This window comes from Mustelus asterias, chromosome 15 (assembly GCF_964213995.1).
Source record: "Mustelus asterias chromosome 15, sMusAst1.hap1.1, whole genome shotgun sequence".
In the NCBI taxonomy this organism is placed as follows: Eukaryota; Metazoa; Chordata; class Chondrichthyes; order Carcharhiniformes; family Triakidae; genus Mustelus; species Mustelus asterias.
Window position 1 is genome coordinate 84,887,271 of NC_135815.1, and position 72,089 is coordinate 84,959,359.

The 72,089-nt window shown below is 47.8% G+C and overlaps 1 protein-coding gene and 1 pseudogene across 2 annotated transcripts in view; both read left to right on the forward strand.

Moving 5' to 3' along the window:
• The first annotated feature begins 16,664 nt into the window (after window positions 1-16,664).
• Window positions 16,665-47,656, forward strand: LOC144504618 (ras-related protein Rab-32-like; annotated as a pseudogene). The gene is made up of 3 exons (XR_013499677.1): window positions 16,665-16,924; window positions 26,181-26,465; window positions 47,095-47,656. The product of XR_013499677.1 is annotated as a ras-related protein Rab-32-like (transcript).
• A 21,790-nt stretch (window positions 47,657-69,446) lies between these two features.
• adgb (androglobin) overlaps window positions 69,447-72,089 on the forward strand; it is a 287,462-nt gene continuing 284,819 nt past the window's right edge. Inside the window, exon 1 of the mRNA XM_078230490.1 lies at window positions 69,447-69,527. Within this exon, the coding sequence (XP_078086616.1) occupies window positions 69,448-69,527 (80 nt within the window). The 5' untranslated portion in view covers window position 69,447. The remainder of the gene's footprint in view (window positions 69,528-72,089) is intronic.

Genomic DNA, 72,089 nt, shown 5'->3' on the forward strand with positions numbered 1-72,089 from the left:
GAACAGCACCAATGAGTCGAACATTATCCAAGGAAATGTAATCAGCAAGAAGGAGGTTTCACACCTGCAGCCACAGGAGAAGATTCTGGAGTGAGGATAGGGTGGATGAAGCAGGCCAGACCAGCACTGACCGCAGTGACCAGCCAGAGGAGGAGATTCCACAGCTCGGGCTACTTTTGGAAGAGCGACTGGATGAGGACGATAACCAAGAAACCTCTGATGAATGTGGCCAGGATGCCAATCCGCCTGACCCTTCTAGGAAGGACGCTGGTGTCCAAAGATGTGCGGGTTAGGTAGATTGGCCGTGCTAAGTTGCCCCTTAGTGTCAGGGGACTAGCTAGGCTAAATGCATGGGATTATGGGGATAGGGCCTGGGTGGGATTGTGGTCGGTGCAGATGGGCCGAATGGCCTCCTTCTGTAGGGATTCTATGATGCTATGATAACATTCAACGACCTGAGGCGCGCAATGACTTTCACAAAGTAAAACCAGGAACAGAAACTCCAACAATGGCTGCAAGACAATTGCAAAACACAAGGCTGATCCCCCCAAACTCTGAAGTCAAGAGGAAATGACTAATACTGCTTCTATATTAAAATATTTACACATTCTACTTCCGCCCCCTCGCTGTCACTTGTGTCTGTGGTGTCATTCTAAAGGTGGGTTCTTGGCTCTCTTAGAGGACATGTAGGAAGTATCTTACTGATCTCAAACACTCGAAGGAGGGAATTATACCACCTCGCCGTGCCCAGCGATCAGTGTGGTGAGCTGGGAAAATAGTGCGTGAAGCTAAAAATCTGATTTGCGCCTGGCACCAGTTTGCTATTTCCCGCCCCTTTTTCATGGAACAAACCACATCGCACCCAGCAAGGACGCAAAGCTTATTAGCTTGAGATTGAGTGGATTTCAATATCATTCGCGAGCTTGGCACACAATCGTTCCCCACTCCCGAATGCCTCCCACCTCTCCGGGGTGATGTCACAGCGCTGCCAATCAGTACTGCTCTTTAAAAGTGTGGCTCAGACACAGCAGTAGTGAAGGAGAGCGAGGAGGTGAGAACCACTGGGCACCAACCCCCGGGCTGCAGGGGGGGTCTCAGCAGCTGCCATGGTGCAGGGGTGGGGTGGGGGGTTTGCCTGGGTGTGGGAGCTTGGGAGGGGGCTCGGGCCTGTCCTGGGGTCCAAAGATTGGGATCACCATTGGATTGGGGCTCGTGTTGCGCACATACCCCCTGGCCTCTGAGTGACTCCAGAGGGGTTGCATATGTGGCCAACTCCCAACCCCATGAATGTCGCACTGGTCACCGTGCCATCTGCCTGCTGCACAGGCTCTGTGACTGACTGCTGACAATCCAGCCCAGGGCCCACTAACAGTAACAAGAACCAGGCCTGGCAGCTGCTGCTCCAATCGATGGAGCTGGACAGGGGTTAACACGGCTCCTCACACTGTATGGACTCTCCAGTGCTCCCTACACTGGCCACCCATCTCGCGATCGTCACGAGGGTGCACAAGGGTCTGAACTGAAAGCCATTCCTGGAAGCCAGTGCACCAGATGTCCATGTGGGTGCACGCAGGTCTATGCTTCAAGGGTTCCCAATGGGGACATCCTTACAGCCACCCTGTCTGAGCCCTGTCTGCCACATGCTGCCAGCAATGGTCTGTGGTATCGGGGCTTGTACCTGGGGGGGCTGGCCAAGCGGAAGGGCAGCTTCGTGCCACACACCAGCAACCACGCAACTGCGCTTGGGGTGCAGAATGCATCATGCCGGACCATGTGAAGAAGGGTACAGCCGTGTGGGAGGCCATTGACAATCATGAGGGGATATGGCCAGTGCCTGTGGCCACCATGGCGATGATGTGGCAAAGGTCGGCAACCCATTGAAGTGGAATGTGGCACCGGGGATGGTATTGGGCCGGCAGCGTCCAGAGTCATGGGGACTAAGGGGTGCTGGGAGGGACTGAGGGTCCCGAGATGGATAACCTCACAAACTGTCTCTCCACTTAGACCGTGCTCTGGTCTCCATTGCTGGTCAGGCAATGGCTACATTCCCAGTAGTGGCCACTGCTCCTAGTGGCACTGCTGGGCCTAAAGAAATGCCTGGCATCTGATTTGACATCAGTTTTTGGAGGCGGGTCATCATCCTTAATGGGGGAAGAAACCGCTGAATGTGCTTTCTGGCTAACGATTTGAATGACAACTGTGAAACCTGGTATTGGCCATCACCTCCACCTTATAGTAGCCATGGGATTACATCGTCAAGGCCTCGGGAGGCAGAAGCGGAGGCAGGAGTGGCACTGAAAATAATGGTGCCAGGCAGCTTGTCAATTTCATGGCACAGATCCTGGCACTGGTGTTAATCACCAAGCTGACTGAACGAAAGGACGGAAATTCTGCTCTCCCCCAACCCTCTACCCCACCCCACCCCCAGTCGAGGGCAATTAAATCAGTTAGAAAGTTTATTTAAAGCCTTGTCAGGGACGATCAAATTTTTAGAGGGGCAGGTTACCAATGACTTCAGAAACTGGCCAGCTGAAGGTGAATGGGTAAACAACGGAGAGCTAGTCATGATTTCCCCAGAGCCTCACACTGGGCCCCATTAGAGGGTCCTGCAGACAAAATGGGACTGGGCACTGGAGCATCGAGTAAGGGGTGCCCTTAAGTGTTGTACAGGTGGCAGAGAGAGGAGACCAGAATCCAGGCTCTGAATGTGTTGGGAGGCCACCCTGACTTCACAGAGGCAGAAGAGCAGTGGAAAGGCTGTCAAGGATAACGGGAAGTCACCTGCCCAGAGGAAGATTTCTACTGGCAGTGGGCACACAACTATCATATTCCACCATGGAAAAATTTGAATTCAGTACAAATCTGGAATTAAAAGTCTAATGATGACTATGAAACCACTGACATTCATCATAAAACCCATTGGTTCATTAACACCCTTTGAGGAAGGAAATCTGCCATCTTACCTTGATTTGATTTATTATTATTGTCACATATACTAGTATACAGTGAAAAGTATTGTTTAACTTGCGTGCTATACGGACAAAGCATACCATTCATGTAGAAGGAAAGGAGAGGATGCAGAATGTAGTGTTACAGTCATAGCTAGGGTGTAGAGAAAAGATCAACTTAATATGAGGTAAGACCATTCAAAAGTCTGATGGCAGCAAGGAAGAAGCTATTCTTGCGCTGGTTGGTACGTGTCCTCAGACTTCTGTATCTTTTTCCAAATGGAAGAAGGTAGAAGAGAGCATGTCTGGGGTGTGTGAAGCCCTTAATTATGCTAGCTGCCATTCTGAGGCAGCAGGAAGTGTAGACAGTGTCAGTGGGTGGGAGATTGGTTTGAGTGATGGACTGGGCTTCGTTCAGGACCCTTTGTAGTTTATTGCAGTCTTGGGCCGAGCAGGAGCCATACCAAGCTGCAATAAAACCAGAAAGAATGCTTTCTAGAGTGCATCTGTAAAAGTTGGTGAGAGTCGTAGCGGACAAGCCAAATTTCCTTAATCTTCTGAGAAAGTCGAGGCTTTGGTGGGTTTTCTTAACTGTAGTGTCAGCATGGAGAGACCAGGACAGGCAGTTGGTGATCTGGACACCTAAAAACTTGAAGTTCTTGACCCTTCCTACTTCGTCCCTATTGGTGTAGACAGGGGCATGATCTCCTCTACGCTGCCTGAAGTTGATGATAATTTCCTTCATTTTGTTAACATTGAGGGAGAGATTAGTTTCATCACACCAGTCCACCAGATTCTCTGTCTCTTTCCTGTACTCTGTCTCATCATTGTTTGAGTTCCAACCCACTACTGTCGTCAGCAAACTTGAAAATCGAGTTGGAGCGGAATTAGGCCACGCAGTCATAAGTGTATAAGGAGTAGGGAAAAGGGGCTGAGGACGCAGCCAAGTGGAGCACCGGTGTTGAGCATGATCATGGAGGAGGTGTTGTTGCCTATCCTTACTGATTGTGGTCTGTGGGTTAGGAAGCTCAGGATCCAGTCACAGAGGGAGGAGCCGAGGCACAGAGCACAGAGTTTGGAGGTGAGTTGCGTAGGAATAATGGTGTTGAAGGCTGGGCTGTAGTCAATAAATAGGAGTCTAACATAGGTGACCTTGTCATCTTGGTGTTCCAGAGTTGAGTGCAGGGCCAGGGAGATGGCGTCAGCTGTGGATCTGTTGTGGAGGTAGGCGAATTGTAGTGGTTCCAGGCAAATCAGGAGGCTAGAATGGATTTGTGCCATGACTAACCTTTTGAAGCACTTCATAATGATGGATGTCAGAGCCACCGGACGGTAGTCATAAAAGCACACTGCCTGGCTTTTCTTTAGTATTGGGATGATGGTCATCTTCTTGAAGCAGATAGGGACCTCAGATTGTTGTAAAGAGAGGTTGAAGATGTCTGTGAATACCCCAGCCAGCTGATTCACGCAGGATCTGAGTGCTCGTCCGTGTACCCCATCGGGGCCAGTCACTTTCTGTGGGTTGACCTGCGAGAAAGCTGCTCTGACATTGGCAATGGTGATCTTGGATAGAGGTCTTTCCCAGACTTCCAGGATGGAGGGCATGCTCTCTCTTACCTCTTGCTCAAAATGGGCTTAGAATGCATTGAGCTCATCAGGGAGGGGTGCGTTGGAGCCGGCGATTTTACATGCCTTCATCTTGTAGCCCGTTATGTCTTGTAGACCTTGCCATAGTCGACGGGGATCTATGTGGCTAGCCTGGGACTCTAACTTGGTCTGGTACTGTCTTTTGGCATCTTTAATGGATCTCCTTAGATCGTATCTGGATTTCTTGTATAGGTCAGGGTCGCCACTTGAACACCTCAGACCTGGACTTCAGCAGGCAGTGGATATCCCTGTTCATCCATGGTTTCCATTTGGGAAACACATAGATTTGTTTCTTCAGCATACAGTCTTCTACACACTTACTAATGAAGTTAGTTACTGTAGTGGCGCACTGAGTCAGTTTTTAGTGATCTGGCCTACATGTGACTCCAGACACACAGCAATGTGGTTGACTCCTAACTGCTCTCTGAAATGGCCTAGCAAGCCACTTAGTTCAAGGATGATTCAGGATCAGCAATAAATGTTTGTAATGTCCTATCTATGTTCAGGGTTGTGGGTTTTAAACATAAAGAAAAAGATGTGCTTTGCATACGTAAATTCAAACTAACACCGACAGATTTGTTGTGGCAGTTATTGCCTGTGCAGAATGGAAATTGAAACTAAAACAGGAGCCTATGAAACACCCCAATGATAGCACCATCAAATCACATGACTGGCTCTTAAAGCAATCATGCAACCACTTAAATGTATAACAATGTTGGCCCAGCATGTGCTGCCCATATCCAGTGAATGAATAAAAAATCAAAGTATAGTGAGAGGTAAGTGAATACTCTATGGATGGAATAGAAAAGGATTTAAGACTGCAATGGAATTGTTTATAGGGCCTCTGATCGCAGCTGTCAAGATGTAGAATGCACAAATGCAGAGATTACAAAAGCATGTAGCAAAGGCTGGGTGGTTTTCAATGCAGGATTTTAACTATAATTTTGATTGGGTTAAGCAGTCTGACAAATATCAGACAGATAGTGAATGTCTTGCCTGTGTCTTGAATAGTTTTCTGCAGCAGTCTGTCCTAGAACCAACAAGCAGCTATGTAGGATTTAGTAATGAATAATCAGCCAGTTTTACTTAACAGCCTAACAGTCCGTGAACATTGATGCAATAGCGATCATAACATGATTGAGTCGGGTTTGAAAGGGAGAAAGATGAGAAACAGTTACAGTACAAAGATTCTAGGTTGAAGGAAGCTGGGTTTGAATGGGTTGGAACAGTGACTGCCCACCACAAACTGGGAAAATCTGTGAATGGGGATAAAATGACAGAGAATCAGTGGCAGGTGTTGAAAAAGAATTTAATATGAAACAAAACCAGTTGATACTCGCAAGGGTTAAGAGTTCTACTTATCACATACAACTAAGGAGACAATATAACGTTTAGAGGAAAAATATAGATCTTGATGAATGGGTGGTAGCCATGATGTGGAGATGCTGGTGTTGGACTGGGGTAAGCACAGAAAGAAGTCTCACAACACCAGGTTAAAGTCCAACAGGTCTATTTGGAATCATGAGCTTTCGGAGCGCTGCTCCTTCCTTACTCAACTGATGAAGGAGCTGAACCTGGTGTTGTGAACATTCTATTTGATGATTGGGGTCAATAAAGGAACAGCAAAGGACAGTGGGCAAGATTTTACAGCCTCGCTCATCCTGAAACCACAAAATCCCACCTGAGGTCAATGGACATTTTCATTATCCGCCCCTCGCTCCGATTCCGTGGTGGACGGGGCAGTAAAGTTCCAGCCAGCAGGAGCTACTGAGCTGGAATATGAAAATCAACAAAATGGTTTTTTTTGCAATTATATTAGGAAGAAGCGCTGAAGCCCTCTTCAAACATGATAATGGTCAATGAAAGCAAGGAAACGGTGAAGATGCTGAATAATTACTCCTGGTGGGGTTTTCAGGTCCCCTGCAGAGTATTTCTTGGTGGCGGGAAGCAGCCTGCCATTGGTCAGTGGGGGAATCTTCTGATCCTAGGATTTCCCATGACATCCACCCCCTCGCAGCCAGGGAAACCGAAGCTGGGGAGGGGTCATGTCAGTGGGACAGGAAGATCCGCCGCCAGCCAATGATCTGAAAATCCCACCCATTTTGTCAGTATTTATCATACAGGAAGAAGTCAACATGCTAATATCCCATGGAAGTTAATATTGAATCAAGGATAGGGACTTACTGAAATTATCATAAGCAAGTTACTGGCCTGGCCACATTTCCACTGAAGATCTTCCTTCCTATCATTCCTATAATGTCCTAACTATGTTCGGGGTTGTGGGGTTTGTTTTGCACAAAAAAATGTAGTTTGCACATGTGGATTCAAAGTAACAACAGCGGATTTATTGAAGAGCTGTTCTCTGCTCTGCACAGAGTACAAAACTGAAAGTAACACAGCTGCCTCTGTAAACGTCCTAATGACATCACCATCAAATCACGTGATCAACTCTTAAAGCAACCAGCAACCCTTTTAAATACATAACTGTTCCACAACCCCAAACAGGCCCCTCCCACCAATTCTGATGAAAGGTCACCAGGATGAAATGTTAATGCTGTTTCTGTCTCCACAGATGCTGCCAAGCCTGCTGAATATTTCCAGTCTGTTGTTTTTATTTCAGGTGGGTATATGGAGTTAGATAGTAGATCAGCCGTGATCTCATCGAGCGCCGATAGAACAGGCTTGAGGGACTAACCAGCTTATTCCTGTTTCGATATTCCTCGTGTAGCCCGGCTCACATGAGAATGATTTTCTCACATGCCTGGTGTGGTTCTCTGTCAATATTGAAGCTCCATAGTTACTGTTCTGCATTTCCGTGCAGTCTCTCAGTGACTCAGCTAGCTAAGATGGGGAGGAACCAAAGTACAGAGAGCAGCAGTGATCCTACAATCTAACTCTGGCCTTTGCTGAGTCTGGGAGTTTGGGATAGGCATCGCAGTTGGCATCAATGTATCTGGTTTGGGAAGAGGCAAACAGTCATGTCTCCACCACCTCGTTTACTGCCACATGCCAAAACATATTGTGCATTCAAGCAGGCTTTGGATTTTAAAATGTTTTACAAATTTCAGACTTCTTCCATCATGTTGCAAATGATCGTATCAAGCAGGCAGCTGATTCAAAGGCTTTGTCTTGTCTTGAGTGCGTGCTGGAGCCATGTCAGTTTACAAAGGCCAAAATTCAAAACATTATTAAAGAGGTAAAGATTATAATAGTGGTCTTTAAAATGTGAATATAAGACCAAAACTATGGACGTCAATTTTTGTTGTAGAAAAAACAGCCATTTTTTTCCTGCAAAATGGCTAGAACATGTGAGGGCTGTGTGCAGAAAGGAATCAATGCCTCCAAATGAGATAAATGAGGGGGAGTCATAGAGGTTTACAGCATGGAATCAGGCTCTTCCGCCCATGCTGCCCTTTTTTTTAAACCACTGAGCTAGTCCCAATTGCCTGTGTTTGGCCCATATCCCTCTATACCCATCTCACCCATGTAACTGTCTAAATGCTTTTTAAAAGACAAAGTTGTACCCACCTCTACTACTACCTCTGGCAGCACATTCCAGACACTCACCACCCTCTGTGTGGAAAAGAATTGCCCCTCTGGACCCTTTTGTATCGCTCCCCTCCCACTTTAAACCTGTGTCCTCCAGTTGAAGACTTCCCCACCTTTGGGAAAAGATGTTGACTATCTACCTTATCTATGCCCCTCATTATTTTATAAGATCTATCAGATCACCCCTAAGCCTCCTATGCTCCAGGGAATAAAGTCCCAGTCTATCCAGCCTCCCCTTATAACTCGAACCATCAAGTCCCAATAGCATCCTAGTAAATCAGACAACTGGCTGCAAATAATGGAGGGTTTGGATGGCTGCAGGGTGCTGCGGGGCATAGTTTCCCTATTTATTCATCGGCCATGGAGAACCTGAGCAACGAAGAGGTCGAGGCCAAAATACCCCGAATGGTATTTCAAAAGAAGCACGAAAGCGCCTTCAGTTGATGGTGGAATGGGTGAGCTAGGCCATTGCCTCAGGCTTCTTCTATGAGCTCACTTGTAAATACAACTTCAAAGAAGGAAAGAAAGGAGGATATATTGATTAAGGAGAACATTGCAGTGCTGCAGAGAGATGGCCGGGGAAGGGGTTTGTGGGGGGGGGGGGGTCAAGGACAGAATCTATTTGGCTAGAGCTAAGAAACAATAAAACCTATAAAACATAGCCCAGTCCATCACGCACACCAGCCTCCCATCCATTGGCTCCGTCTGCACTTCACACTGCCTCGGAAAAGCAGCCAGCATATTCAAGGACCCTACACACCCCGGACATACTCTCGCCCACCCTCCACCGTCGGGATAAAGATACAAAAGTCTGGGATCATGTCCCAACCGACTCTTCTTCCCTGCTGCCATCAGACTCTTAAATGGGCCTATCTTGCATTAAGTTGATCTTTCTTTACAGCCTAGCTATGACTGTAACACTACATTCTCCCTCCCCTTTCCTTCTCCCCTATGTGCTCTATGAACGGTATGCTTTGCCTGTATAGCGAGCAAGAAACAATATTTTTCACTTATGCTAATACGTGTGACAATAATAAATCAAATCAAAATAGTGGTGCCATTACATTTTACTGGTATTTCTATAAGCAACTGTGATGATTCCAGCTGATGTAACTACTGGACAAGTCTGATTCCAGAGTGGAACCTGGCTAGGTGGATCATCATTTTTTATTTAAACTGTGGAGAGAAATTGCTGAACAGATTTTATCGGAGTTTGCTGATGAACGTTGAATAAAATAATAAAACATTTATTATAAAGAGAATAAACTATATTACACGAGACAAAAAGATTGGAAAGATTTCAAACAGATACAATAAATAGTCAAATCACACTATTCCTTCACCCTGAGCTTTACCTTTACAGATACATTCAAATTCATAAAGATAACACCGTTTACAAAATCAATTTTATACACTAATATTCAGGATAAATATGAGGTACATGTGAACTAATAGACGAACTGTGGTCAGATAGACACGCCACATTCCAAAACCAAGTGACAGGTGCCACCAAAGCAGATTCTATGGATTTCTCATCACCACCAGCCAGACACTTCTTACACTGTAAGCCAATCAGTCTCACTGAAACTTTGTCTTTCACACAAGGACTTCCAATTTCAGTGCTCTAAGAACCCAACTCTCAAACTATTCTTTCACTCAGACATCTTCAACAAGGATCCATCTCAAGGGTTTCAATCTCTCCTTGCAATGTTCCATTCCCATGTATCTCTACATGCATTCAAGCTTCACGTTCCATGCACACTCTCAGATATCCAGAACACCACTGCTCCAAAGGCCTGCAGTAAGGAGTCACCAGCCTTCATCTGCCTCCTTGATCTTCAGTATTCTCTCAAGCACACTTTGCTTCAATTCTGTTCTCTGGAACTTGCTCTCTCTAATTGAGAGCCTTTATCTCTGCTTCTTACTTTAACTTTATTTAACAGGACGTGTTTCAGAATCTTGTCCTTATCCTCTAACTTGGACTGTCTAGGGGGGGTCTCTTTAGAATAGAATAGAATAGATCATAGAATAGAAACCCTACAGTGCAGAAGGAGGCCATTCGGCCCATCGAGTCTGCACCGACCACAATCCCACCCAGGCCCTACCCCCACATATTTACCCACTAATCCCTCTAACCTACGCATCTCAGGACTCTAAGGGGCAATTTTTAACCTGGCCAATCAACCTAACCCGCACATCTTTGGACTGTGGGAGGAAACCGGAGCACCCGGAGGAAACCCACGCAGACACGAGGAGAATCGAACCCGGGACCCTGGAGCTGTGAAGCAGCAGTGCTAACCACTGTGCTACCGTGCTGCCCCCTGTCTCTCTCTCTGGTTTGGGACCTTCTTCTTGGTTTGGGACCCTTTCACTAACCCTCTCCTGTGTCCTCCTCCTTCTCTAGAATGGCACGCCCTCTTCCAGGTCACCTGACCTCCCTTTCACATTGTCTCAATTTTGTTCTTCTTCAGAACGGGTGCAGGGCTTACTTCCGATCTGTAGCAATCAACAGAAATATGAATTGCACACGAAAGGAGGTATGGTTCCCGGTCTAAAGGCAGGAAATGGAATAACCGCATGTACGTGCGGCCATTCTCTGGCCATTGCATGCGTGAAATAGACAAACTGTGCATGTGCAGCCATACTTGGCCAACATATCTGTAAGAGTTGAGAAAATGGAGTGGACATGGGGAAGATGTTTCCATTAGTAAGAGAGAATAGGATCCGAGGGCACAGCCTCAGAGTAAAGACAATGCTTTAGAATTGAGATGAAGAAGAATTTCTTCAGCTAGAGGGTGGTGAATCTATGGAATTCATTGCCACAGAAGCCTGTGGAGTCCTGCTCATTGGGTGTATTTAAGACAGCAGTAGATAGGTTCTTGATTGGTAAGGGGATCAAAGGTTACGGGGAAAAGATGGGAGAACAGGGTTGAGAAACACATCAGCCATGATCCAACCGTGAAGTAGACTCGATGGGCCGAATGGCCTACTTATGCTCCTCTATCTTATGGTCTTATGTAGAGGGGAAAAGGCTGCAAGGAAATTACAGAACAGTGCAAGAATTATAGAACAGTTACAATGGGGGACTTTAATTAGCCCAATATGGATTCAGATAGTAATACTGTCAAGAGTATAGAGGGGCAAGAATTCCTGAATGTGTTGAGGAGAATTTTCTACAGCAGCATGCCTCCAGTCCAACAAGAAAGGAGACATTGCTGAACCTGGTTCTTGGGACTAAATGGATCAAGCGCCAGTGAAGGAACATCCAACCATTAATGATCATTGTTATCATAAGGTTTAGCTTTGCTACAGAACTGGACGAGGAGCAATCCAGAGTAAGAACAATTAATTAATGGAGGGGGAACTTCAATGGAGTGAGAATGGGTCAGATGAATTGGAATCAAGAATTGGCAGACAAAATTGGGACAGACTGCCTTGAAAGAGTAAATAGGTCAGATACAGTCAAGGCACATTCCCATGAGGGTCATGGAGGTTTACAGCATGGAAACAGGTCCAGACACTCACCACCTTGTGTGTGAAAAAATTGGCCCTCTGGATCATTTTGTACCTCTCCCCTCAAAGGGGAAAGTTTAAATTTATTAGTGTTGCAAGTAAGCTTACATTAACATTGCAATGAAGTTACTGTGAAAATCCCCTAGTCGCCACACTCCGGAACCTGGTTGGGTACACTGAGTGGGAATTTAACATGGCCAATGCATCTAACCAGCACGTCTTTCAGGTTGTAGGAGGAAACTGGAGCACCCGGAGGAAACCCACGCAGACACGGGAAGAATATGCAGACTCTGCACAGACAGTGACCCAAACCGGGAATCGAACCCGGGTCCTAGGCGCTGTGAAGCAGCAGTGCTAACCATTGTGCCACCATGCTATCCTGTAGGGTGAACAAATCCAGAGCTCCCGAGATGATGAAAGAAATAGAGAGTAAGGAGAAGTGGAAAACGTGTGCTTATGACAGATATGAGGTGGATAATACAAGTGAGAATCAGATTCATTACAGAAGGCTCAGAGGGGAATTGAAAACAAAACAAATAAGAGAAGGAAAGAGAGAGCACGAGAAAAGACTGGCAGCTAACACAAAAGTGAATCCAAAAGTCTTCTATAGGCTTATGAGGAGCAAAAAGATGGTAAGAGGAGGAATGGGGCTGAATAGGTACTGAAAATAGGATTAATGCAGTGATGCAAAGGCATGGCTGAGGTATTAAATTAATACTTTACAATGTCTCCATGAAAGAAACCACTGCCCAAATCATGGTGAAAGAGCCATGATGTGGAGATACCGGCGTTGAACTGTGGTGGACACAGTAAGAAGTCTCACAACACCAGGTTAAAGTCCAACAGGTTTATTTGGAATCACGAGCTTTTGGAGCGCTGCTCCTTCATCAGATGAGTGGAGGATGAAGGAGCAGTACTCCAAAAGCCCATGATTCCAAATAAACCTGTTGGACTTTAACCTGGTGTTGTGAGACTTCTTACTATGGTGAAAGAGGAGATAGTTGAGATACTTGATGGGTTAAAAATTGATAGAGAGGTTTTAGATAGGCTGTCTGTGCTTACAGTGAAAAATCACCAGGATGAGATGCATTCAAGGAAACTGAGGAAATTAAGGTGGAGAGTGCTGAAGAGTTGGCCATAATTTCCCAATTCTCCTTAGACTCAGGGGATGGTGCCAGATGACTGGAGAATTGCAAATGTTATATTCTTTGTCCAAAAAAAGGTGCAAGGATAAGCCCAACAATTACAGGCCAGTCAGTTTATCTTTGGTGGTGGTGAAGATTTTTGACAAAATTAATATTCACTTAAGCAAATGTGGGTTAATTAAAGAAAGTCGGCATGAATTTGTTAAGGGAAAATCATGTTTCACTAAACTGCTTGATTTTTACGATGGGGCAACAGAGACGATAGGTGAGTATAATGTGGTTGAATTGCACATGGACTTCCAAAAGGCACTTGATAAAGTGCCACACAACAGTCTTAAGAACAACGTTAAACCTCATGGAATAAAAAGGGACAATTGTAATATGGATATGGAATTGGCCGTGTGACAGGAAACAGAGTATAGAATCCCTATCCCTACAGTACAGAAGGAAACCATTCGGCCCTTCAAGTCTGCACAGTCTCTCTGATAGAACTTCATACCCAGGCCCACCCCCCACACCCTATCCCCGTAATTCTGGTCTGGGAGTTGTGATCTGAAGCTTCCTGTGTTGGTCAGATCAGAGAAGTTGTTTACATTAACTGAGACACCATGGCTCGGAGTTATGGCTGCTATGTATGGGACATGTAAAACTAAGTGAGCATCATGGCTTCGTTCGAAAGTAATTTCACTGGATGTTCGAGCCATGTGATCAGTTTCAGGTGACACAATTGGCTGGATGACAGAGAATCTTCTGGAAGCAAGTGGAGAATCGTGGATAAAGACAGAGTTCTTTGTTTCGCAGCGATAAGTCGGAAGAGACCAACCATCGCAACAAAGCTTATACCCTGAAGAATGCTTCAGAGAGAAGGAGGTAGATTCTACAGCGAGGATATTTCTTGGCCAAGGTTTTCCTAAACTCAGTAGTATCTATTTTCAGTTAAATAGTTAACGTTGATGTTCAGTTAAAGTGCAGTTTAAGAGTTACAGTTCAGTTAAAGTTAATGTTCAGTTCGAGTTAAAGTTCAGTAAAGAGTTAATGAGTTGCAACTGTTTACGCTTGAGTTGGGACTAGGAGTGTTAAATAAAGGAATTGTTGAATTACTGTCCTTGTTTGTCTCATTAAACTGGAATGCTTGGAAGGTGTTTAAATTAAAGCTATATAACAGGGAGTTCCTGGGAGTTGGTGTTCTTCCTGATTTATGTTAAAGAGCTAGACTTTGGAGTACAGGGCAAAGTGTTAGATGACACGAATCTTGTAAGCATAATGAACTGTGAGGAGGGTGGTGTTAAATGTCAAAAGGACACAAACAGGTTGATAGAAAAGGCGGATAAGAGGCAGATGAAATTTAATGTAGAAAAGTGTGAAGTGATTCATTTGTAGAAAGATTTAAAGACACTATAATACAAAGGGTGTCATTCCAAAAGGGTTGGAGGAGCAGAGAGACCTGGAGATGTAGGAAGACAAATCACTGATGCTTCTAAGGCAGGTTGAGAGAGGGGTTAATAAAGCATACAGGATGCTGGACTTTATAAATAGGGGCAGAGAGTAAGAAAGTTCTGAGAAGTCGGTATAAAATATAGATTGCTCTCAGCTGGAGCACTCTGTCCAGTTCCGTCAACCACATTTCTGGACGGATTTGAAGGCATTAGAAAGGGTGCAGAAAAAATTTAGGAGAATGGTTCCTAGGGTGAGGAACCTCAGATATGTAGATAGATTGGAGATGCTGGAGCTGTTCTCATTCAAGAAGGAAAGGTTGAGAGGAGATTTGATAGGGGTAGCATACTGGTAATGTCACTGGACTAGCATCATAGAATCCCTACAGTGCAGAAGGAGGCTATTCAGCCCATCAAGTCTGCACCGACCACAATCCCCTCCCATTCCCGTAACCCCACATATTTACCCTGCTGATCCCTGTAACACTACAGTCAATTTAGCATGGCCAATCTACCTAACCTATCTTTGGACTGTGGAAGGAAACAGGAGCACCCGGAGGAAACCCACGCAGACACGGAGAACACGCCAACTCCACACAGTGACCCAAGGCTGGAATTGAACCTGGATCCCTGGTGCTGTGAGGCAGCAGTGCTAAGCACTATGCCACTGTGCCGCCCGAGATACTAATCCACAGGCCTGGGAATAATGATTTGGAGACATTGATTCAAATCCCACCATGGCAGCTAGTGGAACTACCATCAATTGTTGTATAAACAAATCTGGTTCACTAATGCTTTTTAGAGCAGAAAATTATGCCATTTTGACTCTTTACGTGACTCTAAAAATGGTGACTGTGAAATGGCCTAGTGAGCCATTCACTCAAAGCCCAGTTAAGGATGGGCAACAAATGCTGACATTGCCAATGACACTCACATCCTGTGAAAGAATGTTTTAAAAAGATATACAAAACCATGAAGGATCTGGACAAGGTAGACAGGGGGAAACTGTCCCCATTGCTGGTTGGATCAAGAACTAGAGGACACCAATTTAAGGTGATTGGCAATATAAGCAAAGCTGATAGAAGCTACATGGTGGCACAGTGGTTAGCACTGCTGCCTCACAGCGCCAGGGGCCCAGGTTCGATTCCCAGTTTGGGTCACTATCTGTGTGGAGTCTGCACATTCTCCCCGTGTCTGCGTGGGTTTCCTCCGGGTGCTCCGGTTTCCTCCCACAGTCCAAAGATGTACGAGTTAGGTTGATTGGGCAATTTAACATAGCCATAGTGTCAGGGGGACTAGCAGGGTAAATAAATAGAGTTATGGGGATAGGGCCTGGGTGGGATTGTGATCAGTGCAGACTCAATGCTGCTAAATGGCCTGCATTGTAGGGATTCTATGAAATGAGGAAAGACTTTGGACAGAATTTTCTCATCCTGCCCACCACGGGAATCGTAGAAGGCAGAACAGGACCATGCCAAGGTCCGTTGACCTCGGGTGGGATTTCCCAGTTTTGGGACAAGTGAGGCCAGACAATCCCACCCACTGTTACCCAGCAAAGGGTTAGGATCTGGAATGCACTGCCTGAGAGTGTCGTGGAGGCAGATACAATTGGTGGCTTTCAAAAGAGAATTGGATCATTATCTGAAGGGGAACGTTTTCAGGGGGTTATGGGGGAAAGGTAAGAGAGTGGATAATTGACCAGCATATTGGCCTCATTTGGTGTTCGAATTGTTCTATGATACTCTCCTTCGTCAAGAAGGTGATAGAAACTTTTACACATCTGGCACTTGCAGGTGGGGGTGGGTCCGGGGCGGGTGTAGGGAATTGCGGGCGGGTCTGGAGGGTCCAGCGAGGCAGGTCTGGGGAATTCTGGGCAGGTCAAGGGGGAGCGGGCCAGGCGGGTCCCAGGCAGGTCTGGAGGGGCGGGACCTGGGGCAGGGGCGAGTCTGGAGGGATGGGCCAGGCGGGTTCCAGGGCAGGGGCGGGTCTGGAGGGGCGGGACAGGTGGGTCCCGGGGTGGGGGCGGGTCTGAGGAATTGCAGGCGGCTCTGGAGAGGCTGGCAGGCGGCTCCTGGGGTGGGTCTGGAGGGTCAGGCCGGTGGATCCCATGGCAGGGCGGGTCTGGGGAATTGCAGGCAGGTCTGGAGGGGCAGGCGGGCGGGTCTGTGGTGGGGTGGGTCTGGGAATTGTGGGTGGGTCCTGGGGAGGGTGGGTCTGGGATGGCGGGTGGGTCCTGGGGTGGGGGGTGGGGATTGCGGGAGGGTCCCAGGGTGGGGGTGGGTCTTGGGGAGGGTCCCAGGGCGGGTCTGGGGAATTGCAGGCGGGTCTGGCGTGGCGGGGGATTGTGGGTGGGTCCTGGGGTGGGGGCGGGTCTGGGTGATTGCGGGCGGGTCTGAGGGTGGAGGCGGGTCTGGCTGTGTGGGAATGCGGAAGCGCTGAGAGTCCGGGACGGGGCGCTCTGTTGCCGGGAGGATGGCGGAGGCGTTGCGGAGCGGCCCCGGGACTGAGCATCTGTTTAAGGTGCTGGTGATCGGGGAGCTGGGCGTGGGGAAGACCAGCATCATCAAGCGCTATGTCCACCGCCTCTTCTCCCACAATTACCGCGCCACCATCGGCGTGGACTTCGCCCTGAAGGTGCTGCCCTGGGATTCCAGCACCCTGATCCGTCTCCAGCTGTGGGACATCGCAGGTAAAGGGGCAGAGCGGCCGGTCGGGGGTGGGGGAGAGCAGTGAGCCGCTGTGATCACTCTGCAATGCCGGAGTTTAAATAGAAAGTTCCCCTGAAAGCAGCAGTGAAATGGTTAACTGGAGCCCGGGCTTTGTAAAGAGCCACTGGAGGAATGAGTGAGATTACCGCCCTCCCCATACCCACCGAGACTGGAACAGCTTGACGCAAACATAGTGTGAGCCTGATACACAATACACACAGACACACACAGTGTGAGCTTGACACACAGAGAGAGAGACACACACAGTGTGAGCTTGATAGAGAGAGAGAGACACAGTGTGAGCTTGATAGAGAGAGAGAGACACAGTGTGAGCTTGATACACAACACAGAGAGAGACACAGTGTGAGCTTGATACACAACACAGAGAGAGACACAGTGTGAGCTTGATACACAACACAGAGAGAGACACAGTGTGAGCTTGATACACAACACAGAGAGACACAGTGTGAGCTTGATACACAATACACACAGACACAGTGTGAGCTTGATACACAACACAGAGAGAGAGATACACGCGCAGTGTGAGCCTGATACACACCACACACACTGAGAGCCTGATATACACAGAGAGAGACACACACTGATACAAATTATACAGAGAGAGACACACACAGACTGATACACACAGAGCGAGCCTGATATGCAACACACACATAATGTGAGACTGATACACAATACACAGACGCACACACAGTGTGAGACTGATGCACAATACACACACACGCAGATACAGAGAGAGAGATAGATGTACACACACTGATACAGAGACACAAGCACACTGATGCAGAAAGAGAGACATAGGCATACTGATACACAGAGACAGACATTGATATACAGAGAGACACACACTGATAGAGGGAGATACATACACACACACACAGAGTTTGATAGAGTAAGAGACACACGCTGAGCCTGACATGCACGCACATAGAGTGAACCTTATATATAGACACACATGCACAGGATGACGTGTCACTGCTAATTCACTTCCAATTAATTCATTGTACTCAACTGTGGGACAAGTGGCTGAGTTCCCCCACTTGCATATCACTCTGCTCTAAACCTCTTCACCCCTTGCCCAAACTTTCTGCCCCCTCAGGAATTCCCTCACCACTTTTGGCACCTTTTTCATGTCCTGGCATTAATCTGTAAAGCATTTGATTGCTTTTACAATATTGCTTTTTGGAGCATCTGCAACTCATCCCAAAGTGCTGCAGCTAGCCAATAACCACTTACTAAAGAGTTAGTCACACATGTTGTGTGGGTGGAGCATGGGAGAGGATATGGGCAAAGCAAGATTCTGTCTGTAAGCATGTGGAGAAGAAACAGCTCCTCTGCTGATTTGATTTAGTGAGGTGACTCAGAGAAAAAAATACAGTCCATCCCGGACTGCTGCTTACACAAGGGAGTGACTTACTAGACTACTTTGGAGTGCGTTTAAAAGTCAACAATCTTGGTGCAAGATTGAAGTTAGTATTAGCCAGTCTGTACAGGACAAAGTAGGCTTTCTCCCTAATAGGGTATTAGTGAGACAATTAGGTTTTTATGACCATCCAGCAGTTTCCTGTTCGCTTTTACTGATGCCAGCTTTTTATTTCCAGATGTTTTTTTTAACCTGTCCTTTGGGTAACTCATAACAACATGCTGTAGCGCCCTAGAAAGTCATTCAGCTGTCAGTCACCACATGACACCGAGGTGTAGTACTAGAGGGTGCAGATCTGTCATTGTAGATTTGTCAGTGTATAAGACAAGTACAGGACTGGTGGGCACAGGGCTGTCATTAAATAACACTGGTATGTCACAGATGCTTTCTGCAACAAGAGGATGGTGGCCTAGTGGTAATGTTAAGGGAGGCAATGGTGTAGTGGTGTTGTCACTGCACTACCAATCCAGAGACTGAGTGTAATGCTCCGGGGACATGGATTAAAATCCCGCCACAGCAGATGTTAAAATTTGAATTCAGTGAATATCTGGAATTAAAAGTCCAATGATGACTGTGAAACCATTTTCTACTGATGCCCTTTAGGGAAAGAAATCTGACATCCATACCTGCTCTGGCCTACAGTGGGCACGGTGGCACAGTGGTTAGCACTGCTGTCTCACAGCGCCAGGGATCCGGGTTCGATTCCTGGCTTGGGTCACTGTCTGTGTGGAGTCTGCACATTCTCACCATGTCTGCATGGGTTTCCTCCGGGTGCTCCGGTTTCCTTCCGCAGTCTGAAAGACGTGCTGGTTAGATGCATTGGCTATGTTAAATTCTCCCTCAGTGTACCCGAACAGACGCCGGAGTGTGGCGACTAGGGGATTTTCACAGTAACTTCATTGCAGTGTTAAGATAAGCCTATTTGTGACACTAATAAACAAATGCAATAAACAAACAAATAAACATGTGACTCCAAGTCCACAGCAATATCCTTTGAAGTGGCCTTGCAAGCCCCTCAGGGCATTTAGGGATCGGCAATAAATGCTGTCCAGCCAGCGATACCCACATCCCATGAACAGATAATAAAAATCAGATCAAAACTCTGCAGTCCTGCCACATCCAGTCGCGAATGGTGGCGAACAATTAACTAAGGGAGGAAAAGGGGATACAAAAGGCAGTTTGCAACCATCATCAAGCAGAAGTGCCAAGTGGACCATCCACCTTGTCTTCTTCCTCAGGTCCCCTGCATCACAGATGTCAGTCTTGAGCCAATTCGATTCACTCCACGTGATTACAGGAGATGGCTGAAGGCACTGGATCGCAAGTTCCTGGCAGTGCCAACCTGTGCCAGGGGACATGGCCAGGATGCTGCCTGACCATATCCCTCTCCCCTGGGGACTCTCCTCACCTTTGTGTCTTTTGGAGGGATCCTCGCGACAGAACCACATCTGGGTGAACCTGTTGTAAACCACGCCGGCGTGGCATCACGTCAGAAAGGTAGAAAACTTTTGTGACGGGGGGAGATCTGATGATGGTGGTTAATTGTAATTAATTAGAATTCCTACAATGCAGAAGGAAGCCATTTTGCCCGTCGCGTCTGCACCGACTCTCTGAAAGAGCATCTTACACAGGCCCACCCCACCTTGTCCCCATAACCTGCACATTTACCACGGCTAATCCATCTACCTTGCACATCTTTGGATTGTGGGAGGAAACCGGAGTACCCAGAGGAAACCCATGCAAACATGGGGAGAACATGCCGACTCCGTGACTGCACAGACTGTCACCCGAGGCCGGAGTTGAACCTGGGTCCCTGGCACAATGAGGCAGCAGTGCTAACCACTGTGCCAGCATAATTAAAATGAACGTAAAACAGGTTCTCATCCATTACGGTGTGAACCTGGTTACATTGATGGCGAGAGACAACGAAAATCAGAAATTGCAATCTCCCGGTGAGATTTGCGATTTCATAGAAATCATAGAAACCCTACAGTGCAGAAGGAGGCCATTCGGCTCATCGAGTCTGCACCGACCACAATCCCACCCAGGCCCTACCCCCACATATTTACCCGCTAATCCCTCTAACCTACACATCCCAGGACTCTCAGGGGCAATTTTTAACCTGGCCAATCAACCTAACCCGCACATCTTTGGACTGTGGGAGGAAACCGGAGCACCCGGAGGAAACCCACGCAGACACGAGGAGAATGTGCAAACTCCACACAGACAGTGACCCGAGCCGGGAATCGAACCCGGGACCCTGGAGCTGTGAAGCAGCAGTGCTAACCACTGTGCTACCGTGCCGCCCACGGTAGCACAGTGGTTAGCACTGCTGCTTCACAGCAGTGCTAACCACTTTGTCGGATCTTGAGCTCCCACCGCTGATCCCACAGATGGAGAGCACAGGCGTTGTACTGGTGGCCACAGGTCTATCATTACAACAGTGGGGTACCGCACTGGTAGGTACAGCTGACATTAAATCCAATTCCTAGCCCTATGTATAAACACAAATAGGGCATTTTGCAGCCCTATCTTTGAGCGTAAAGAAATCAAATTCCAATCTATTTGTAATTAATTAGTAAATTCTAAATAAGCCCCTTATGCGATGTATTAGATGAAGTAATGAGATTCTGGGAATATGGTTTGGTGTAAGATGAGACGATTTGGATTGGCATGTTATGCCAAGAAGTTTTGCAAACAATGTGATGTTGTTTTGCAACTGCTGCTGTGATACTGGCAATACTATTGCTACTTGATGAAAAACTGAAGGAGTATTTGAAAAGAATGAATGTGCGCCTAACGGTGATATCTGCAGAGAAATGGTGTTCTACCTGAAGATACTAGGTAAAGGAAATGGGAGAGTTTGTAAAGCACAGATACCTATTGCTGTTCCCAAATACATCTTGCCCACCTGAGGTTGGATTGTGTGGTGGTAGAGTTTGTTAGAATGGAATCCCTACAATGCAGATCGAGGCTATTCGGCCCACCGAGTCCAATTTAAGGAGGTAATTCCTGAATCAAGAGTATAGAATCATAGAATTCTACATTGCAGAAGGAGGCCATTCGGCCCATCAAGCCTGCACTGACAACAATCCCACCCGGGCCCTATCCCGTAACCCCACGCATTTATCCTGCCAATCCCCCTAAAACTAAAGGGCAATTTGGTATGGTCAATCCACCTAACCCGCACGTCTTTGGACCACAGGAGGAAACCCACGCAGACACAGGGAGAATGTGCAAACTCCACACAGTCACCCGAGGCCGGAATTGAACACAGGTCTCTGGTGTTGTGAGGTAGCAGTGCTAACGACTGTGCTAATCATTGTTACCAGTACGTGGCTTCAATCTGAATGAAGAATTCCCTAACTGCACTACACTGTTCAACAAAGTAAAATAGAATTAATGCTTGGGGCAAGGGAAAATATTGCCTTGCGCACTGTTTGTATGGTTTAGTGGTTAACATTACTATACACCAACAAAAACAAGAATGATTAAATTGAGGATTAGATATTGATGTTGATTTGGACTCAAAAATAGATGTTACCCTGTGGACAGAAGCCTTCCAGATAGTTGTAAACCTAGACAGTTAGAGAATTGTGTACATAACAGTTCACTCAGGAAGTGAAAATAAAGCAGTTTATTTAGAATTTAATTAATTACAAATAGATCAGAATTTGATTTCTTTACACTCAAAGATAGGGCTGCAAAGTACCCTATTTGTGTTTCGATGTATACATAGGGCTAGGAATTGGATTTAATGTCAGCTGTATCCATCAGTACAGTACCCCACTGTTGTAGTGATAGACCTGTGGCCACCAGTACAATGGCCCAGTGTTATATTCTCATAGCCCTGTACCTCAAGTGTTATGATGTGGTGATGCTGGCGTTGGACTGGGGTAAACACAGTAAGAAGTGTGACAACACCAGGTTAAAGTCCAATAGGTTTATTTGGTAGCAAATGCCACTAGCTTTCGGAGCGTTGCCCCTTCGTCAGGTGGAGTGGAGAAATGCTCACAAACAGGGCATACAGAGACACAAACTCAATTTACAGAATAATGATTGGAATGCAGACTGCATTCTCCACTCCACTCTTTTTCTGCAGCAAGCTGTTGTGATCTGGAGCATACTGCCTGAAAGGAGGCAAAAGCAGCCTCGAAAGAACTCGATAAAAACTTGAAGGGAAAATAACTGACATTTCCAATAGGCACAAAATGCTTAATGCTGGAGAAAATGAAATAGATTTTATAGATAGCTAGTTTAGGTGACTGGCCCAACCACCTATACTAGCTACACAGTGCCAGGGATCAGAGTTCAATTCCAATCTTGGGTGACTGTGTGAAGTTTGCACGTTCTCCCCTTCTCTGCATGGGTTTCCTCCGGATACTCCGGTTTCCTCCCACACTCCAAAGATGTGCAGGTTCGGCAGATTGGCCGTGCTAAATTATCCTTTTGTATCCCAAGATGTGTAGGTGAGAGGAATTAGCGGGGTAAATATGTGGCGTTACGGGGATGGGGCGTGGGTAAGATGCTCTGTGAGAGAGTCAGTGCAGACCCGATGGGCCGAATGGCCTCCTTCTGCACTGTAGGGATTCTATGGTTTTGTGCCCTTTGTTGAAACTAAGCTCCTTTATACAGTATATTTTGTCTACCTCAAAGCTATTTGTCACAGTTAAGACCTCACATTATACCCAATTCTGATCCATTTAGTAAGACTATTATGTAAATAATAGTAGCTGTTTACTTCAAACCAATTCTCTCAAACAAAATTTGACTGCGTTCAATCCCTTTGAGTCACAGAAAGTTATGGTTAGTAGAACTGCACTCTACTTAATGGATCCCTCAACCTTCATTAGACCAGATGCTGTTTGATTCACTTATTTCCTTGCACAGGCATTTCTTGTGGACAACACTCTGACATTGGGAGCAGTAATTAAACCATGATTTCTTAACAGGGCAATTCAAAGCTACCTGTTAATGTTGGAAAGCTCACTGTCCCAGGATTCTAGGAAATTTAATTATTAACCGTTAACTCTCATGATTTGGACATGCAACTCCCCAGAATGTCCACATTGGCTTCAACAGTTCGAGGGTCATCATCATCTTCTCAGGGCAGCTAAGATAGAATCATAGAATCCTACAATGCAGAAGGAGGCCTTTCGGCCCATTGAGCCTGCACCCACCACAATCCCACCCAAGCCCTGTTCCCGTAACCCCATGCATTTACTATAGCTAGTCCCCCTGACACTAAGGGGCAATTTAGCATGGCCAATCCACCTAACCCGCACATCTTTGGACTGTGGGAGGAAACAGGAGCACCCGGAAGAAACCCATGCAGACATGGGGAGAATGTGCAAACTCCACACAAATAGTGACCCAAACCGGGAATCGAACCCGGTGTCCCTGACGCTGTGAGGCAGCAGTGCTAACCACTGTGCCACCTTGCCCTCCGCATGATGGAGCAGCATATGACACATGGCCAGTCCTGCCTACACCCTAGGAACAATAGTATGGATACTTGGAAGATGAAGCTAAATAAGTACATGAGGGAGAAATTAACAGAAGAATATATTGACAGTGTAATATAAAGTAAGGTAGGAGAAGGATCTTAAATGTATTGCTCCACTCCTAACTAATTCTTAATTTACACATTTATTTTGTAATCTAATTATCAAGCTGGGTTTTGCAATTGCAAGTTCAAGGGTTTATAGAAACATGGGAACTAGAAGCAGGAGGAGGCCATTCGGCCCTTCAGGTCTTCTCCGCCCATTCATTTTGATCATAGCTGATCATCGAATTCAATATCCTGATTCCCCCTTCAAAGAAAATTACAGCACAGGAACAGGCCCTTCGCCCTCCAAGCCTGCACCGACCATGCTGCCCAAAACCCCCTACCCTTCCAGGGACCAGTGCGAGGTGATTCATTTTGGGAGGACAAATTTGAATGCGGATTACAGGGTCAAAGGTAGGGTTCTGAGGAATGTGGAGGAACCGAGAGATCTTGGGGTTCATATCTACAGATCTCTGAAGGTTGCCGCTCAAGTGGATAGAGCCGTGAAGAAGGCCCAGAGTGTGTTAGCGATTATTAACAGGGGGATTGAGTTTAAGACCCGTGGGGTTATGCTGCAACTGTACAGGACCTTGGTGAGACCACATTTGGAATATTGTGTGCAGTTCTGGTCACCTCACTATAAGAAGGATGTGAGGCACTGGAAAGAGTGCAAAGGAGAGGAGGTCTTATGAGCAAAGGTTGAGGGAGCTAGGGCTTTTCTCTTTAGAGCGGAGGAGGTTGAGAGGCGACTTAATAGAGGTTTATAAGATGATGAGGGGGATAGATAGAGTGGACGTTCAGAGACTATTTCCTCAGGTGGATGTAGCTGTTACTAGGGGGCATAACTATAAGGTTCATGGTGGAAGATATAGGAGGGATGTCCGAGGTAGGTTCTTTACTCAGAGAGTGGTTGGGGTGTGGAAGGACTGCCTGCTGTGATAGTGGAGTCGGACACTTTAGGAACTGGGGTGGGGGGGGGGGGGGGTGAGGTGGGGGGGGGTGGGTGGGGGGGTGGGGTGCGGTGGGGGGGGTGGGGGGGGGGTGGGGTGGGTGGGGGGGGGGGGGTGAGGTGGGGGGGGGTGGGTGGGGGGGTGGGGTGCGGTTAGGGGGGGTGGGGGGGGGTGGGGGGTTGGGGGGGGGTGGGGGTGGGTGGGGGGGTGGGGTGCGGTGGGGGGGTGGGGGGGGGGTGGGGGGGTGGGGGGGGGTGGGGGGTTGGGGGGGGGTGGGGTGGGGTGGGGGGGTGGGGTGCGGTGGGGGGGGGTGGGGGGTTGGGGGGGGTGGGGGGGGGGTGGGGGGTTGGGGGGGGGTGGGGGGTTGGGGGGGTGTGGGGGGGGGTGGGGGGTGGGGTGGTGGGGGGGGGTGGGGGGGGTGGGGGGTGGGGTGGTGGGGGGGGGTGGGGGGGGGGGGTGGGGGGGGTGGGGGGGGTGGGGGGGGGGTGGGGGGGGGGTGGGGGGGGTGGGTGGGGGGGGGGGTGGGGGGGGGGTGGGGGGGGGGGTGGGGGGGGGGGGGGGTGGGGGGGGGGGGTGGGGGGGGGGGTGGGGGGGGGGTTGGGGGGGGGGGGGGGGGGGGGGGGGGGGGGGGGGGGGGGTGGGGGGGGGGGGGGTGGGGGGGGGGGTGGGGGGGGGGGGGGGTGGGGGGGTGGGGGGGGGGGGGGTGGGGGGGGGGGTGGGGGGGGGGTGGGGGGGTGGGGGGGGGGTGGGGGGGGGGTGGGGGGGTGGGGGGGGGGTGGGGGGTGGGGGGGGGGGTGGGGGGGTGGGGGGGGGTGGGGGGTGGGGGGGTGGGGGGGGGGTGGGGGTGGGGGGGGGGGGGTGGGGGGGGGGGGTGGGGGGGGGGGGTGGGGGGGGGGGGTTGGGGGGTGGGGGGGGGGGTTGGGTGGGGGGGGGGGTTGGGGGGGGGGGGTGGGGGGGGGGGGGGGGTTGGGGGGGGGGGGGGGGGGGGGGGGGGGTTGGGGGGGGGGTGGGGGTGGTGGGGGTGGGGGGGGTGGTGGGGGTGGGGGGGGGGTGGGGGTGGGGGGGGGGGTGGGGGGGGGGGGGGGGGTGGGGGGGGGGGGGTGGGCGTGGGGGGGTGGGTGGGGGGTGGGGGGGGGGTGGGTGGGGGTGGGGGGGGGGTGGGTGGGGGGTGTGGGGGGGGTGAGGGGTCGGGGGGGTGAGGGGGCAGGGGGGTGGTGGGTGGGGGTGGGAAGCAAAATTATCCTTATTTGTGGATTTATTTACACTCAGTTTTGGCAAATCTTTGGTTGCCACAGGTCAAGAACGATTCGGCAACATGACGAGGGTGTATTATAAAGAAGCTGTTGGGAGCATTTGTCGTCTTTGATGTCTCCAGACGCTCGACATTTGACCGCAGTTCTGAAATGGAAAAGCGACTTGGACAGTAAAGTGAAGCTGCCCAACGGGGAGCCAATCCCCGCAGTGCTTTTGGCAAACAAGGTGCGATCAGCAATGGGATGGTTTGGAGAACAGCCGATCAACGCTGGATCGCTACTGCAAGGACAAATGGCTTCATAGCGTGGTTTGAAACCTCAGCGAAGGTGAGTGACAACTTGCCGTCCGCCTGGGACACCGCAGTAAGGTAGCCCCAACCCAACATGACAACACAATGTTGCTTACTGGCCAAGTGTCAGCCAAAAGCTCAGTTGTAGCACTCTTCCCGCTGAAATAGAAGGCTGCGGGTCACACTCCCAGTGAAGGACTGGCGGAGTGCTGCACTATCGAAGGTGGTGTTTTTCAGATAAGCTGAGTCTGTCCTCTCTAAGGTGGATGTGAATGACCACAGGGCAACATTTTGGAGAATAACAGGGGATTATCATGTGTTTGGCTAACATGTATCCCTCAACCCTTTTTGGGGTATTTGGGAGGCACAACAGAAATTTATCCCAAGAGGAGGAAACATGCTAAGGGGAGGACGAGGCATCCATGGCTGACGAGGGAAGTCAAGAACAGCATTAAAGCAAAAGAAAAAGCATACAAAGTGGCAAGGATTAGTGGGAAGCCAAAGGATTGGGAAGCCTTTAAAAACGAGCAGAGGACAACTAAAAAAGCAATAAGGGGAGGGAGAGGATGAAGTATGAGTGTAAACTAGCTAGTAATATAAAAGAAGGTAGAGTTTTTTTCAATATATAAAAGATAAGAGAGAGGCAAAAATAGACATTGGACCACTGGAAAATGAGGCTGGAGAAGTAACAATAGGAAACAAAGAAATGGCAGAGGAACTGAATAGTTACTTTGCACCAGTCTTCACGGTGGAAGACACCAGCAGGATGCCAGAGCTCCAGGAGAATCAGGGGGCACAGGTGAATGTAGTGGCCATCACTAAGGAGAATGTTCTGGGGAAACTGAAAGGTCTGAAGGTGGATAAATTACCTGGGCCGGATGGACTACACCCCAGGGTTCTAAAAGAGACAGCTGAGGAAATTTTGGAGGCATTGGTGGTGATCTTTCAGGAATCATTGGAGGCAGGGAGGGTCCCAGAGGATTGGAAAGTAGCTAATGTAACACCGCAGTTTAAGAAGGGAGGGAGGCAGCAGACGGGAAATTATAGGCCGGTTAGCCTGACTTCAGTCATTGGCAAGATTTTAGAGTCCATTATTAAAGATGAGATCGCAGAGTACTTGGGAGTACATGATAAAGTAGGACTGAGTCAGCACAGCTTCATCAAGGGGAGGTCATGACTGATAAATCTTGTTAGAGTTCTTTGAGGAGGTAACAAGGAAGTTAAATAAAGGAGAACCAGTGCACGTGATTTATTTAGATTTCCAGGAGGCCTTCGACAAGGTGCTGCATAAGAGACTGTTAAATAAGTTAAGAGCCCATGGTGTTAAGGGTAAGATCCTGGCATGGATAGAGGATTGGCTGACTGGCTGAAGGCAGAGAGTGGGGATGGCAGCTGGTGACTAGTGATGTGCCTCAGGGGTCGGTGCTGGGACCACAACTTTTCACAATATACATTAACAATTTGGAAGAAGGAACTGAAGGCACTGTTGCTAAGTTTGCAGATGATACAAAGATATGTAGAGGGACAGGTACTATTGAGGAAGCAGGGGGGCTACAGAAGGACTTGGACAGGTTAGGAGAGTGGGCAAAAAAGTGGCAGATGGAATACAATGTGGAAAAGTGTGAGGTTATGCACTTTGGAAGGAAGAATGGAGGCAGAGACTATTTTCTAAATGGGGAATTGCTTAGGAAATCAGAAGCACAAAGGGACTTGGGAGTCTTTGTTCAAGATTCTCTTAAGGTTATCGTGCAGGCTCAGTCAGCAGTTAGGAAGTCAACTACAATGTTAGCATTCATGTCAAGAGGACTAGAATAAAGAGCAGGATGTACTTCTGAGGCTGTATAAGGCTCTGGTCAGACCCCATTTGGAGCATTGTGAGCAGATTAGGGACCCATATCTAAGGAAGGATGTGCTGGCCTTGGAAAGGGTCCAGAGGAGGTTGACAAGAATGATCCCTGGAATGAAGAGCTTGTCGTATGAGGAGCAGTTGAGGAATCTGGTTCTGTACTCGTTGGAGTTTAGAAGGATGAGGGGGGATCTTATTGAAACTTACAAGATACGGCGAGGCCTGGATAGAATGGATGTGGAGAGGATGTTTCCACTAGTAGGAAAAACTAGAACCAGAGGGCACAACCTCAGGCTAAAGGGACGATCCTTTAAAACAGATGAGGAAGAATTTCTTCAGCCAGAGAATGGTGAATCTGTGGAACTCTTTGCCGCAGAAGGCTGTGGAGGCCAGGTCATTGAGTGTCTTTAAGACAGAGAAAGATAAGTTCTTGATTAAAAAGGGGATCAGGGGTTATGGGGAAAAGGCAGGAGAATGGGGATGAAAAAATATCAGCCATGATTGAATGGCAGAGCAGATTCAATAGGCTGAGTGGCCTAATTCTACTCCAATGTCTTATGGTCAACCTGCACCAAATACAGATGATCAGGTCATATAGCAACAGCTGTTAGTTTCTTGCAATTTTTCTCCTGTTAGAAGTGGAGCAGCACAGTGGTTGGCACTGCTGCCTCACAGCGCCAGGGACCCAGGTTCAATTCCAGCCTCGGGTCACTGTCTGTGTGGAGTTTGCACGTTCTCCCCGTGCCTGCGTGGGTTTCCTCCGGGTGCTCCGGTTTCCTCCCACAGTCCAAAGGTGTGCAAGTTAGGTTGACTGGCCATGCTAAATTGCCCCTTAGTGCCAGGGAGATTAGCAGGGTAAATACGCGGGGTTACGGGGACAGGACCTGGATGGGATTGTTGTCAGTGCAGGCTTGATGAGCCGAATGGCCTCCTTTTGCACTGTCGGGATTCAGACTTCCTCAAGGCTTTTTGTCATTTAAGGGGATCACGGTTCCTCTGATCCAGCTCCATGAATCCTCCTTTCCTTCATATGCCTTAATATCTTTGCTAAAAAAAAATCAATCCATCTAAGTTTTAAAATTAACAGTGGATCCAACAGCAATTGCCATTTGCAGAAGCAAGTTCTGAACTTCTATCACACTTTTCGCGTACAAGTATTTACTAACTTATGAAAGGTTTGGATCTACTTTTTACAATATTCCAACAAGCCAAAATGCTATTATATCAATGCTATTCTGATAATCCCCATGGAGACCAATAACGCAAATGAAATTAATTCCCAAACAACGTCATTAGAAAGAAACCCACGGACAGGATTTTGCATTTTCAAACTTTTACTGCAATAATTAAATCCAAAATGAACAGATGCAATTACAGACAAGTGGCATTCAGTAGAAACTATAATGTACACTGGCTGCTACAACAAGGATAAGCCTCACACATTCCTCTACCGTATATGGCATCAAGCAGCTGAAAAGGCCCATGCCATACTGAGTGTAATAACTTTGGCTCACCGGTCAGCTATGAAACAACTAATGTTTAATCACAACGTACTCTCTTACAGAGTCTCGCAGCTTTGTGGCTGCCAGTTAGTGTCTGGAATCGATCTGAGGCAAAAAGCCCATGCTTGTTCCACTTGCCCCTTAAAGGGGCCATGTACCACGCTAAGCATGAAATTTGAAGCCCTCTGCATGGTGGGTTTGGTGGCCATTTAGTTGGGCAGGTGAGGGGACCCCTCCACCTTCCCATCATTGCCCTGATTAAAGAAGACCCGTGGATCTGTGGGCTTTTCTGTCCCGCTGCCAATGAAGGACTTTAATTGGCAGTTAATACCCGACTGAAGGGCCTCATCCAGTCAGCATGGTATTCACCAAGTGGGGGATACGCCATGAGGGAAGCTTGGAAAGCGAGCCCTGGTGTGTTTCCTCGGGGGGCTTCCTGGGAAGGGTCACTCACTCAAAAGCACTCAGTGCCTGACTGAGAACCCCAGCATCAGGAAGGGGTGCCCACTGAGTCACCTTTCTGACCATGCTGATCCCTCTCCCTTCCCCCCCCACACACCCCACAATCCCCTCCCATAATCTAAACCCCTGCCCCCACCCCCCACGCTTCACCCTGTGCCAGGGTCCATGCAATTTTAGGTCTCGGGTGAAGGAAGTAACAGCAGCAGCCTCTGTCTCCCTGGTGGCGCTGCTGATGACTGAAGAGCTGCCACCTTTTAATTAGCTGGCACCTCTCAGCCTGGGATTTCCTGGCAAAGGCTCGGTCCATTAAGTGCAGCACCTACCCTCGGCAGAGGATGGTCTTCCCCAAAGAAGACGTGTAAGGGTTTTTGTTAGCTCTCCAGCTGGTGAGATCCATGTTGTTTCCATTATATATCACCCCATTATTTCCCAAGTAACAGTTCTGTTTTTTAATTTGCAGTGTTAGGTTAGGAGTTCCTGTTGGTGGCACAGTGGTTAGCGCTGCTGCCTCACAGCACCAGGGACCCGGATTCGATTCCCGGCTTGGGTCACTGTCTGAGTGGAGTTTGCACGTTCTCCTCGTGTCTGCATGGGTTTCCTCCGGGTGCTCCGGTTTCCTCCCACAGTCTGAAAGACGTGCTGCTTAGGTGCATTGATCATGCTAAATTCTCCCTCAGTGTACCTGAACGGGTACACTGAGGGAGAATTTGCCGGAGTGTGGCAACTAGGGGATTTTCACAGTAACTTCATTGCAGTGTTAATGCAAGCCTGCTTGTGACACTAATAAATAAACTTTACCATCTGACCATAGAAGTTTCATAGTACAATGGCACACAATTCCTAATCTGCACAACACTTGCTGCTGAAGTCAGTTCTTCTGATCTCCTTCACCAGCTGTGCCATTGACATCCCGCCTCAGCGGTCTGACGCCCACAGTTTCACAGTCTCAGTTCCACACTCCTTCGGTTGGAAAACCCACTGTTACTCACAGCTCCATTTCTCAGCCTCTGAACTAATCTTTTCCTTGAGAATTCTCTTGCTTTTTCCCTGGGAGATCTAATGTGCATGTTCGCTGTTCTCCTCCAAGTTGTTACAAAACACCAGGAGCAATTTGACATTCCAATTAGCTTCTATTTGTCTTTTCTCCCTCCCAGTTCAACTCCAGAGCAACCTAGGTTACATGGGGTACTTCTCAGAAATGAGATGATTGCCAGGAATCCAACACCCCCCTTTCAAACTATCTCCTTTACTTTTAAAATATAAATTATAATTGCAAAGTTCAGCATTCTTGGCGCCATGTGTTTCCCCTGAAAGCTTCAGTTAAATCTCTCCTTGACGGTCTAAATTCCAGGGAATGCAATCCCAGTTTGTTTAAGCTCTCCTCGTAGTTTAACCCTTGTAGTCCAGATTTCATTTGTTATACAAACTGGTGTGTTTTAACCTCTGTAGCGAATAATGACACGAAGTCGACTTTAAATACTTAAATACAATTTCCTTTATTCTGTGGCTACTTCAACAACAGTAAATACTTGCATAAACCAAATACTCACCATCTGTTACTTTACTTAAGGTTGATTTCCACTTGCAATTAAAACCTGGCCAGGATTTTGTTGTCGCATGGGATCAGTTCTTTGTTCTCTTCTCATTCCAGATGTTGTGTCTCCTTGTGAGCTTGGTCCCTGGGTTCTTCACACTGCCTTCTGAACAAGCTCTTTGTGTTAGCATAGTTAAAACTCCAAAAGTTCCTTGGTAATCAGCCAATGAATTGATCAGAAACCCAATTGCATCATTCGATTAGGCCAATCAAATAGAGCCAAGGTAGTGGTATTGGTCACTCCAGACCCCACCATATCTAGGCCCCTTAAATGCATATTGTTTACATTCCAATGCCCAGATTAGGAATACTGGCTCCAAAAATCTGTGAAGAACTCCTCCCTGCCAAGGGCAAGCTATTACATCTGATGCCTTGTGTCCTTTGATAAGTTCCAGGCCCACTTGACAACCAGAAATCCCAGCATAGTGCAAAAACACCTTTCACCAAAAATCAGGTTTGCTTGATTGAAGATCTTTTGTCAAATTAATTAAAAGTTAAATCTCTGCTGACCATTCAGCCACACTTCTAGTAAATCTAAGCTACATTTCCTCCAAGGCCAATAGATCCTCATTAAGGTTTAATGCCCAGAATTATTAGCAGTATATTCAGGTGTGGTCTAACCAAGGCATTGTCTAGCTAGCTGATACATGACATCTACTGCTGTGTGTTCTAGTCCTCTAGATGTTATGATCTGGTTCAGATTTGTTCAATCAAAAAATCTTTGAAATCCTTGTAACCCACAAGGAGAATAAAGACACAGGATTCCTCGGTTTTAAACAAACAAATTAAACTTTAAAGTTAAAGTTTTCTTATTAGTCACAAGTAGGCTTACATGAAGTTAATGTGAAAATCCCCGAGTCGCCGCACTCTGGCGTCTGTTCGGGTACACTGAGGGAGAATTTAGCATGGCCAATGCACCTAACCGGCACGTCTTTCAGACTGTGGGAGGAAACAAGAGCACCCAGAGGGGAGACATGGAGAATGTGCAGACTCAACTGAGACAGTGACCCAAGCAGGGAATCGAACCCGGGTCCCTGGCACTGTGAGGCAGCAGTGCTAACCACCCTGTACTGTACAAAGTCAGAAAAGTGAAATAATCTACAATATCTACCTTATACTCTAACATGAGGTAAGTACAAATTAACAAGCAAACTGTGGTTGAACACATCACACGCACATTAATTGGCACTTGTGAGCAAGACCGATCCAATAGATTTTTCGGAAACCTACCCAGATGCCAGTGACCACTGTGAGTCACAAAATTCTGTGCACAATTCTGTCTCCCTCACACAGGAATTCAATGCTTCACTTCCTTAAACACTGTTCCAACTTGGACTCAACAACTGCTCATCTCCCGATGGTCCAATCTCTTCTCCTGAGACTGCGTTCCACGGGTTTCACAAAGCTGCCTCTAATTACTAGCTCATTTCCAATTATTTTGCCGACCATTTCAGCAGGATGATACTGCTCCTAGATTTCTCCAAACGCCAGTCACCCAGCTACACCGAGCGATAAATGCCCCCAGGTCGTCTCTGAACACTAATTGCTTGGAGCTTGCTTACAACAGCACCTTTTTGGTATAACCTCCTTTTCTGCTGCAGAACACTCCGATACATTGAAATTAGAGAACCTGCTTAAGCTCCATCAATCTCCAAGATGATGTAACCTTTCAGGGTTCACTGAATTATTTTTAACTAGTTTAGTTCTAACTCCCAAACAAAACATCTCTCAAGACTGCACTTCTTTGCATGCCTTTTAAAAAAAATTCATTTACAGGCTGTAGGCATTGCTGAGTTAGGCCAGCATCTATTGCCAATCCCTCGTTTCCCTTGAGAAGGTGGTGGTGAGCTTCTCTCTGCTACAGACCCAACACTGCACAGTAACCACATTATCACATGACCCTGTCTACCAACTTAATCAAAACAAATACCCAGGGGATCTTTTGTGTAAACAGTCACCCAGCTTTATCAAAGTAAACACTTGCAAGACTAAAAATGAGTAATTATCCTGTTTTCACAATACCTGAGCTAAATGTTCCCCAGACACACTGACTGCATGCAGAATAAATCTGAAACTTTAAACATTCTCCTGAAACTTAAAAAAAATCAATAATTATATATCATCACAGCTTACTTTCATAACAATAATCCTGCCAGAACTAAGCATTACCTCTAAGATATTAACCTAATCCACAAACTGGATAGTCACAACAATATAAGGGCCATTGTTCCTTAAGGCACTTGATTATTTTCTGTACCTCTCAGCTGGAGTATTGTGTACAGTTCTGGGCGCCATCCTATAGGCAGGATGTGTACGCACTGGAGAGAGTGTAGAAGAGGTTTACAAGAGTGGTTCCAGGGATGAGAAACTTCAGTTAGGCAGATAGAATGGAGAGGTTGGGACTGTTTTCCCTGGAGAGAAGAAGGCTAAGAGGAGATTTAATAGAGATATTCAAGATGATTAGGGGATGGACAGAGTAGACTGGGAGAAACTGTTCCCTCTCGTAAAAGGACCAAGAATGAGAGGGCACAGATATAAAATGATTTGCAAAAGAATCAAATATGATGTGAGAAAATATATTTTTCACACAGTGAGTAGTTCGGGTGTGGAATGCACTGCCTGGCCATGTGGTGAAGGCAAGTTCAATCGACGCATTCAAGAGGGCATTGGACAATTATTTTACGAGAAACATGTGCGGGATATAGGGAAAAGGCAGGGGAATGGCACGAAGTTATAATGTTGATTTGGAGAGTCAGTGCAGACACGATGGGCCAAATGGTCTCCTTCTGCACTGTAACAATTCTGTGATTCCATAAATATTTTAATGATCTGTGTACCTGGACCTCCAAGTTCTTTGGATCTCTAACATTTCCATCTTTTCAACAACAGCAACAAAACCTATATTTATATAACGCCTTTATCATAATGAAACATCGCAAGGCATTTCACAGAAGCATTATACAACAAAATAATACACCGACTCACAAAAGGAGATAAGAGGTCAGTTGACTTGGTCAAAGAGCTTTAAGGTCTTAAAGAAGTAAAGTGAGATACAGAGGTGAGGAGGGTATCCCAAAACTTGGGGCGTAAGCAATAGAATCAGAGCCACCAGTGGTGGAACAATTAATATTGAGGGAGCATAAGAATCCAGAATTTGAAGAGTGGTTATGTCTCATTTAGAAAATGCCCGGTTCCATTTTTTTAGGTCCAAAGTGGATAGCTTCACATTTGTCTGCATTGAAATCCAATTGTCACAGCTTTGCGCATTCTTAGTCTTTCAATTTCCTTTTGTAATTTAATCTACACTCCTTGCAAGACAACCTATCTTTGTGTCACTGGCAAATTTGGATATCTGTATTCCTATCCCACCATTAATAGTGAAACATTGAGGGCCCAAAATGGATCTGTGCAGGGTGCCTCTCGCATAGTATAATTTTTCCATTACTGTTAACTGGCTCACAGTAACTTTCTTGATCGCCTGCCCTTGAATCAATAATAATCTCCTTGGGATGTCTGGCATGCTGACTTCTTCTGCAAGTACTGAAGCAGGGGAATATTTCAACCATTTCCTTATTTACATTAACAACATCACCGTTATTACTTTTCAGGGGCCCACATTATAATCAGGTTAGAGAACAAGCAAATGTTGCAGGGTTCATCTTGATATTGCTTGCAAGTTCTTTTCAGACTCACATTTTGTAATTCTTCCTGTTTTGTTTGTCGCTCTTTGTACCTTTCCCATTCACCGGGATCTGTGTTTTTTGCAGTTTTGTCTGGTATTTTTTCTCAGTTTTATGTTGTCTTTTACCAGTTGTCCATGGCTGTCTTTTTTGGCAAGTTGAACTTTAGGGGTCCAAACTGATTCTGTGTCACAAATCCTTTGTTTGATTTCCTTCCACTGACCCCACATTTTGCCCATTAACAGATTTGTCCAGTTTACTGTGGGCAGTTTCTGCCTCACTCCTTTGAAGTCGACCTTAACTATACCTAGAATCTTTGTAACTATTTCATTTTCCTCCCCTTTTAAACTCTACATGGAATTTGATTAGACTACGATCACTGTTAATGCACAGCTGGCTATTAACAAAATCTGGCTCATTACCCATCACTAAATCTAATATGGCTGCCTCTTTGATGGCCCTAGGATATATTGGGCAGGATTCTCCAGCCTCACTCGCCTCAAAACCGGAGAATCCCGCCTGAGATCAATAGACTTTTACACGGTCCGCCTCCAGCCCTCTACAATTCCTGTCGTGGGTGGGATGGGAGCATTCCAGCCATTGTTTCAGAAAACTATTCTGGACATACTCAACCTTTCTAAGATCATAAGAAGTAGGAGCAGGGGTATGGCCTTCGGCCCTTTCAGCTTGCTCTGCCATTCAGTAAGGTCATGGCTGACTTGAGTCTGGCCTTAACTCCTCTTTCCTACCTTCCCCCACAACCCTTGGCTTTTGTGTTAATCAAAAAACCTGTCTAACTCGTCCTTATTCAATGACCTAACCTCCACTGTTTAAAGTTTAAGTTTATTAGTGTCACAGTAGGGGTACATTAACACTGCAATGAAGTTACTGTGAAAATCCTCTATTCGCCAACTCCGACGTCTGTTCAGGTACACGGAGGGAGAATTTAGCATAGCCTATGCACCTAACCAGCACATCTTTTGGACTGTGCGAGGAAACCAGAGCACCCGGAGGAATCCCATGAAAACACGGGAAGAACATGCAAACTCCACACAGACATCACCCTAGCCAGGAATCGAACCAGGGTCCCTGGTGCTGTGAGGCAACCGTGCTAACCACTGTGCCACCATTTCACCCACTGTTCATGGGTGCAGAGAATTCCAAAGACTAACACTCCTCTGAGAGAAGAAATTCCTCCTCCTCTCCCTTTTAAATGGGAGAACCCTTATTTTTAAACTATGCCTCCTTGCTCTAGATTCCTTCATGAGGGAAAACATGCTCTTAGCATCTACCCTGTCAAACCCCCTCAGAATCTAATTTATTAAGGTCACCTCTCATTCCTCTAAACTCCAAGCAATATAGGCCCAATCTACTCAGCCTTTCCTTGTAAGACAACCCCTTCATCCCAGGAATCAGCTTGGTGAACTTTCTCTGAACTTCTTCCAGTGTAAGAATATCTTGGGTGGGTTTCCTCCGGGTGCTCCAGTTTCCTCCCACAGTCCAAAGGTGTGTGGGTTAGGTGGATTGGCTATGGTAAATTGCCCCTTAGTGTCAGGGTGACTAGCTAGGGTAAATGTATGGGGTTATGGAGATAGGGCCTGCGTGGGATTGTGGTCGGTGTACACTCGATGGGCCGAATGGCCTCCTTCTGCACTGTAGGATTCTATGGTCTCTCCTTAAGTAAAATCTTCATGGTACTCTGGGTGTCATCTCACCAATGTCCAGTACAGTTGAAGTAAGACTATTTTTATATTCCATCCTGCTTGCAAAGAAGGGTAACATTCCATTTGCCTGCTATACCTGCATGGTAACGTTTTTGATTAGTGTATGAGGACACCCAGATCTCGCTGTACTTCAGCATTCTACAGTTGTTCTCTATTTTAATAATATTCTGCTTTTCTATTCTTTCTTCCAAAGTGGACAATCTCAAATTCTCCCACATCATACTCTATCTTCCATTTTTTCCCCTTTCATTTAACCCTTAGCAGACTCTTTGTATCATCTTCACAACTTGCTTTCCTGCCGATCTTTGTATCATCAGCAAATCTGGCTGCAAAATAGTAAGTCCTATCGTCCAAGTCCTTAATGCAGATCATAAATAGTTGAGGCCTCAGCACTAATCCCGATGGAGCTCCACTAGTTTGTCGGATTGAAAATTACTTAGTTTGTGGTTAGTTAGTTAGTCCTCTATTCAGTCCAATGTATCCGCCAACAACATGAGCTCTCACCTTCACAGGATCACAGAATTGTTACAGGTGCAGAAAAAGGCCATTTGACCCATCGTGTCTGCACCGTCTCTCCAAATGAGCATCATGACTTAGTGCCATCCCCCTGTCCCTTCCCCATACCCCTAAACACTATTCCATTCAAGTAATCATCTAATGCCTTTTTGAATGCCTCCAGTGAGCTAAGACCTTCTGAACCAAGATCATTTCTCACTCCTGCACTGATCTTATTTATTCACAGAGTTCTCCCAACTTCTTTTCCTTTCTTCCTGTCTTTCTGAAATGTCAAATACCCTGACATGTGCTAGTCTGCTTATGCCAATCTATATGAAAGTTAACACCCTCTCTAGTGCAATCACATCCTTCCTATAGTGCAGTGACCAGAACTGCACATAATACTCCAGCTGTAGCCTAGCAAGAGTTTTATCCAGCTCCATCATAACCTCCCTGCTGTTATATTCTGTGCCTTGGCTAATAAAGGCAAGTATCCCCCACCTTTGCCTAGGCTGCATACTTGTCTAACCTCAGCATTTATACAAGTTATTGCTTCTCAGCTACTACCATGAGCCTGTACACAACTTCCAGCATATATGTATACCCTTTACAACTTCATAATTCTACCCAAAAGGTTTGAGTGCCTGTTTACCTCTCATCTTATCGTAGAGTCATAGAGTTTTGCAGCACAGAAAGAGGCCCTTCGGCCCATCGTGTCAGCGCCAGTCAGCAAGCACCTATCTCAATCCCATTTCCGAGCACTTGGTCTGTAGCCAGTATGCTATGGTGTTTCAAGTACTCATTCAAATGCTTCTTAAATGTGGTGAGGGTTCCTGCCTCCACCACCACTTTTTCAGGCAGAGAGTTCCAGATTCCCACTACCTTCTGTGTGAAAAGGTTTTGTCTTAAATCCCTTCCCTTAAATCTATGCCCCTTGGGTATTGACCCTTCCCCTAAGGGAAAAGTTTCTTCCTTTCTACCCGATGTTCCTCATTATTTTGTACACTCCGATCAGGTCCCTTCTTGACCTTCTCTGCTCGAAGGAAAACAACCCCATTCATTAACAACTTTTAAGAAAACGCAAGAAATTAAAATCATTGAGATGTGCCGTTTCATTTATTGCCATTGGTTATTTATAGTTTTGTTTCTAAGTGGTAAAACATGCCCCTTTCTCTTGCCTGCACGTCCTGTTCACTCTGAGCTGGGCGAGTTACTGTTCAACAGAAAGAATTGTTTGCAAACGTCCGCGACATTTTAAAAGCCAGCCTTTCAACCTCTTGGCAAAGCAAAACAACCTCTAATCATAGCTGAAATGCTCCAGCCCAGGCAACATCCTGGTGAATCTCCTCTGCACCCTCTCTAGTGCAATCACATCCTTCCTATAGTGCAGTGACCAGAACTGCACATAATACTCCAGCTGTAGCCTAGCAAGAGTTTTATCCAGCTCCATCATAACCTCCCTACTGTTATATTCTGTGCCTTGGCTAATAAAGGCAAGTATCCCATTTGCCGCTTTAACCACTTTATGCACCTGTCCTGCTGCCTTCAGGAACTTTGGACAAGCTCCCCAAGATCCCGCTGGTCCTCTGTATTCCCTAGCATTCATTGTATAAAGAACAAAGAACAGTACAGCACAGGAAACAGGCCCTTCGGCCCTCCAAGCCTGTGCCGCTCCTTGGTGCAACTAGACCAATCGTTTGTATCCCTCCATTCCCAGGCTGCTCATGTGACTATCCAGGTAAGTCTTAAACGATGTCAGCGTGCCTGCCTCCACCACCCTACTTGGCAGCGCATTCCAGGCCCCCACCACCCTCTGTGTAAAAAACGTCCCTCTGATGTCTGAGTTATACTTCACCCCTCTCAGCTTGAGCCCGTGACCCCTCGTGATCGTCACCTCCGACCTGGGAAAAAGCTTCCCACTATTCACCCTATCTATCCCCTTCATAATCTTGTACACCTCTATTAGATCTCCCCTCATTCTCCGTCTTTCCAAGGAGAACAACCCCAGTCTACCCAATCTCTCCTCATAGCTAAGACCCTCCATACCAGGCAACATCCTGGTAAACCTTCTCTGCACTCTCTCTAATGCCTCCACGTCCTTCTGGTAGTGCGGCGACCAGAACTGGACGCAGTACTCCAAATGTGGCCTAACCAGCGTTCTATACAGCTGCATCATCAGACTCCAGCTTTTATACTATATACCCCGTCCTATAAAGGCAAGCATACCATATGCCTTCTTCACCACCTTCTCCACCTGTGTTGCCACCTTCAAGGATTTGTGGACTTGCACACCTAGGTCCTTCTGTGTTTCTATACTCCTGATGACTCTGCCATTTATTGTATAACTCCTCCCTACATTATTTCTTCCAAAATGCATCACTTCGCATTTATCCGGATTAAACTCCATCTGCCACCTCTCCGCCCAATTTTCCAGCCTATCTATATCCTGCTGTATTGCCCGACAATGCTCTTCGCTATCCACAATTCCAGCCATCTTCGTGTCATCGCAAACTTGCTGATTACACCAGTTACACCTTCTTCCAAGTCATTTATATATATCACAAATAGCAGAGGTCCCAGTACAGAGCCCTGCGGAACACCACTGGTCACAGACCTCCAGGGGTAAAAAGACCCTTCAACCACTACCCTCTGTCTCCTATGGCCAAGCCAGTTCTCCACCCATCTAGCCACTTCTCCTTGTATCCCATGAGCCTTAACCTTCTTAACCAACCTGCCATGTGGGACTTTGTCAAATGCCTTACTGAAATCCATATAGACGACATCCACGGCCCTTCCTTCATCAACCGTTTTTGTCACTTCCTCAAAAAACTCCACCAAATTTGTAAGGCACGACCTCCCTCTTACAAAACCATGCTGTCTGTCACTAATGAGATTGTTCCGTTCTAAATGCACATACATCCTGTCTCTAAGAATCCTCTCCAACAACTTCCCTACCACGGACGTCAAGCTCACCGGCCTATAATTTCCTGGGTTATCCCTGCTACCCTTCTTAAACAACGGGACCACATTCGCTATCCTCCAATCCTCAGGGACCTCACCCGTGTCCAAAGAAGCGACAAAGATTTCCGTATGTATTGAAGTAATGTCTTCTTTAGCCACTAAGGCTGTTGCTTCCCCTCTACAATTTCCCTTGGTTTCACTTGGGTCTCCTCACCTGGTATATTCAGTTGGAAGTCTTGCATCCAACTCTTCAGAATGGTTACCATGCCATACCTCACCATTTTCTTACGAAGAACCTTACTGTGCTCAAACTGGACAGCACATTTCCTATACTTCAACAACAGTTGGCTGTAAAGTGCTTTCGTACATCTTAAGGCCATGAAAGCTGCTACATTAGTGCAAATCTGTCTTGCTTCTTGCTGTTGGTGTTACCCTGTCACTGTTGAGGTAACAGCAGAACAATGATCCTTTTAAAAAGCAAAGAGCATTTCAACTCTAATTAAATAATCTGACATTTCCCCAACAGCCTCACCCTGCTTGGTTCCATTCCTCTCATTTCACTAATTAGCCTTCAATGTCTTTGCCTTGTTAGATTTTCAAAACTATTCGTTGTGTGCAAAAAAAGCAACAGCAATTATTCTGCACCTTCAATGTAACAAAGAAAGCCCCAAAACTATTCATATTGGGAATAAATAAGGGAAGAGTCACAAAACTATGGTTATGTGGGGAGTGATTCAGAGGAGTAACCAATGGGTGTCACAGTGGTTAGCACTGTTGCCTCTCAGCACCAGGGACCTGGGTTCAATTCCCAGCTTGGGTCACCGTCTTGTGCGGAGTCTGCACATTCTCCCTGTGTCTGCCTGGGTTTCCTCCGGGCGCTCCAGTTTCCTCCCACAGTCCGAAAGACATGCTGGGTTAGGTGCATTAGCCATGCTAAATTCTCCCTCAGTGTACCCCAGCAGGCGCCGGAGTGTGGTGAGTAGGGTATTTTCACAGTAACTTCATTGCAGCGTTAACGTAAGCCTACTTGTGACACTAATAAATAAATGTAAAACTTAGATCATTAAGATGTGGGGGTGATTTGGAGGGGCAATTAACTATTGCAGGGGCAGAGACAAAAGGGTGCTGAGCTCTGTTGCGGGGCGGGTGGGTGGTGAGTCAGAGGGTGGCAGTAAGTGTTGTCAAAGTGATGGGGGTTACGGCAGTTTTGGAAGGAGGCGAGGGTTGAATCTGTTACTCAAGATGTTGGGAGGAGAGGGGGCATATGGGTGGCCAGAAAGGTCACAGGAACTGCCAGTGTCACTCCAGAGTGCCTGGCTTTACAAAGGTCGTGTTTTTAAGTCTCAAATTATGGGTAATACAAACATCAATTATATGAAGCTGTGCCGGGAGTATCCGAGTGCTGCCGAGGAGGTGGGATTGGCAATCACAAGGTTAAATCAAGAGCTGGCCCAGAGAAAAAAGGAAGAGAAAATTATCTTTCTAAAGTGGAGTTTCACAATTACGTCCACACTGTGTGAACTATCCAGAAGTGAACTGAAGATTAACAGCATCTGACTCTTTCAACCCGTACAGCAGGTTTTCATCATGTACTTGGGTTCTGAGGTTTTGTAACGAGGGCGTTAGGAGATACTGCTTGGCGTTTTGGTGTCTTGACAGACATGTCTCTTCTCTCAGAGCAGGAAATGGCGATTCTACCCATCGGACCCATTCTACCACTCAATCAGATTACAGCTAATCTCCATTTACCCACCGGTGCTCCACATCCCTCAGTACCTTTACACAACAAAGACCAAGTGATCTTAATCAATTGGCCTGCTGCATCCGTAACTTTTGGGAGGGTTGTAGATTCTCGCTATCCGACACGTGGAAGAGGGTCCGTTCTACCTCCCGAATGATTTGACTCTAATTTTAAGGTGTCCTGCTGTGTTTCTTTTTTATTCTGTCATGGAACGTGGACATCGCTGGCAAGGCCAGCATTTGTCGGCCATCCTTAATTCAGAGAAACATAGAACCCCTCCAGCGCAGAAGGAGGCCATTTGGCCTATTGAGCCTGCACTGACAACAATCCCACCCAGGCCCTATCCCCACGTATTTACCCTGCTAATCCCCCTGACACGAAGAGGCAATTTAGCATGGCCAATCCACCTAACCTGCAAAGCTTTGGGATGTGGGAGGAAACCGGAACACCCAGAGGAAACCCACACAGACACAGGGAGAACGTGCAAACTCCACACAGACAGTGACCCAAGCCGTGAATCGAACCCAGGTCCCTGGCGCTGTGAGACAGCAGTGTTAACCACTGTGCTGCCCTTGAACTTCTCTTGAACAGAGTGGCTTGCTAGAACATTTCAAAGGGCATTTAAGAGTCAAACACCATGCTATGGATCTGGAGTCACATGTAGGCCAGACCACATAGGAACAGCAGATTTCCTTCCCGTAAAGGATTATCTGATTATCTTACCAGAGGGAATAGTTTCTCTGTATCTATCCTGTCGCATCATTTGATCATTTTAAGCACCTCAATCAGATCACTGCTCAAACCCCTAAATTTGGAATGAGTAGAAGCCAAGTTTATACAATCTCCTTTTAATTTAACGCCTTGGGTCCAAAGTCATTCCACGTACATCAAGCTGTGCCTGGTAAAGCGGCCTACAGAAATCCTTTCTGTGTAAATTGCAGATTTTGCCAATAATACAAGGCGGACCTAGCTTGGTTGATGTTGGTGGGTGAAGACCAATTAATCTGAGTGGGCACTTGCTTAAGGTGGGGGTAAAGGGTATAAAGTGAGATGGTGTAAGGGCTGTTAGAATGATGGATGGAAGGACAAAGTTCAAGGCGGCGGTGGGGGGAGGAAATAAAGGATTCTTCTGGTCCACCTTGTTGACCATGGCTCAATGAGGCACATGCTTGCCTCTGAGCCAGACAGTGAGTTATCCCCAGTGGCCTGGCCAACATTTCTCCCTCAAACAACATCACTAAAAAGTAGCTTTATCTACTCATCATCGCATTGTTGTTTGCGGGAGTTGGCTGTGTACAAATTGGTTATCGGTACATTACAACAGTGACTGCAAGAAGTTAATGGACTGTGAAGAGGTTTGGTTCCTGAAGTTATGCAAGATGCCACATAAAGACAAGTTTTAGAACATAGAACATTACAGCGCAGTACAGGCCCTTCGGCCCTCGATGTTGTGCCGACCAGTGGAACCAATCTAAAGCCCCTCTAATCTACACTATTCCAATATCATCCATATGTTCATCCAATAACCATTTGAATGCCCTTAATGTTGACAAGTCCACTACTGCGGCAGGCAGGGCATTCCACGCCCTTACTACTCTCTGAGTAAAGAACCTACCTCTAACATCTGTCCTATATCTCTCACCCCTCAATTTAAAGCTATGTCCCCTCGTGCTAGCCATCACCATCCGAGGAAAAAGGCTCTCACTATCCACCCTATCTAATTCTCTGATCATCTTATATGCCTCTATTAAGTCACCTCTTAACCTTCTTCTCTCTAACAAAAACAACCTCAAGCCCCTCAGACTTTCCTCATACGATTTTCCCACCATACCAGGCAACATCCTGGTAAATCTCCTCTGCACCCTTTCCAACACTTCCACATCTTTCCTATAATACGGCGACCAGAACTGTACGCAATACTCCAAATGCGGCCGCACCAGAGTTTTGTACAGTTGCAGCATGACCTCCTGGCTCCGAAACTCAATCCCTCTACCAATAAAAGCTAACACACCGTACGCCTTCTTAACAACCCTATCAACCTGGGTGCCAACCTTCAGGGATCTATGCACATGGACACCCAGATCCCTCTGTTCATCCACACTACCAAGTATCTTACCATTAGCCCAGTACTCTGTATTCCTGTTACTCCTTCCAAAGTGAATCACATCACACTTTTCCGCATTAAACTCCATTTGCCACCTCTCAGCCCAGCTCTGCAGCTTATCTATGTCCCTCTGTAACCTGCCACTTCCCTCCGCACTGTCTACAACTCCACCGACTTTAGTGTCATCCGCAAATTTACTAATCCATCCTTCCACGCTCTCATCCAGGTCATTAATAAAAATGACAAACAGCAGTGGCCCCAAAATAGATCCTTGCGGTACACCACTAGTAACTGAACTCCAGGATGAATATTTCCCATCAACCACCACCCTCTGTTTTCTTACAGCTAGCCAATTCCTGATCCAAACCACTAAATCACCCTCAATCCCATGTGTCCGTATTTTCTGCAAAAGCTTACCATGGGGAACCTTATCAAACGCTTTGCTGAAATCCATATACACCACATCAACCGCTTTACCCTCATCCACTTCTTTGGTCACCTTCTCAAAGAACTCAATGAGGTTTGTGAGGCACGACCTACCTTTCACAAAACCGTGCTGACTATCCCTAATCAAATTATTCCTTTCGAGGTGATTATAAATCCTATCTCTTATAATCCTTTCCAATACTTTGCCCACAACAGAAGTAAGGCTCACCGGTCTATAATTACCAGGGTTGTCCCTACTCCCCTTCTTGAACAAGGGGACAACATTTGCTATCCTCCAGTCTTCTGGCACTGTTCCTGTAGACAATGACGACACAAAGATCAAAGCCAAAGGCTCTGCAATCTCCTCTCTAGCCTCCCAGAGAATCCTAGGATAAATCCCATCCGGCCCAGGGGACTTATCTATTTTTACCCTTTCCAGAATTGCTAACACCTCCTCCTTATGAACATCAATCCCATCCAGTCCAACAGCCTGCATCTCAGTACTCCCCTCAACAACACTGTCCCTCTCCAGTGTGAATACCGACGAAAAATATTCATTTAGTGCCTCTCCTATCTCTTCAGACTCCACGCACAACTTCCCACTACTGTTCTTGACTGGCCCTAATCTTACCCTAGTCATTCTTTTACTCCTGACGTACCTATAGAAAGCTTTAGGGTTTTCCTTGATCTTACCTGCCAAAGACTTCTCATGTCCCCTCCTGGCTCTTCTTAACTCTTTCTTTAGGTCCTTCCTGGCTAACTTGTAACTCTCAAGTGCCCTAACTGAGCCTTCACGTCTCATCTTAACATAAGTCTCCTTCTTCCTCTTCACAAGAGATTCAACCTCCTTAATAAACCACGGTTATTTCCTTGATCTTTCTTCTATGTTGCCTTTCAAATTATAATACATAAATGTTTTCTTGTAAAAAAAGATTGTTTAAGGGTGGCACAATGGTTAGCACTGCTGCCTCACAGCGTCAGGGACCCGGGTTCACTTCCGGCCTTGGGTGTCTGTCTGTGTGGAGTTTGCACGTTCTCCCCGTGTCTGCGTGGGTTTCCTCCGGATGCTCCGGTTTCCTCCCACACGCCAAAGATGTGCAGGTTAGGTTGAGCAACCATGCTAAATTGCCCCTTAGGGTGAGACTTTCTCGTCCCAAAACCAGAAAATCCCATCAGAGGTCAATGGACCTTTGCAGCGTCTACCCCAGCCTGTACAATTCCTGTGGCGAGTGGGACGGGAAAACTCCCCCCTTAGTATCATGGGGATAAGTAGGGAAATGCATGGGGTTATGGGGATAGGGCTCGGTGGAATTGTTGTCGGTGCAGACTCAATGGGCCAAATGGCCTCCTTCTTCATAGAAGACAGAGGGTAGCGGTGGAAGGGTGCGTTTCTGAATGGAGGGCTGTGACTAGTAACATTCCTCAGGGATCAGTGCTGGGACCTTTGCTGTTTGTAATATGGATAAATGATTTGGAGGAAAATATAACTGGTTTGATTAGTAATTTGCGGACGACACAAAGGTTGGTGGATTTGCAGATAGTGATGAGGACCGTCAGAGGGTACAGCAGGATATAGATCGGTTGGAGACTTGGGCGGAGAGATGGCAGATGGAGTTTAATCCGGAGAAATGTGAGGTAATGCATTTTGGAAGGTCGAATACAGATAGGAAATATATAGTAAATGGCAGAACCCTTGAGAATATTGATAGGCAGAGGGATCTGGGTGTACAGGTACACAGATCACTGAAAGTGGCAATACAAGTGGAGAAGGTAGTCAAGAAGGCTTACGGCATGCTTGCCTTCACCGGCCGGGGCATTGAGTTTAAAAATTGGCAAGTCGTGTTGCAGCTTTATAGAACCTTAGTTAGGTCGCACTTGGAATATAGTGTTCAATTCTGGTCGCCACACTACCAGAAGGATGTGGGGGCTTTGGAAAAGGGACAGAAAAGATTTACCAGGATGTTGCCTGATATGGAGGGCATTAGCTATGAGGAGAGGTTGGAGAAACCTCCATACCAGGGAACATCCTGATAAATCTTTTCTGTATCTTTTCGAAGGTGCGAGGGGCAAGGTTCTTCTGCACTGTAAGGATTCTATGATAATAGAACTTTTTTGTTTCTCCTTCTTGCAGGAGAACATAAACATTGATGAAGCAACACGGCTTTTGGTGAAGAATATTCTGGCCAGTGATTTGATCCATCTGACTGAAAACAGGGATGCGGATAATGTTAACCTCACAGAGATGATTGAAGAGGATGAGGACAAGGCGCGCTGCTGCTAACATACTGCCCCTCGCCCACTTTACGGGAGCTTCAGAGACTATGGCTGGAGTGTTACCACTCTTCACGCCGGTGGGATTTTCCCATCCCACTGCAGTGAACGGAGATTTGGCTTGGCACCAAACTCTCCGACTTCACTTCAGCAGGAGCTTGGCGTGAACGGCCAGTAAGATCGCGCCCAACAATCTTCAGGTGATCTTTTCTAAGCTACAGCAAAGGGGATGACTGCCAAAAAGAGACTAATATGCCTTCAACTAACAATTATTTAAAAGGAAGTTTTCCCCTCAGTTTTAATTAGGAATGGAATGGTAAGAAAAATACTGTTGTCAAATTTTCTGTAATCTTTTTGAAGTAACATTAAAATAATGGTTCGGCCTGTTAATTCTTGTATAGTGTCTAACTTTCCCCCAACATTCTGAGGTATCTGACACCATCTGCTCTCTATTAACAAGATTGGAGTTACTTCCGTTTAAAGATTTTGGGTTCTGCTATAGCAATTTACATCAGTTTGTGAATTGCCTGAATTCTGCATGCATTATAAATGTAAAATAAGTTTTTGTGCATTGTGCTGTTGAATTTAGCTCATCCATTTTGACTGGACACTGTATTCTCAGTAAGACATTGCAGTAAGGCGGCAGCCTCATGGGACCATCTGGCCTTGTTGAGTGGCTTGATTTCCCAAAGTCCAGGCAGCAACAGATGGCACTCCTGTTGAGTTCTGACCTCCCACAGTTATCAGAAAGAGTTACCGTTCACTCAAAGTCCACAGACTTTGTGAGTGATCAGATAAAGCCCATATCCTTTTCATCACAGAGACCACCTCCTTCCATCTCCATTTTATCACTCATTTCCATTACATCACCCATCTCCAGCTCTGCTTCAGCCCATCATCATCTGCTGAAAGCCCTGTGACTTTGTCATAGAATAATTGAATCCCTAAAGTACAGAAGGAGGCCATTTGGCCCATCGAGTCTGCCAACCACAATCCCACCCAGGCCCTATCTCCTTAACCCCATGTATTTACCCTGCTAATCCCCTTGAAATTAAGGAGCAATTTAGCATGGTCAATCAACCTATACTGCACATCTTTGGACTGTGGGAGAAAACCGGAGCACCCGGAGGAAACCCTTGTGGACACAGGGAGAAAGTGCAAACTGCACACCTGAGGCCGGAATTGAACCTGGGTCCCTGGCGCTGTGAGGCAGCAGTGCTAACCACTGTGCCACCGTACCACCCTTCAAAATAGACATTTTACATAGCTTTCTTTGTTGGCCTCCTGCCTTCTAACCTCCGTAAACTTCAGATGAATCAAAACTCTGCTTCCTGCATCCTCACTCTCAGCAACTCCCGTTCGCCCATCATCCTGTGTTCTCACTAACTTACAGTTTGAGTCCAATTCTGCTTCGATTTATAAATTCTAAATTTTTGAGTTCAACTCCCTCCATGGCTACACCCTTCCCAATTTGCATAACCATCTCCAACCTTACAGTCCTTCAAGATCATTGTACTATATTCTTGCAATTCTGGTCCCTTGGCATCTCTGTCTTCCTGCGCCCCACATTGGCAGCTGTGCCCTTAGCTGTCTCGGTCCTAACCCCTGGACTTCTCTCCCCAAATCTTTCCACCTGTCTAATCTCATTTCAGATTTTCTGGAAAACCTACCTCTTTCACAAAGCTTTTTGCCACCTTTCCTAACCAGCCTGCTTTGGCACAGTGTTAATTCTGATCTGATTTTTACATCTATGTGAAATATCTTGGGACATTTTACTTTGTTAAAAGCGCTGTATATATGCAAGTTGTTGTGGTACACATTGTATAAATATTTAGGCATTTGTCAACATATAATTTGTACGGTAATTATGGTTATGTTACCCAATTAACAATCTAGAGAATAAAGACTGAAATAGGGCAGCACGATGGCACAGTGGTTAGCACTGCTTCCTCACAGCACCAGGGACCCGGGTTCAATTCCGGCCTCAGGTGATTGTGTGGAGTTTGCACATTCTCCCCGTGTCTGCTAATTTCTCTGACGCTAAGGGGCTATTTAGCATGGCCAATCCACCTAACCCACACATCTTTGGACTGTGGGAGGAAACCAGTGCACCCGAAGGAAAACCACGCAGATATGGGGAGAATGTGTGGAGTTTGCACAAACAGTCACCCAAGGCCTGAATTGAACCCGGGTCCCCGGCGCTGTGAGGCAGCAGTGCTAACCACTGTGCCATGCACCAACAGAGGATTGCTTGGATTCTTCTCAACAACCCAACAATGTTTTTTTTCTGGATACCTTACGCTGCAATTCCTGATGTGCTGGAAATGCCAGCTGTGATGTTTGGCTCATGGCTGTTTCAGCTGAGAATTATGTGCTGCTGTCCTCTCTCACACTGCCACACAAAATGGCTTCTTGCACAATCCAAGAACACAAAATAGTTGCTATCCCAAATTGTCAAATTATCATATTAGATATTGGGTTAGCCCCAGTCTGGGGCAGGGTGGAGAGGTTGGATTAATCCCATCCACTGTCTTTTTAGTTTAGATAACTAACCTTGTAAATCTTAGCCATTAAGTTGAATGGTTCATATTCTCCCAGGTTTGAGGAGACAGAAAAGTGGAATTCACATCTCCTGGGAAACCATTGTTAATGAGTTTCTATTTACCCATGTGGAAAAGTGCATTGAATTTCAAATATCTTCACGTATCAGGAGATGTCTACCTGCAATCCACCTGGTATCTTCTAGAAGCTTGACCATATTGCAGAGTCAGGTGATTTATGGCAGCCACTGACGACTTGTGTCCATATGAAAGGAAGATTATCCTTTTACAAAATTTATATCATAACTATATGTTCATGACACTTTATCATTTGATCATCTTTATTAAATCACCCATTAAACTTCCATATTCAAGAGACAAGTCTTTGCAACATTTTCCCATTGTAGGAACATAGTAATTAGGAGCAGAAGTAGGCAGTTCAGCCTTTCGAGTCTGCTCCACCATTCAATGAGATCAAGGTTGATCTCTCCCTGGTCTCAAATCCACCTCCCCATCTGTTTCCCATATCACTTTATCCCTTTTTTAAAAATTAGAAATATATCTATCTCCTTCTTGAAACCAATGATTCAGGCTCCACCACGCTATGGGGCAGGGAGTTACACAAATTTACTACCACCTGTGAGAAGTAGTTCCTCCTAATCTCAGTTTTAAATCTACAGCCTCTCAACCTGTACCTGTGACCTCTTCTTCTAGATTGTCCCATAAGAGGAAACTGATTTAATCCTGTTAGTCCTGGTATAATTGTGGCAAATTTGCACTGCACTTTTCCAAAGCCAGTACTAATGTCCTTTAGGGAAGGAAATCTGCCATCCTTACATAGAAGATAGGAGGAGGCCATTTGGCCCTTCGGGCCTGCTCCGCCATTCATTACGATCATGGCTGATCGTCCAACTCAATAGCCTAATCCTGCTTTCTCCCCATAACCTTTGATCCCATTTGCCCCAAGTGCTATATCCAGCCGCCTCTTGAATACATTCAATGTTTCGCAATCAACTACTTCCTGTGGTAATGAATTCCATGGGCTCACCACTCTTTGGTTGAAGAAATGTCTCCTCACCTCCATGCTAAATGATCTACTCTGAATCCTCAGACTGTGACCCCTGGTTCTGGACTCCCCCACCATCAGGAACATCCTCCCTGCATCTATCCTGTCTAGTCCTGTTAGAATTTTATAAGTCTCTATGAGATCCTGCCTCATTCGTCTGAACTCCAGCGAAAGCAATCCTAACCTTGTCAATCACTCCTCACAGCAGTCCTGCCATCCCTGGAATCAGCCTGGTAAACCTTTGCTGCACTCCCTTGAGAGCAAGAACATCCTTCCTCGGAAAAGGAGACCAAAACTGCACACACTAGGTGTGGCCTCAGCAAGGCTCTGTATAATTGCAACAACACATCCCTGTTCCTGTACTCGAAATCTCTCGCAATGAAGACTCCAGAGCTACAGCAATGTGGTTGACTCTCAATTGCTCTCTGAAATGGCCTAGCAAGCCACTCAGTTCAAGGGCAACTAGGGATGGGCAATAAATGCTGGCCAGTCAGCGATGCTCCTGTCCCACGAATGAGTTTTTAAAAATTACCATGTAGCAGGACAAAGACGTATGGGAACACCTCCACCTCAAAAATTCCCCTCCAAATCCCATAACCTGCTAACTTGGAAATATAATCATAAAATCCTACAGTGCAGAAGGAGGCTATTCAGCCCATCGAGTCTGCACCGACCACAATCCCACCCAGGTTGTATCGCCATAACCCCATGCATTTACCCTAGCTAGTCCCCCTGACACTAAGGAGCAATTAAGCATAGCCAATCCATCTAACACACACATCTTTGGATTGTGGGAGGAAACCGGAGCACCTGGAGGAATCCACGCAGACACAGGGAGAATGTGCAAACTCCACACAGACAGTGACCCAAGCCAGGAATCAAACACAGGTCCCTGGCGCTGTGAGACAGCAGTGCTAACCACTGTGCTACCGTGTCGCCCCAAAATCAAAGTGGAGAATGTGGGCATATCATTATTCCTTCATTGTTGATGAAAATCCTGGAGCTCTATTAAAGCATAGTGGGAGCACCTTCACAAAACAGACTGCAGTGTTTCTAGAAAGCAACTCACGGTCACCCTCTCCAGGAGAATTAAGGATAGGCAGCAAATGTTGGACATGGCAGCAACACCCATATCCTGAGGATGAATTTTATTTTATCTTTTTAAATAGTACTATTGATAGTTTTCCAATTTAAGGGGGCAATTCCTGAATCAAGAGCATAGAATCATAGATTCCTCCAGTGCAGAAAGAGGCCACTCGGCCCATCGAGTCTGCACCAACCACAATCCCACCCAGACCCTATCCATATAACCCGATGCATTTATCCTAGCTAATCCCCCGATACTAAGGGGCAACTTAGCATAGCCAATCCACCTAACACACACCTTTGAACTGTGGGAGGAAACTGGAGCACCCGGAGGAAACCCACGCAGACACAGGGAGAATGTGTAAACTCCATACAGACAGTGACCCAAGCCGGGAAGCGAATCCAGGTAACTGGCGCTGTGAGGCAGCAGTGCTAACCACTCCGCCACCGTGCTGCCCCAATTTGAGAAGATCTTGACATGTCAATGATTCGACCATTGAATCCTGGGGGTTTGTCTATCTTTAATCTCATTAGTTTATCAACGCCATTTTTAAAAACTTATGTTGAATCTAGTTAGCTCCTCTCCTTGGTTTTTCTTTGTATGTTGAGTATTTTGTTACATTAAACATTTCAAGTTTTATAGCTTACTGACATGATAATGCATTTACAGGGTCAGAGAGAAGCTTTACAGATTTTTATATCTGATTGGTCTAAGTTTTTATTTGTTACTTTTTTCACCTTTCCCAGGAAATTAGATACATCACCAGAAGCAGAGACACAGTTCAATAAGGCATTAAATAATTCAACCATTGGATTCATTTCTGGAGGGATAGAACTAAAAAGCAGTAAGAACCAGATGAAAGTTGTATGGAACAAAAAACAGAAAATGCTGGAAAATCTTAGCAGGTCTGACAGCATCTGCGGAGAGAGAGTAGAGCCAACGTTTTACACAGAGGGTGATGGGTGCTTGGAACTTGGTGCCTGGGGAGGTAGTGGAAGCAGACACGATAGTGACTTTTATGGGGCGTCTGGACAATTACATGAATAGGGTGGCACAGTGGTTAGCACTGATGCCTCACAGCTCCAGGGACCCGGGTTCAATTCCCGGCCTCGGGTCACTGTCTGTGTGAAGTTTGCACATTCTTCCCATGTCTGTGTGGGTTTCCTCCGGGTGCTCTGATTTCCTCCCACCGTCCAAAGATGTGCGGGTTAGGTGGATTGGCCTCGCTAAGTTGCCCCTTAATGTCATGGGGACTAGCTAGGGTAAATGGATGGGGTTGTGGGGATAGGGCCTGGGTGGGATTGTGGTCGGTGCAGACTCGATGAGCTGAATGGCCTATTTCTGCACTGTAGGAATCTATGATTCTATGAAAGAAATAGGATGGGAAGTGAGGGATATGGTCTCCAAAAGAGTAGGGGGTTTAGTTCAGATGGGCAGCATGGTCGGTGCAGGCTTGGAGGGCGAAGGGCCTGTTCCTGTGCTGTAATTGTTTTTGTCAGAGCTGGAAAGCTGTATGGAGCCTTATTGATCAGACCACACATGGTTCAGGTCTCCACAGAGTGAAAATGATAGGTATTGGAGAGGGTGTAAAAAGATTTAAAAGGATGATACTTGGACAGAGATTAGAAAGATCAGGACATGACCTAATAGCGGGAGGTCTATTCTCTAAAGAAAGAGATGGCTGAGATGTGACCAAATAGACATCCTTAAGATAATTAAAGGGTTTCATTGGGTAGATGTGGAGAAAATGTGGGGAGATCAACAGAGTTTATAAATATAAGATAGTCACTGATAAATCCAATAAAGAATTCAGGAGAAACTTCATTATCCAAAGGGCAATCAGCATGTGGTATGCCTAGCCACAAGGAGCAGGAGGCAAATAGCATTGATGCTTGTCAGAAAAAGCAAGATAAGCACATGAGGGAGAAAGGAATAGACGGATATGCTAATAGGGTAAGATGAAGAGAGGTTTGTGAGCATAAACAACAACAGAGAACAATAAGAGCCAAATGGCTTATTCTGTTTCATAGATCTGATGAAATTCAATGTAACATTGTGATAATGTGGAGCAGACTGAATGGACGATGCTGGTCTTTTCCTGACTGACACTTTCATCAGTTTGGTAGTTTCCCGTAAGCTTTAAGCTGAGTTCAAGTACCAAACATTGCAACTCCCATTATGGACCGTTTTCTCTCTCTCCCTCTCTCTCACACACAGCATTTTTAATATTGTATCTGAAAGGTTGTACCTTGGTGGCATTGCAGCTGCCCTCAGTACAGCACTGAAGTGTCCAGTCAGATTATGCAATTGGAGTGGGGCTAACCTTAGACTAAATTCTCTTTCCAGACCATTGAACCCCAACCCCATTTCACTTGAAGATTATATACGGGTGGCATGATGGTACAGTGGTTAGCACTGCTGCCTCACAGCGCCAGGGACCTGGGTTCGATTCCCAGCTCGGGTCACTGTTTGTGCGGAATCTGCACGTTGTCTGCGTGGGTTTCTTCCGGGTGCTCTGGTTTCCCCCCACAATCCGAAAGACATGCTGTTTAGGTGCATTGGCTGTGCTAAATTCTCCTTCACTAATAAATAAACTTGAATTCTGAGATCATTAGAGACTGGATTTTCTGATCTGTGCAATCCAGTTTGAATCAAGAATCATTGAGCAATAAGGAAGCCATTCAGCCCATCCTGCCTGCATTGGCTCGAGAGAGAGAGAGAGAGAGAGAGAGAGAGCTATCCAATTAGACTCATTTTCATCCTCCTTCCCTATAGCCTTGCAAATATTTTCCTTTGTCAATTTTCATCATGCTCACAGGGAGAATAAGGAGGGTAGTTACAAGTCATTTTACTAAAGTCAAGCAAATAACCCACTAATGTGGGTAAATACAGCACATTGGGTGGCATGGTGGCACAGCGCTGCCTCACAGCACCAGGGATCCGGATTCAATTCCTGGCATGGGTCACTAGCTGTGCGGAGTCTGCATGTTCTCCCCGTGTCTGTGTGGGTTTCCTCCGGTTGCTCCGGTTTCCTCCTACAGTCCGAAAAACGTGCTGGTCAGGTGCATTGGCCATGCTAAATTCTCCCTCAGTGAATCCGAACAGACGCCGGAGTGTGGCAACTAGGGAATTTTCACAGTAACTTCATTGCAGTGTTAATGTAAGCCGACTTGTGACACTAATAAATAAACTAAACTAAACATGGTCTGCCCCCCGCCCCCCCAATATACTATGGGAGAATGTTTAGCTTATTATAATAACTTCCAGCCCACAAACCTTTATTAACAATTTTAAATCATACTTTTTGTCAGCATTTAACATGGATGTAATTTGCCAACATTCAGAAGATCAATAAGCTAAAAATGGCAAGTCCTATTTTATATTAATTTATTTGTCCATTGTGGTTTGTGGATGATTCGATTCAATCACTCAAAAAAATTGGAAACAGTTTTGCAATTACAGAAAACTTTGACAAGTTACAAACTTCACAGGACCTACCTTTGCCTTTTCATCTCTCCAATGAAGCAGTGGCACAGTGGTTAGCACTGCTGCCTCGCAGCTCCAGGAACCCAGGTTTGATTCCCGGCTTGGGTCACTGTCTGTATGGAGTCTGCACGTTCTCCCCCGTGTCTGCGTGGGTTTCCTCCGGGTGCTCCGGTTTCCTCCCACAGTCCAAAGATGTGCAGGTTAAGTGGATTGGCCATGCTAAATTGCCTCTTCGTGACAGGGGACTAGTTAATGTAGTACGTGGGGATAGGGCCTAGTTGGGATTGTGGTTGGTGCAGACTTGATAGGCTGAATGGCCTCCTTCTGCACTGTAGGGATTCTACGATTCATAGAACATAGCACAGTACAGCACAGAACAGGCCTTTCGGCCCACGATGTTGTGCCGAACTTTATCTGAAACCAAGATCAAGCTATCCCACTCCCTATCATCCTGGTGTGCTCCATGTGCCTATCCAATAACCGCTTAAATGTTCTTAAAGTGTCTGACTCCACTATCACTGCAGGCAGTCCATTCCACACCCCAACCACTCTCTGCGTAAAGAACCTACCTCTGATATCCTTCCTATATCTCCCACCACGAACCCTATAGTTATGCCCCCTTGTAATAGCTCCATCCACCCGAGGAAATAGTCTTTGAACGTTCACTCTATCTATCCCCTTCATCATTTTATAAACCTCTATTAAGTCTCCCCTCAGCCTCCTCCGCTCCAGAGAGAACAGCCCTAGCTCCCTCAACCTTTCCTCATAAGACCTACCCTCCAAACCAGGCAGCATCCTGGTAAATCTCCTTTGCACTCTTTCCAGCGCTTCCATATCCTTCTTATAGTGAGGTGACCAGAACTGCACACAATATTACAAATGTGGTCTCACCAAGGTCCTGTACAGTTGCAGCATAACCCCACGGCTCTTAAACTCCAACCCCCTGTTAATAAAAGCTAACACACTATAGGCCTTCTTCACAGCTCTATCCACTTGAGTGGCAACCTTTAGAGATCTGTGGATATGGACCCCAAGATCTCTCTGTTCCTCCACAGTCTTCAGAACCCTACCTTTGACCCTGCAATCCACATTTAAATTAGTCCTACCAAAATGAATCACCTCACATTTATCAGGGTTAAACTCCATTTGCCATTTTTCAGCCCAGCTTTGCATCCTATCTATGTCTCTTTGAAGCCTACAACAGCCCTCCACCTCATCCACTACTCCACCAATCTTGGTGTCATCAGCAAATTTACTGATCCACCCTTCAGCCCCCTCCTCTAAGTCATTAATAAAAATCACAAAGAGCAGGGGACCAAGCACTGATCCCTGTGGCACTCCGCTAGCAACCTGCCTCCAATCCGAAAATTTTCCATCCACCACCACCCTCTGTCTTCGATCAGACATGATGTGGCGATGCCGGCGTTGGACTGGGGTAAACACAGTAAGAAGTTTAACAACACCAGGTTAAAGTCCAACAGGTTTATTTGGTAGCAAAAGCCACACAAGCTTTCGAGGCTCTAAGCCCCTTCTTCAGGTGAGTGGGAATTCTGTTCACAAACAGAACTTATAAAGACACAGACTCAATTTACATGAATAATGGTTGGAATGCGAATACTTACAACTAATCCAGTCTTTAAGAAACAAAACAATGGGAGTGGAGAGAGCATCAAGACAGGCTAAAAAGATGTGTATTGTCTCCAGACAAGACAGCCAGTGAAACTCTGCAGGTCCACGCAACTGTGGGAGTTACAAATAGTGTGACATAAACCCAATATCCCGGTTGAGGCCGTCCTTGTGTGTGCGGAACTTGGCTATCAGTTTCTGCTCAGCGACTCTGCGCTGTCGTGTGTCGCGAAGGCCGCCTTGGAGAACGCTTACCCGAATATCAGAGGCCGAATGCCCGTGACCGCTGAAGTGCTCCCCAACAGGAAGAGAACAGTCTTGCCTGGTGATTGTCGAGCGGTGTTCATTCATCCGTTGTCGCAGCGTCTGCATAGTTTCCCCAATGTACCATGCCTCGGGACATCCTTTCTTGCAGCGTATCAGGTAGACAACGTTGGCCGAGTTGCAAGAGTATGTACCGTGTACCTGGTGGATGGTGTTCTCACGTGAGATGATGGCATCTGTGTCGATGATCCGGCACGTCTTGCAGAGGTTGCTGTGGCAGGGTTGTGTGGTGTCTTGGTCACTGTTCTCCTGAAGGCTGGGTAGTTTGCTGCGGACAATGGTCTGTTTGAGGTTGTGCGGTTGTTTGAAGGCAAGAAGTGGGGGTGTGGGGATGGCCTTGGCGAGATGTTCGTCTTCATCAATGACATGTTGAAGGCTCCGGAGGAGATGCCGTAGCTTCTCCGCTCCGGGGAAGTACTGGACAACGAAGGGTACTCTGTCCACTGTGTCCCGTGTTTGTCTTCTGAGGAGGTCGGTGCGGTTTTTCACTGTGGCGCGTTGGAACTGTTGATCAATGAGTCTAGCGCCATATCCTGTTCTTATGAGGGCATCTTTCAGCGTCTGGACGTTAAAGAAGCCATCCCCTACGGACAAGCCCTCCGTATACACAGGATCTGCTCGGATGAGGAGGATCGCAACAGACACCTCCAGACGCTGAAAGATGCCCTCATAAGAACAGGATATGGCGCTAGACTCATTGATCAACAGTTCCAACGCGCCACAGCGAAAAACCGCACCGACCTCCTCAGAAGACAAACACGGGACACAGTGGACAGAGTACCCTTCGTTGTCCAGTACTTCCCCGGAGCGGAGAAGCTACGGCATCTCCTCCGGAGCCTTCAACATGTCATTGATGAAGACGAACATCTCGCCAAGGCCATCCCCACACCCCCACTTCTTGCCTTCAAACAACCGCACAACCTCAAACAGACCATTGTCCGCAGCAAACTACCCAGCCTTCAGGAGAACAGTGACCAAGACACCACACAACCCTGCCACAGCAACCTCTGCAAGACGTGCCGGATCATCGACACAGATGCCATCATCTCACGTGAGAACACCATCCACCAGGTACACGGTACATACTCTTGCAACTCGGCCAACGTTGTCTACCTGATACGCTGCAAGAAAGGATGTCCCGAGGCATGGTACATTGGGGAAACTATGCAGACGCTGCGACAACGGATGAATGAACACCGCTCGACAATCACCAGGCAAGACTGTTCTCTTCCTGTTGGGGAGCACTTCAGCGGTCACGGGCATTCGGCCTCTGATATTCGGGTAAGCGTTCTCCAAGGCGGCCTTCGCGACACACGACAGCGCAGAGTCGCTGAGCAGAAACTGATAGCCAAGTTCCGCACACACAAGGACGGCCTCAACCGGGATATTGGGTTTATGTCACACTATTTGTAACTCCCACAGTTGCGTGGACCTGCAGAGTTTCACTGGCTGTCTTGTCTGGAGACAATACACATCTTTTTAGCCTGTCTTGATGCTCTCTCCACTCCCATTGTTTTGTTTCTTAAAGACTGGATTAGTTGTAAGTATTCGCATTCCAACCATTATTCATGTAAATTGAGTCTGTGTCTTTATAAGTTCTGTTTGTGAACAGAATTCCCACTCACCTGAAGAAGGGGCTTAGAGCCTCGAAAGCTTGTGTGGCTTTTGCTACCAAATAAACCTGTTGGACTTTAACCTGGTGTTGTTAAACTTCTTACTGTGTTCGATCAGACAGCCAGTTACCTATCCAATCGGCCAATTTTCCCTCTATCCCACACCTCCTCGCTTTCATCATAAGCCGACCATGGGGGACCTTATCAAACGCCTTACTAAAATCCATGTATATGACATCAACTGCCCTACCTTCATCAACACACTGAGTTACCTCCTCAAAAAATTCTATGAAAGTATTTACTGCAAAGGTTCAGGCTGACTGAAAAGCCTGCGCTTGGAATATTTACCCCCACTTAAAAGCCCTTTGAGCCAGAATTATGCATTCTGAGAATGTGTAAATCGCAAAATTTCCTCACATGCATTGGTAGAATTTGATTTTGAGGCAGAAAGGTTTACTTCCCCCATTTGTTGAGGGATTGAGAGTTAGTGGGCTGAGTTTTACTCTAAAGAGAGGAGGTCTCAACCTTAGGATCTAAAATGGCTCCCATAGCCTCACGGATGGGTGAAGGGACATGCTCAATGACTTTGCTACCTGCAGCCAGTTACAATCAACAGTGGGTGTGTGGGGATGGGGGGAAACTGGCCAACAGTAGGTGGGAGGTCAAAGAGTGCCATTTTTCAAAAGAACTCAGCAAGCCATCCTACATGTAATAAATCAATTTATTTACAATGTATTTACAATAATAGGGTCAGACAGAATAACTGTACAACACCCCTCCCTGACCGGGGATACACACCCTTGCTCCCGATTGGTTCAGCTTCCCGCCTGACACTCCATAGGGTCCAACCCGATCACATGGCCCTCAGGGAACGCCCCCTTAAAGGGACCACACTGCCACACCGCACATAAAGAGGGCTCTGGCAAAGGTAACTAAAACTAAAGCAAAATACTGTGGAGGCTGGAAATCTGAAATAGAAACAAAGATTGCTGGAAATACTCAACAGGTCTGGCAGCATCCATGGCCACCTGTGCAGCCCTGAAACAAACCACTGGCATAAGGTTCAGCTCACTGGAACTTTCAGGGCAACAGACGATGGATGACCTCTAAGCCCCATGTGGTGCCAACTCCTGCATCATCTCGCACAGGTGGTCCACCATCCTTGGGCACAGATGCAATCGTCTCCGGCACTGGATCTCCAACATCTGGAGCTATGATGCTCTCCTCCGGTAGACATGATGTGGAGATGCCGGCGTTGGACTGGGGTAAACACAGTAAGAAGTTTAACAACACCATGTTAAAGTCCAACAGGTTTATTTGGTAGCAAAAGCCACACAAGCTTTCGGAGCTGCAAGCCCCTTCTTCAGGTGAGTGGGAATTCTGTTCACAAACAGAGCATATAAAGACAAGGCAAGACTGTTCTCTTCCTGTTGGGGAGCACTTCAGCGGTCACGGGCATTCGGCCTCTGATATTCGGGTAAGTGTTCTCCAAGGCGGCCTTCGCGACACAAGACGGCGCAGAGTCGCTGAGCAGAAACTGATAGCCAAGTTCCGCACACACGAGGACGGCCTCAACCGGGATATTGGGTTCATGTCACACTATTTGTAACCCCCACAGAGTTTCACTGGCTGTCTTGTCTGGAGACAATACACATCTTTTTAGCCTGTCTTGATGCTCTCTCCACTCACATTGTTTTGTTTCTTAAAGACTTGATTAGTTGTAAGTATTCGCATTCCAACCATTATTCATGTAAATTGAGTTTGTGTCTTTATATGCTCTGTTTGTGAACAGAATTCCCACTCACCTGAAAAAGGGGCTTGCAGCTCCGAAAGCTTGTGTGGCTTTTGCTACCAAATAAACCTGTTGGACTTTAACCTGGTGTTGTTAAACTTCTTACTGTCTCCTCCGGTAGACCCATGGCTGGTAGTGCCTCTTCTGAGCCACCTCCATGTGTGGCCCTGCACCCAGTAAATCAGCGGGTCCTGCCACCCCGTCCTCTGCAGGGCACTGGTACTGTTCACGTGCAGCTGCATGTTGAAGTCATTGCTGCTGGTCCACTATAATGAGTAGCAATGCCAGCTCGGCGAACTCCGTTATCGTTTCATTCCAAAAACTGAAAGGAAGCAAACAGAAATGTGAGCATTGAGGAACCCTGACAATCCCCAGAGCCAGAGCCCTCTCAAGACATGTGACATCCACCCGTGCATATTCGCTTATGTGAGCACCTTTCCAATGAGCGTCACTCCCTCGTTTCTCACACAATAGCCATCTCCCCATACCAGCCTCTCCCAACTCCACCTGATAGATGCACATCTACCTTGTATAACCATAGTGGCCCGCTTTATCCCAATGGTGAGGACTGAGGGTACGAGTGTTTCGACTTGACCTGTGTGCTGCTCGCCGCCGACCCCCCCCCCACCCCCGATTTCCGGGACTGAAACGCAGCCACCAAACTTGTCATGTGATTCCTCATGAGCCCAGTCAACTTTGCCCTTTGAATTTGGGGCTAAATACAAGTCATCTCTCTTTTATGGAGAGGTGAGTATAAGCCATGGAATTCAATGCTTGGAGGCTCAACTGCTAAAGGGTTAACTAGTGGGTGACAATGAGTGACAGAATGATACATTACGATACTGACTAAATGCGCAAAATTGACTTGTCAAGGAAGGGCCGGGGTGTGATTGGGGAAGTGGCTTCCTCCTGTGGCAGATGAGGCACTCCTGATTCATTTCAAGACTCCAATTTGCAGTCAGTTTCATGATTCCACCTTCATTCTCCCAGCTCTTGTGGGTTTCACATCAAACGTGCCCCTCATTATGAGCAGTTAGTCACCCATGACTGCATCCCTGAGAGCCTGGACTCCATGACCAGTGGCATCGCTCCTGTCCTGAAGTTACACTTTGCAGACTGAGGCAGGGGGATCAATGTGACTGCACCCGTCATCCTCCTGTTGCCCTCATGGAGCTAATCACCACCCATGTCAGAGTTCCCCCCACCCTGCCCCTGCAGCCTGGTGTTTCACTGGACCCCCACCCTGGGACCTCACAGTCGCTTCCTGTGCTGACCCTTTGAATTTACCCATTCCCACCTACTTCCAGTTGCCACTCCAGACAGGCAATCCCTCCGAGGATACATCGCTCAGACAACAGCAAGGGTTACCTGAGGAGCGCTAACTACATACCAGGCACCAGACCCCTTGGAGACCTAGAGATTCACAGCACTGAAGGCCCAGTAAGCCCTGTGAGCAGCAAAACCACCCCCCAATGCCGAGATTTAAATCTCGTTTCCCAGCTGTCACCGGATTTTGCGACATCGCTGTTTGCGCTGACTGCTAATGCAAAATTCCACCCATAATCTGAAACCACTTCCCTTCTGAATCATTGTTCCTGGATCATTTGATTTAAATTTAGAATACCGTCAATCTGTATCAAATGAACATGCGAGTGTTTTATGAGGTGATGCATCATCAATTACGAGGACTCCAGCGAGTGAGTGAAAATGACAGGCTTTTAATCGCAAAGAACTGGAACACACCCTTGTAGCTAACCTGGCCCAGACTGAGGCAGGGAGGAGGAACCATCACCTTTATACCTCGTTCAGGTGGAAAGGGAGGAGTCTCAGGTGGAAAGGGAGGCGTCTTGGGCCAGGTGCAGCAGGGGTGTGTCCAGGCATACAACACGTAATTACAGTGGGTCACCACATTCACCCCCTCTTTAAAAAAAGTGTCTGGCGGGAGTGAGATGGGTGGAACAATATATACAGAGGCACGAAAATATATACAAGAGTCACGAAGCTGAAGTAAGACGTCGACCCCTCACAGGTTCAGCCTGTCGGGCAGCTTGATCCGTCGCTGCGACCGCCGTAGTACTGGTTGAGGTGTTGTTTCAGATGGCAGGGTGAAACCGCTCGAGTCCGCCGTCGTCCCTTCTGGACGGGTACTATGCGGAGACTCCAGGGGCTCAGGCGAGCTGCATACAGGGGACAAAGAAGTAAGCGGACCTGGTGCTACCTGAACAACAGAGGAGTCTAGGGATGTGGGATGGGAGGTCATAGTGGGCTCCGGGGCACCCGCAGGCGCCAGGTCCCGGATAGAGACCGAGTCCTCCCGCCCATCGGGGTATGCCACATAGGCATATTGGGGATGGCGTGGAGGAGCTGGACCTTTTCGACCAGGGGGTCCGATTTATGGGGCCGCACATGCCTCCGGAGCAGAACGGGGCCTGGGTACATCAGCCACGACGATAATGAGATTCCCGAGGAGGATTTCCTAGGGAAAGCAAACATCCGCTCATGGGGGGTGGCATTGGTAGCCGTACACAGGAGTGACCTAATTGAGTGCAGTGCATCAGGGAGGACTTCTTGCCAGCGGGTGACCGGAAGGCCTTTAGACCGTAGCGCTAGTAAAACGGCCTTCCAGACTGTCGCGTTCTCCCTCTCTACCTGTCCGTTTCTCCTGGAGTTATAGCTGGTAGTCCTACTCGAGGCTATGCCCTTAGAGAGCAGGTACTGATGCAGCTCATCACTCAGGAAGGAGGATCCCCGGTCACTATGGATGTAGCTAGGGAAACCGAACAGGGCGAAGAGGCCGTGCAGGGCCCTGACGACTGTGGCTGAAGTCATATCCGAGCAGGGAATGGCAAAAGGGAATCGGGAGTACTCATCTATAACGTTGAGGAAATAGATGTTGCGGTCAGAAGAAGGAAGGGGCCCTTTGAAATCAATGCTGAGGCGTTCAAAGGGGCGGGCGGCTTTTATGAGGTGTGCCCTGTCCAGACGATAGAAGTGCGGCTTACACTCCGCGCAGACCAGGCAGTGTCTGGTTATAGACCGGATGTCCTCAACAGAATAGGGCAGGTTACGGGCCTTAATAAAATGATAGAGCCTGGTGACCCCTGGGTGGCAGAGGTCACTGTGGAGAGTCTGTAGTTGGTTCACTTGTGCGTTGGCACATGTTCCACGAGACAGAGTGTCCGGAGGCTCATTGAGCTTCCCGGGCTGGTATAAGATATCATAATTGTAGGTGGAGAGCTCAATCCCCCACCTCAGTATCTTATCGTTCTTAATCTTGCCCCTCTGCGCGTTGTTGAACATAAAAGCCACCGAACATTGGTCCGTGAGCAAAGTGAACCGCCGGCCAGCTAAGTAGTGGCGCCAGTGTCGCACTGCTTCAACGATGGCCTGAGCCTCCTTCTCGACAGAGGAGTGTCGAATTTCCGAGCCTTGGAGGGTTCATGAGAAGAAGGCCACGGGTCTGCCCGCCTGGTTAAGGGTGGCGGCCAGGGCGAATTCAGACGCATCGCTCTCCACCTGGAAGGGGATTGACTCATCCACAGCGTGCATTGTGGCCTTCGCGATGTCCGTTTTGATGCGGTCGAAGGCCAAGCGGGCCTCTCCCGACAGGGGAAAAAGGGTAGATTTGATAAGCGGACGGGCCTTATCCGCGTAATTAGGGACCCACTGGGCGTAGTATGAGAAGAAGCCCAGGCATCTCCTCAGTGCTTTAAGATTGGTGGGAAGGGGAAGTTCCATGAGGGGGCGCATGCGGTCAGGATCGGGACCGATGACCCCGTTCTCCACTACATACCCCAGGATGGCGAGGCGGTGAGTGCGGAAGACACACTTCTCCTTATTGTAGGTCAGGTTTAGGAGAGCAGCCGTGTGAAGGAATTTATTGAGGTTTGCGTCGTGGTCCTGCTGATCATGGCCGCAGATGGTGACGTTATCCAGGTACGGGAAGTTGGCCCGCAGCCCGTTCTGGTCCACCATTCGGTCCATCTCACGCTGGAAGACCGAGACCCCATTGGTGACGCCGAAGGGAACCCTAAGGAAGTGGTAGAGGTGGCCATCCGCCTCGAAAGCAGTATATTTGCGGTCCTCCAGGCGGATGGGGAGCTGGTGGTAGGCCGATTTGAGGTCAATAGTGGAGAACACCCAGTATTGCGCAATCCGATCGACCATGTCGGATATGCGTGGAAGGGGATACGCGTCCAGCTGCGTGTACCGATTGATGGTCCGACTGTAATCGATGACCATACGGTGTTTCTCCCCAGTTTTGACCACTACCACTTGCGCTCTCCAGGGGCTAGTACAAGCCTCAATGTTCCCTTCCTTCAAGAGCCGCTGGACCTCAGACCTAATGAAGGTCCTGTCCCCCGCACTGTACCATCTGCTCTTGGTGGCAATAGGCTTACACTCGGGGGTGAGGTGTTCAAATAGTGAGGGAGGGGTGACTTGAAGGGTCGAAAGGCTGCAAGTGGTGCGCGGTGGGCAGTCTAGGAACTGTGGGTTGCAGACGGAGATCAGGGGAAGAGGCCCGTTGTACTGCAACGTGACACTCCTGAGATGGGTCAGGAAATCGAGCCCTAGGAGTACAGGAGCGCAGAGGTGTGGCAGCACCAGGAGCTTGAAATTTTCGTACTCGGTCCCCCGAACCGTAAGGGTCACCACACAGTACCCGAGGACATCCACTGAGCGGGACTTTGAGGCCAAGGAAATGGTTTGTTTGACTGGCCGCACAGAAAGGGCGTAGCGGTGCACTGTATCGGGGTGGATGAAACTCTCCGTACTCCCGCAGTCAAACAAACAATTTCCCACATGGCCGTTTACCTGGATGTCCATCATGGACCTGGCGAGTTGATGCGGACGGGATTGGTCTAGCTGGACCGCTGCCACCGTGGATCCTGGAGGATGATCGACCGGCGTCCAAAATGGGGGCTCCCTTGTCTCAACGCGGCCCATGACGTCCAAAATGGCGGCTCCCTTGACTCACACGCGGCCGATGGTGTCCGAAATGGCGGCTCCCTCGGGTCGCATGCTGCACTGTTTGGCTTCGAGGACGACTTTGCCCTGCAGTCTTTAGCATAGTGGCCTTTCTTCCCGCACCCAGAGCAGAACATCTCCCTAGCCGGGCAGCGTTGTCGGGGGTGCTTCCCCAGGCCGCAAAAATAGCACTTCAGACCTGCAGCAGCCGCAGCAGTCGAGTCGTTGGTGGGGCGCGGTGTGGCGTAAGTCTGCGGCCCTCCTAGATCTGGGGTGGTAGTAGCCGTGGTGCCCTCGATGTAACCGCGTGGTCGGATGCGTACGCCTCGAGGTTACGGGAGGCCACCTCTAAAGATTCAGCGAGCGTCAGTTTTTGGTAGGTCCAGCCCACCTTGCTCCAGCAGTCGCTGCCGAATGTAGTTGGATGCGATTAAGTCCTCCGTGTACTGCGCAGCGGGTACAGCCTTGCAATTACAGGCCCTGCCGAGTACCCGTAGTTCGCGGAGAAACTGTGCGCTCGACTCTCCCGGCCGCTGTCTTCGAGTAGCCAGAAGGTGCCTGACGTAGACTTCATTCGTCCGTTTCCTGTACTGGCTCTTCAGGAGCTCCAGCGCGTCCCTGTCCGTCTCAGCATCACGGATGGTGGCATAAACCACGTTGCTTACCCGGGCGTGGAGCACGTGCAGCTTGTCTGATTCGGACTGGACGACAGCGGAGGCTTCAAGGAAGGCTTCAAAGCACTTCAGCCAGTGATCGAAGCTGTTGGCAGCTCCCACAGCCACTTGCTCCATCCTACGAGTTCTTTTTTATTTTTCTTTGCGATTAAAATTGATGCACCATCAATCACGAGGACTCCAGCGAGTGAGTGAAAATAACAGGCTTTTAATCGCAAAGAACTGGAACACACCCTTGTAGCTAACCTGGCCCAGACTGAGGCAGAGAGGAGGAACCGTCACCTTTATACCTCGTTCAAGTGGAAAGGGAGGAGTCTCAGGTGGAAAGGGAGGAGTCTCGGGCCAGGTACAGCAGGGGTGTGTCCAGGCATACAACATGTAATTACAGTGGGTCACCACGAGGTAATTTAGCAAATTTACTAAAAAAATGCGTGAAACAGAACGTAACAGTAGGAAGTAAAGGAGAATGGGGATAAAGGAAAAGCGGGGTATCTGTGGGTTTTTGCATTGGTCAGGAGTGGATTCGGCAGGGGCAGGTCTTGATAGTCCAAAAGGGGCTAAAAGGAGTCAATGCCCAATCCTTTTGCTTTCCATTTAGCAACAAAGGTGCTAGGCCCTGTCAGAATGTGACCAGATTGCTGCAAAGTCCAAGCTTTTAAACCTCTGCTGAGTCAAGTTGGATCCCAAATTTTTTTGATCCTCAGGCTCCACCCGTTTCAACTCGCCCCTTCTCAAGGTCACAGGATCCTTTGTAGTTCTCACAAGTTACACCCCCCATCCCCAAAACACATGCTCCAGTACTTGGATCCCCTGTGCTCCCAGACTGTCAACACTTCTCCTCCCTGCCTCACAGCACCTGGGACCCGAGTTCAATTCTGGCCTCGGATCACCATCTGTGTGGAGTCTGCACATTCTCCCCGTGTCTGCGTGGGTTCCCTCCTGGTGCTCCAGTTTCCTCCCACAGCCCAAAGACGGGTGGGTTAGGTGGGTTGACCATGCTAAATTGCCGCTGAGTGTCAGGGGGATTAGCTGGGGTAAATATGTGGGGTTGCGGGGTTAGGGCACTGGGTGGGTTTGCTGTCGGTGCAGGCTTGATGGGTCGAATGGCCTCCTTCTGCACTGTAGCGATTCTATGACAGTTCTATTCTATGACAGTTCTATAATCATATTCTGACACCCCTGTTCCAATAATCCCCAAACCCACCCCAGTTTTCAAGCTCACACTGCTGTACTTCCAAACCTTTGAAAGTACTGCTGGATTTTGAGGCTTTGTCCGATTAATGCCAAACTCCAAGCCTCTCTTCCAGCCCCTCTGGATTTCCCCCAAGACAATCAGTGACTATGGTGATAAACCTGGTACAACATCCTTGATGTTATGTGAGCACTCCCATGGTCGTTTGTTGGTATAATATATACACCTGCCAGTTTCTGACCTGTATTATATATGACATAATGGCTTAAGCAACAGATATTCTTTCAATTTTACTTTGAACAAAACTACCATTTCCTGTCAAAACCCATCACATTTTCTTTCTACCACACTCTTTCTCACTCCCATTATCACTCTGACCTCTTCCTTCCTACCTGCTTAACTCCTCTATCTTTTTCACACTCTTAAACCGTTCCCACTTGCTCTTGCCAAGGGCAACTCAATCTCTATCTGCTTCTCTCCTCTCCTCCCTCTCAGATGCACATGCCTGAGGTGATATAAATGTGAGACATCAAGTGGGGAAATTAAAAACATTTAGGAGATACAGCAAGTCCTTCCTGTTAGTAACCCGCCTGATGTCATTTGCTAAAATGTTGTTTACTCTTTAGGGCCTGTTTTTTTTCAATTGATGTTGCCATTTTCAATTATAGGGCATCCACACTCTGCCCACCGCCTTTCCCAACCCCATCCCCTTGCTGAATTCTGGGTCAGCCGCTGTTCTGAGAGAGTGCGAGGTCTGAGATCCCTGGAACAGGAGCACAGATGGGAAGTTGCTGACCACTGAACTGTGAATAAACCAGGACAGGAGGTTGGGGATGGTGGTGTTGGGGGGTGGGGGGGCGGGGGGGGGGGGGGGGGGCGGGTTAGGGAGTGCCCCAATCCCCTGGCAGTCAGCTCTGACGAAGGATCATCTAGACTGGAAACGTCGGCTCTATTTTCTCCCCACAGATGCTGTCAGAACTGCTGAGATTTTCCAGCATTTTCTGTTTTTGCTTCAGATTCCAGCATCCACAGTATTTTGCTTTTAGCCCTGGAATCTTTTGTGGCCCCTCTGGTTTCTTCTCTGAACCTCTCCATCCCGCCCCCCCCAATTCTTCTGTTATATTAAGTGATTTATTTTGCAGGTTATTCCAATTAGGAATGCACAGTGCTGTATGTGCACAGCACAGTTGCTCAATGCATACATTGTTTTCTTGGCAAAAAATGTCTGAAGGTAGCCAAGTCCACCCTTAACATTGGTCCCTTTGGGAACCCATGATTCTCATGAAAGTTGTTTCACTTAAAGTTGTGATTTTCAGGGATGCAAACAGAGCTCAAAGTAAAGACTCACTGTGCAGAGGAGGTGAAGAGCTGGGATGAAGTGGGGAGTGTGTTGGGAGAAATGGGAGCCAAGCTGGTTTCATTTTGGGCACAGTAAGAAGTCTCACAACACCAGGTTAAAGTCCAACAGGTTTATTTGGTAGCAAATAAACCTGTTGGACTTTAACCTGGTGTTGTGAGACTTCTTCCTGTGCTTACCCCAGTCCAACGCCGGCATCTCCACTTCATTTTGGGCTGCAGTGTGGGCAGAATGTCCTACATCAGCCCTAATACCTGACCAGCATCTTCCCATAGTCACCAACAGCAGCAGACCCTTAGTCCCTCCGTGACGGACATCTCTCTCTCTCTGTCTCACTGCCTGTGTGTCACCCTGCCAACAGGGCAGTATGAGTCGGGCCGGCGCTAGGACCCAGCAGATCAGCGGGGCGCGCCGGCGCTAGGACCCAGCGTTACCCCAATGCTCGCGTCCCGTTGCCAGGGTAACGGCGGGGCTGCCGCTCGGGGAAGATGGCGAAAGTGGGCAAGAAGCGGGTGGACTCGACTCTGAAAGCCAGCCCGTCCCCCGTACAGCAGGTCACCGTGAAAGAGTGAGTGCCTGGGATCGCGATCTCCCAAACCCGCTAACACCCTCATCCCAAATATCCTCACCCCCAACCTCTCACCCTCAACCCGACCTAACCCCTCACCCCTCAGCTTCAACCCCAGACCTAACCCCTCATCTTCAACCCCAGACCTAACCCCTCACCTTCAACCCCAGACCTAACCCCTAACCCATCACCTTCAACCCCAGACCTAACCCCTCACCCCTCAGCTTCAACCCCAGACCTAACCCCTAACCCATCACCTTCAACCCCAGACCTAACCCCTCACCCCTCAGCTTCAACCCCAGACCTAACCCCTAACCCATCACCTTCAACCCCAGACCTAACCCCTCACCCATAACCTTCAACCCCAGACCTAACCCCTCACCCCTCAGCTTCAACCCCAGACCTAACCCCTCATCTTCAACCCCAGACCTAACCCCTCACCTTCAACCCCAGACCTAACCCCTAACCCATCACCTTCAACCCCAGACCTAACCCCTAACCCATCACCTTCAACCCCAGACCTAACCCATCACCTTCAACCCCAGACCTAAGTCCTCACCTTCAACCCCAGACCTAACCCCTAACCCCTCATCTTCAACCCCAGACCTAACCCCTCACCCATCAGCTTCAACCCCAGACCTAACCCCTCATCTTCAACCCCAGACCTAACCCCTCACCTTCAACCCCAGACCTAACCCCTAACCCATCACCTTCAACCCCAGACCGAACCCCTAACCTCTCACCTTCAACCCCAGACCTAACCCCTAACCCATCACCTTCAACCCCAGACCTAACCCCTAACCCATCACCTTCAACCCCAGACCTAACCCCTAACCCATCACCTTCAACCCCAGACCTAAGTCCTCACCTTCAACCCCAGACCTAACCCCTCATCTTCAACCCCAGACCTAACCCCTCACCCATCAGCTTCAACCCCAGACCTAACCCCTAACCCCTCACCCCTCACCTTCAACCCCAGACTGAACCCCTAACCCCTCACCTTCAACCCCAGACCGAACCCCTAACCCCTCACCTTCAACCCCAGACCTAACCCCTCACCTTCAACCCCAGACCTAACCCCTCACCTTCAACCCCAGACCTAACCCCTAACCCCTCATCTTCAACCGCAGACCTAACCCCTAACCTTCAACCCCAGACCTAACCCCTCATCTTCAACCCCAGACCTAACCTCCAACCCCTCAGCTTCAACCTCAGACCTAACCCCTCACCCATCACCTTCAACCCCAGACTTAACCTCCACCCCCTCACCCTCAAACGCAGACCTAACCCTCACCCTCAACCCCAGACCTAATCCCTAACCCCTCACCTTCAACCCAGACCTAACCGCTAACCCCTCACCTTCAACCCCAGACCTAACCCCTCACCCTCAACCCCAGACCTAACCCCTCACCCTCAACCCCAGACCTAACCCCTCACCCTCAACCCCAGACCTAACCCCTCACCCATCACCTTGAACCCCAGACCTAACCTCTAACCCCTCACGTTTAACTCCAGACCTAACCCCTCACCCATCACCTTCAACCCCAGTCCTAACCCTCAACCTCCTCACCCCCAACCTTCAACCCCAGTCCTAACCCTCAACCTCCCCACCCCTAACCCAATCCCAATCCTAACCCCTCACCCTCAACCCCAGTCCTAACCCCCCAACTTCCTCATGCCTAACCCCTTAACCCCAACCTCCTCTTACCCCAAACCTCCACACCTCTAAACTCTTCACTTCTCACCCCCAACCTCTAACCTCCTCAGCCCAATCCCCTGCACATTCAATCTCCCCACCTCCAATCCTCCCCTCACCCGAACATTCAGCCACTCTCACTCCAACCATTTGCCCTCTCATCCCCTCCTCATCTCTATTCTTTAAACCCCCGCATCCCAAACTTCCTCACCCCAACCTTAAACCCCTAACCCCCCTCACCCTGAACTTCAATGCCCTTCACCTGAACCTTAAGCCACTCTCACTCCAACCATTACCCCCTCACCCCTCCTCACCTCTACCCTTCAAATCCCCTCACCCCAAAGTGAACACTCTTCAACCCTAACCCCCCTCACCCTGATCTTCAATGCCCTTCACCTGAACCTTAAGCCACTCTCACTCCAACCATTACCCCTCACCCCTTCTCACCTCTATCCTTCAAATCTCCTCACCCCAAATCTTTACCCCACCCCATCCCTAAACTCTGACCCCCTCACACTGACCTGCAACCTCCTCGCCTACAGCCCCTCACCTCTACAGGGGTGAGGGGTGAGGGGCAGCATGGTAGCACAGTGGTTAGCACTGCTGCTTCACAGTTCCAGGAACCTGGGTTCGATTCCCGGCTTGGGTCACTGTCTGTGTGGAGTTTGCACATTCTCCTCGTGTCTGCGTGGGTTTCCTCCAGGTGCTCCGGTTTCCTCCCACAGTCCAAAGATGTGCGGGTTAGGTTGAAAATTGGCTAAAATTGCCCCTTAGTATCCTGAGATGCGCAGGTTAGAGGGATTAGTGGGTAAATATGTAGGGATATGGGGGTAGGGCCTGGGTGGGATTGTGGTCGGTGCAGACTC